Source organism: Scardinius erythrophthalmus (genome assembly GCF_964197995.2).
Source record: "Scardinius erythrophthalmus genome assembly, chromosome: 4".
NCBI lineage: Eukaryota > Metazoa > Chordata > Actinopteri > Cypriniformes > Leuciscidae > Scardinius > Scardinius erythrophthalmus.
Genome location: NC_138224.1, coordinates 45,964,483 through 46,036,571, shown reverse-complemented (window position 1 = coordinate 46,036,571; position 72,089 = coordinate 45,964,483).

Sequence of the window (72,089 nt, the reverse complement as noted above, 5' to 3'; positions counted from 1 at the left end):
GAGAATGCAGCCTCAAAATTTAGTACAGTCCTGATACAAAAGAGAGCAAAATGCTGTAAGCAGCTCTGCTCTGAAGCTCTCAATTTAAAGAGATTTGCAGATGATGTTTTTGTAAAAGTTTGATTCTGATTGGAAAAATAAACAATAAGTTGACTGGCTCCAAACAAAGAAAGCGCCAAAATGACACAAATTTAAAGAAAAGTCTGTGTTAATATGGGTTAGAAAGTAGATCAATGTTAATATGATGAAGATTATGATTTGGCTATTGTAATTGAATTTGCAAACGAGACTGTAATAGAAAAATACAGACAACTGCTTATCAGTGGCTCTGTTTACATTTTCATCACACACACACTGCCTTGGGGGTGTAAAGTAGGGTGGAGATGTTAGAAAGATCAGAGTGATAAGACTATAGGCAGGATAACAGAGAGTGTTTTATTGCGGTCAGCAGGGTCATTCAGTGACTGTAAATGCCCACTATATGACTGTCAAAGTAAATGAGTGAGAAAAGAAAGTTGATAGATGGAACTTTTGAAAGTTGTAAGAAGATTGAGTGTAAGGAATTCCTTTTGAAAGGAAAGAACTATAAAAAGTACCGGTTTACGTAAAATTACAGACAAGACTAAATGAGTTGTAAAATATTTTAAAAGTACCGGTCACTAAAAGGATGATTGTGTTTTGAATGAAACGCTTTGATAAGGTTTTAGATGATATAGAGAGACAAATCTAACGAATGATTCAAAAAATGTATCACAAGCAGAGAATGCAGCCTCAAAATTTAGTATGAATCATAGAAGCAGATTGATAAACTCCTAGAGAAAACATTGAAGTCGGGTAGGAAATGATGGTAATTGAAAACCTGACAACTAAAATTTTAATGAAATTTGAAACGTTATTAAGAACTATAATAATATAAGTGTTACAGGATTAACAGTTGCTAAATGTAAAATACATGAGAAAGGCATTTGATTAAACAAAAAGCTTGTTGTTGACTATGAAAAGAGCTAACAGCTGATGTTTTGGGTTCAAAAGATAAGCTTGTGATTTGGCCAAAACAGGTTTGCTTATCTGAATTTGGTATGTGCTGTGACTGAAACTGCCACAGTTTCAGTGCAACAGAGACTCATTCTGAGTGGAAATTTGTAATGTCTGAATTACAATACATGTAATTTATGGAAAAGATGCCTTAAGATGGGCTAGAGTTAAAAAAGATGGTAGATAAAGTCTGAAGTTAAAAGTTTATGAGAATGCAGTGTACCAATCCTGAATTCCTCAAGAGTCTCTCTCATTCAATGTCAGCTGAAAGCTGTTGTCTGAGCCTGTGTAAAGCACAGTATTTCAGTTGAAAAGATTCATAGATATGGAAAAGCTAAAACAAATCATGCTACAGGCAGTTCAGATTTGAAAATTTAGAGGACAATTTGTAAATGTTTTAAAAGTAAAACTGAATGACTTTAAAGAAGTCTTTAAAATAATACTGTTTTGGACTTGTTTATTTTAGGACCAGAGACTTTTAGCTCTCATTTTAGCTTCCACCATAAAACAGGGCCGATGGCTCCGGCTACAGAAGTAACAGTACACTGAATGTACGGTTGTGATCTAAATTCACTGACTATAATCTAAGCAGCTAGGTTGCTACCTTTAAGATGATTAATGAATTTAAGTGACTAAATACTGCTGTTATTAACCTGTCTCCCTGTAAACACTATTAGGTCCGAATGGCTCTGTGTGACTCTTGAATGTGCCTTTCCTAAGCTCGAGAAAACAACTGATTATGTTGAAGAAAACAGTCACAGATTCTGTAATGGGGAAGAGCGGTTACCAGTGTGTACGAAGTGATTACCCCAACGGCGGGTAAGATCTTTTTTGGCCAAAAGGGCAACCTAAGACAGGGGGGTCACGCCACAAACACTGGGCATCTCCTGATGGAGGTGTTTTTTATGTGAGATGGGTATGAGAGTGGCGCTGATTGACTGAATGGCCACCAGCATCAGCAGATCATTGAGAGGCGAGATGAACTGTGAGAAGTTACGGCAGTCTGACCCAGAAAATGTGAGTCCCTCTAATACCACTCACAAGAAAACCGCATTCATTGTATGGCTTGTTTTTCTGACAAGTGTCTGCAACTATACCAGGGAACGACACCCTGAAGAAAAGAAAATTATTGCTTAAGAGCTGATCCGAATGGACTTTCAAGAGCCAGCAGAGACCATTGAACTAATCTAATTATCTGTTGTGGAGACAGTAAAAAAACTTTTGTAATTTTAGTGGCCTGATGGGCAAGGAAAATGCAGAGATTGTGTTGATGCTAAACTAATGTGTCAGTTCTGACTCCTGTAGATCGTTAGACATGACAAAGGACCATTATAAGACATGGTGGTGGCTAAAGATGAGAACAGCTTGTGATGAGTCAATTTTCTGGAAAACAAAGGTTAGGTAAATTGAGTATTTAAACTAAAGACAACCTTAGAAAAGATCATAGCATAATATATTTTAGATTGTTGTAATGGTTATAATTTGAGTCAAACATTTGTATTTTGACATGTGTGAACTATTAAGGATTGACTATGACTCTGATTATTTTAGTTACAGTCCTAGGAGGCTGTTAAAAATATTATTTGCTTATAGTGAGAGAGAAAGAGACTGCTTGAGTAGAGGAAGGGATGGTATTCTCTCTGTCTTTCTGTTATCAGTCAGCCAAAGAAAGCTGAAGCAAAGTAATAATTATGCACCAAAACAATCCAGCTGACTTTTCTAAAATCAAATGAATAATGAACAGACATGCTTTAAAACTGGTTAAGAGGCCATGAAAACATTAGACAGAGAAAAAAAAAAAAAAAAAAGGAAAATGTAAGGCTAAAATGTCATTTAAAATTTAAATCTTTTTAGAGAAAAGATATGAATAAAAAATATGAGCAGTTCATAGTCAGGGATGAGTGTGAGTGTTAATTCATGTTTTGTACAGTATGTGTTAGTTTAGGACAACTATTCTGTCTGAATAGTGTGTATAAATGTGTCATTAACCTCTGGAAAGAGTGTTTTAGCATTATAGATGGGTCAAGGCAAATGACAAATTCAAAAGTAAGTCAATCTGAGAAGGCAACACAGAACATAGTGTGGCGTTCTATATAAGGACAGACAAAACACCGACTACGCCACCCTGGGAGTTTCACCCAGGGAATGATTTTACTCTTATTGCAATGATATTAATACAATTAAGGACACACAGGTAAACGTACAATACAGCCAGAGACAATGTTCAATTTTGAATAAACACCTTTATTTCAATAATTTAACAATCATCTCTCAGGGAAGCGGAAAAGAGAAAAAAAAAAAATAATAATAAAAGAAAAGAAAAATAATAGTAAGCAAAAGAATCAATTTAGAACTGCTGAGGCTTACCGATGGAGGAGAGAGGAGTCAAAGGCAGTTAGACCTCCCAGGGAAAATCTCACACTAAACCACACCACAGTGAACACAAGGGAAAACAAGAAAATCAACAGCACACCAGAAGGGGACACCACCACCTAGACACCACCACCACCATCGGCTCTGTTACTGTAATGAAAAGAAAACACAAAAAAACACCATTAACAAAGATTCACCAAAAAGAAAAGAAAAATACAACAAATCAATATCTTTAAATGAAAAAGAACTAACAACTTATCACAAAATATGAACAATAACTGCCGGAACCAACAATGGTCCTCGAGAGGCAGTAGAAGAACACACAAAAAAAGAAAAAGAAATAAATGTATATGACTCCAGTAATCAAAAAAAAGAAATCAAAAATAAATTTGTCACAAAATACAGACAATGACTGCCAAAACCAACAATGGTTATAAAAGGGCAGTATAAAGAAAACTTTATATATCTATGGATATATAAATCCAATGATCAGAAGAGAAGAAATCACCCAAGAAATAAATACAAATTGAATCTAAATTGGAATCAAAACAAAGAAAAAAAAACACAAAAGAAAGAAAAACAAACTCCTTAAATCAGTAAGATTATAATATAAAGCCCCAACCCCTTGAGGTATGTTCAAACATCATAAAAAAACAATAACTAATATTGCAAGTGGCACATACTGTTGGCCCTGTAGCCGTAATTATACCCGCAGTTGTAATAGCAAGACGGGCACACAGCAATTTGCTCCAGTTATTGTTACAGAACTCAATACATACAAAGCGAACAACAGTTCGGGAAAACAGTCCAGGAAGACAGCCGTACCGGCCGGACAGACAAAGCAGCGTAGGCAACACTGCCGTATAGGCAAGACAGCAGCTAGCAGCCCAATACTGTGTTGCTGGCGACGATCTCCAGCTAAACCGGCCTCATTCCGATCAAGCAGCATCCATGTTTAACCGAGGGAGATGGCTCGATGCGTGCCAACGGCACCAATAATGCAGTAAATCCGTTGATTAGATACGCTGAACAACAAGGTGGAAGACTGAGCCTCCAACTGGAGATCTGTTAACACAGCAGAGCACACGGAGAGAGCGACCCGGAAGCACAACACAACTTCCGTCACTGACGAGCAAGAGAGCGCGTTAGACGGACTTCGCTATATTTATAGGGCGGAGCCTCACACGGGGATTGGCCAACAGTACGCTAGCTCGTTACACTAACTCATACTGCTACAATCGGATGAGCTTTAAGTTGATTGATCATGGAGCTCTGTCTGTTAATTATTATTTTGGTCATTTATGATGTGCAGTAGATTTGAATTACTTTCAGGACAGGTTTAAGTATTGATGTGTAAATTAGAATTGTGAAGTCGTAGATAGCCGTCAGTCATGTGTTGAGAAAAAGTTATAAATTTGACAGCAACAAACACGTAGACTAAGTAAATATCAGATTATCCAGAGAGCCCTTAACAGTTATGTATTGTAAAAAGGGGGAGATTGTTGTTCGACTGACGTTGACATTGACACAGCACGACCTGACTGCAGGGCTGGACTGGGACAAAAAATCGGCCCGGGCATTTTGGCCCAGACCGGCCCACTATATGATCATAAACACCACCCATCTTTGCACGCCCTTAATTATATGCATACCAACTCCTATTCATTAAAACCACTAATGCCATGTAATGAGTGAGTAGGAACGAGTGAGAGTTAACAGATGAAATAAGTACAAATTTGACATTTATTAATACAGTTGAACTATACTCCACAGTGGTGAATCCTAAAACAAGCTATAAGCGGGCGGCTCTGGCATAGCAATACCAGTGTTTCTTACAGGATTTTTGGTAAAACTGTGGTGGGTGGACCTCGGTCCTTCTAGGGGGGTTGGGGGGCATGCCCCCCCGTGAGAAAATTTTGTGCATTTTAATGTTAAATTCTTCAATCTGGTGCACTTTGAGAGTTCAAAATTAAAAGCTCCAACCCATATTCAGTGTGCAAATTAAACAAAGAAAAATTCAAACCTCTTTTAGTTACAGTGTCTATTTACATTACACCTACTACATAATAATAGTTATAATATTAATCCAATGACAGTAATAGCCCTATTTTGTAAAACAAATGCACTAAAAATAAAGGAAACTTTCATAATTAGCTTTGTACCAATTTCTATATTTGAAAGAGATAAGCACATGATCTTTTATTTTGACGCAAACTGCATCAAGCTTTTATTTTGGTGGAAAACATGGTTTACAAACGCCTCTCATTAAATTTCTAGTGAATTGCGGTAATCGTCAACTATGCAGCTGTGGAAATAATCTGTAACTGGGTTATGGGTTCCTACACTCATGACATAGCCTAAGTGTTTTGAAAGTAGTTCTGCTTACCGCAGGCTCTACACTCTCTCATCTCTCTCCTGATCCTCCGTCCTCACTATCATCATCTGCAACTGGGCCGTTAAAAAAAAATAATAATAATAATAAAAATAAAAATTATGTATTATACAACAATAACCAGCGAATACATATAATCTTAAAACGTTTAAAACCACATGCTATAAAGAAAAAGTTTGACGATGACGACTCTTCCCGTCCATCTCATGGTGGTCCCGTCGCCGCCCGCGGGAGGAAAATACTAGTCAGCACGGTTTAAATGGGAAGTGAGCACCCGCTCCGATGTTCTTACGGACAATAAACGTATTTATACCTTGCAAATAACATTGGTACAAAACAAATAAGGCGATTACATGTGTATTAAAGTTGGCCTACCAATAACGTATACTCATGCAGGCTTTTCTTCTTCACAATGAGTCTCCCCGCCGGTCTGCCAGCGCCGCTGCGGGAGGAAAATGAAAGCTTTAGCATAAAGTTCTGCCGAGAAGACTTAATTGTTACGTCACTTTACCTTTTATCTATCCAATCACATTCCAACACTCGTGGTATATAAGATCGGTACTTACTCATGTTTGAGTTTGCAGATGCTGACGCTCCAATTCACCACCATCCTCCCCACCACCTCCAAGTAAAATCCTTCCCTCCATCCTCCCCACCACCACCACCAGGATGGTCCCTTCCATACCTCACAGGGGGTCGGCTACGCCCCTGCCTTGATCTTCAGGCAGGATATGCAGAGTCCGGACCCTCAGATTGCGAGCTACGGACGGGGCCTACGCCAAAGAACTTTATTGCTTGCTGGGTTGTAAATAAATGGATAATTGTCACAGTATTTATTCTCCCGAGTCTTTCTGGTAGAAATACTAGTCAGCACAGCTTAATGGGAAATGAGCACCCACTCCAATGTTTTTACAGATATATTAACTCAAACATACCTTGCAAATAACATTTGTATAAAAAAAATAATGCGATTACATGTGTTTTGAAGTATACCTACTAGGGTTGTGCCGATAGACGATAGTATCATGTATCGACGATAGTCAGAGACATAGACTGTAAAAAAAGATGGACGACGCCCCTTCGCTCTCTTCCATTGATGAGAACTGAAGCCGCCAGTGTCCCGATATGGCGCTGACATACTGGAACTTGAGTCTGCGCAGTAGCGATCTCGGGACCAGACCTGCGCAGTAGTGAGCAGGAAGTAAAGCTGCGAAATCAACGCTCCGCCCTCACTCTCGCAGAATGCACTCAGGGAGAGTGCTTTCTGCACACTTTTTAAAAAATTGATTGCATTACGACAAGAGGCTTGTTAAAATAAAGTAAATACAATCTCCTCAGTCCTCCGAAGATCCCGAAAAAATGTCCGTTGGTGCTTCAGTGACTACTTTGCTCAGAGAACCTGTCAATCACAGCTGTCAATCACGACGTTACACCACCGCATCACGTAACTAACTAAAAACCAACTTATTTTTGAAACAGACACTTGAACTAAGCGTGATTAAAAACGACAGCAAATGAAAGAAACCACCTTTGGAAAAAAAGATATTTGAAGTGTAATTTAATTGTTTAGTTGGTCTCACGTCCCGTTCAATAACACAGGGAGGCGGGGCTTATGACCTATACTAGGACCAGCCACCGGGGGGCGATCGAGACGTTTTGGCTTCACTTTTCAGGGCTTGTGCGGTACGCGTCAGAGATATCGCTGCTGGCAGATGCCTTTGACGATATCAATACGATAATTGGCTCGTTTTCCTATTAATGTATTAAATCATTATTATTATTATTATGAAGCTAAGATTGTTATTAAATTAATTAGGAACTACAAATAATTTGCCTTGCCTAAATTCATAACGACATCACCACATAACCACAATTGCGACATCACCACATAACCACACTTGCGACATCACCGACACGCGCGTATGAGGACTCCTCAAAGAAAATGTTTTTAAAACAGACTAAAAAACTACATCACACAACAAAATTTAATTGCAAGGTGATCCAATCACAAATTGTCAAGAGTGCTTGTTTTAACAGACGCATCATTCTTATACAGAGCCAAGATGAAGACGGCATCGTTGTTCGTCAGTATTTTGTTTCCATAGCACATTAACAAAACATTTAATGACACCAATAACACTAAAAACAATACAATTACAAAATATTAATGATAATAATAATATCAATATAATTATATAGGCCTAGGCCTGATAAAAATCTTTAGTTCACGAACGTAGCACAACTCTGTGAAAATCAAAAGCAACTTCAAACACTTGTTTAACAAGAAATATTCTTCTAATTTTTTCACTGTCAATAATGTAAGTCCACAAGAGAAATATTAAGCCAGTAAATTAAGATAGTTGCAATAGATAGCATTTAAAACACATTAACACGTGTTATTTGGGCTTATTGAAGTGCGGTGCGCATATGTGTAGTGCATCCAGACAGAGAGAGCACTGGTAGGAGGACATATATCGCAGTCTCCGACTCTTTCTTGACCCAAGAAATTATTAAAACATATTCTCATCTCGTGCAGAAGTACAGGCAAAATGCTGCATCTGTAACGGCATGAGAGGATAACGTGTGTCCGTAAATTTCTCGCTGACATGTTGAAATACTCTGAGTCAGATACAAGAATGATTAGGATCTTTTTATACCTCACTATACCGGGAAAATAACCTGATTTAGCTTATGGCTATTAATAAACACTCCACCTTTGCTAGCAAAATAGAAAACGATTCTCATATATAAAACAAAGTAATAAAACAAGCAAATTGATGAGTAAATAAGCAAGTTAATAATCAAATAAGTAAGCCCCACCCCCTCACGATAATATCGTGTATCGCCAATCTCACAGGCTGACGATAGGACGATATGAAAATGTAGCATATCGCCCAACTGTTGGTTTTTAATAAAGACTCAGAGTACTCATTTTTCAGTCAAACGCACAGAACAAAAAGTGCGTCCTCCTTTACTGCGTGTTCAGACAAACGTATACAGCTCTTCTTCAGTGCTAACTAACAGAATACAAAAATATGAGCCCAGAGCTCCCCCCAGTGGTCACACCATCAAAACCCAAAAAAGAAATTCACATTGGAGACAGCTTAATAACTTTAACAGCTTTAACTGAAATACACACAAGTCGATAACTATTCTGGTAAGAGTGAATTTTTCCAACACCAACACTAATACCTACCAATTTAACCCCCTGGGGTCGGCGGTATCGCCGGCGATACCAGCTCGCTTTTTTTTTTATCAGCTCAGAAGAGATTAATTTTGCTCTGTTGACTTTGATATTAAAAACAAGTTTCATACATCAATCGATTCTGTTAAATGTGTATTATTTTTGTGTATACTCACAATAAAAACAAAGTGTTGTGCTTTTTGCCAAATAAAGAAAAATAAACACGAAGCGAGTTCTGCCTTCTCTCTGTCAGTGTAGTCCATTCTGAAACGCGTCCGAAAATGAACAATAACTCAGCGAATACTCAGTCAAACAGACATACAGACACACAGGCATGAAGCTTGAATTCTCTTCTTCTAAATGAAGTAATTTATATAAAAACCAAATATTCTCAGTTCATGTAATCTGTAAGAAAAGAGCGAGATGTCGGTCATTCTCATCTCATCTAATTATTTTTCATTTGAACCCGCCCACGGAGAGCGCGTGCTATTCAAACGCAAATGACTGAGGCAATCCACGCAAACCTGTGAACGCCCCCATATCAGCTTGAGAAAACGTACTCGGTTACCTAATGTAACCTCGGTTCTCTTTAGAAGAGGGAACGAGTATTGCGTACGTTGCTTACGCTACGGAAAAGTTCTCTTTCTTCGAGATCTGAAGCCAAAAAATTATCCTTAATTTTGTATTCATTGTCAACGCAGTGCGGCGGCCGGCAGACCATGGCAGACCATGGCAGGTTATATAAGCGTGCTTGCGCCCTCCACACCCTTCTAACTTTCAGGATGGGTGTGGCCAGTGTGTATATAAGGAGGGCTCACAGGCTGAAAATCTGGTTTTCGTAGTCTGAAGCGCAAAAGCTCGTGGCGCGTCACGGCAGGTTGCGCAATACTCGTTCCCTCTTCTAGAGAGAACCGAGGTTACATTAGGTAACCGAGTACGTTCTCTTACGAGAGGTTCTCTCGTATTGCGTAAGTTGCTTATGCTACGGGAACCCCTTGTCAACGCCGTGCGCGCCGAGCATCCAGCGCATGAGTCCCAGGGAGACCGGGGAAAACAACATGCTGAAACAGGTGGCCGGTCGGAGAAACGGGCCAGCACATGTACAAAGCACTTCACTTCATATATAAATTAGAGCGGCACAGCCATTCTATATATCAACGTAAGCAGTGCGGCCAGCAGCACGGGCCCGCACAGTACATAAGCACATATTAGGGGAAAAATAGAGCGGTCTCACCGGTCTATGTGTGGAGAGAATAGTCCCCAGCGCGACCGAGTGTAGGACAGGTGGCCAGCGGCGCGGGCCAGCACCGGTACACAAGCGCGTAACGGGGGAACAAAGGAACAGAGCGGCACAGCCGGTCTGTGTACAAAAATACTCTTCCCTTGGTGCCATACCAGAAATATTACCAGTACGTGAACGTAGTCTGCACATGAGCGACTGGGCAGAACATACATGCCACTTATACTGACAACAGTTTAGCCTGCAAAGCGGGAACTTCCAGGTTATAAAACCTCACGAATGTCGATGGGGAGGCCCAACCCGCCGCCATACAAATATCGTGAATAGAAATTCCGCTGGACCAGGCCCACGAAGAGGCCATGCCTCAAGTGGAGTGGGCTCTGATACCCAAAGGGCACTGCAGGTGTTTGGAGGCGTAAGCTGCTGCAATCGCGGCCACTATCCACCTGGACAGGCTCTGTTTCGAGGCAGCGAGACCCTTGGTGCGGGGCATAGGAGGTTATGGCTGTCCCCGCTATCGGATGCTGGCATAGTCGACAGGGAGATGATTTGCGCCCTAAAGGGGGTACCAATCGCTTTGGGGATGTAACCGTGTCTCGGTCTGAGAATGACTATGGAGTCATTTGGTCCGAACTCAAGACATGCAGGGCTAACGGATAACGCATGCAGATCCCCCACGTGTTTTACTGAAGACAGAGCTAACAGAAAAACGGTTTTGAGCGAAAGGTACTTCAAATCCACGGATTCAAGCGGTTCAAAGGGAAAAGCCTTCAGGGCCTCCAGGAACAAGGACAGATCCCAAATAGGAACCGAGGGGGGCCGCGGGGGATTCATCCGTCTGGCTCCTCTGAGGAAACGGATAATAAGCTCGTTCCTTCCTATTGCACGGCTGCGCGTTGTCTCTGCGAACGCTGCAATAGCCGCCACATACACTTTGAGCGTGGAAGGGGACCTGCCCTTATCCAACAGCTCCTGTAGGAAGGAGAGCACCCACGGAACCCCACATGTACATGGATCCAAGCTCTTAGTAGCGCACCATTTAGAGAACACAGACCATTTAGACGCATAGAGCCTTCCCGTAGAGGGAGCTCTAGACTGCGTGATCGTGTTTACGACCCCTTCTGGCAGGTCAACGGGTATCCGTTGATTATCCACGCATGCAGAGACCAGCGCTCTGGATGGGGATGCCAGATTGATCCACCGGCTTGAGAGAGGAGATCCTTTCCCACCGGGATCGGCCATGGGGTTAAGTGCGACAGCCTCACTAGCTCTGGGTACCAGATTTGGTTCTTCCATCGCGGGGCTATAAGAAGCACTGGGTGGTGCGTGTCCCTGATCCTCGTGATGACCTGTGGTAACAGGGAGATGGGAGGGAAAGCGTACAGCGGGAGGCTGGGCCAGGTTTGAGCCAGCGCATCCTCGCTTTAGAGAAGAACGTCGGGCAGTGAGCGGTGTCTTCCGACGCAAAGAGGTTGATTTCCGCTCTGCCGAATAGGCGCCAGAGTAATTGGACTGTCTGGGGGTGCAGGGACCATTCTCCCAGGGGAATGATGGCTCTGGACAGTCTGTTTGGGCCGACATTCAGGTGGCCCGGCACGTGCGTGGCTCTCAGCGAGCACAACGAGCGATGAGCCCCCACGAGAAGGCGTTCTGTCAGTTGCATAGGTTCCTGGACCTGACACCGCCCTGTCGGTTCACATGGGACACCACGGACATGTTGTCCGAGCGGACTAGCACATGGTGATCCCGTATGAGTGGGAGGAAGCGCTTGAGCGCGTTCTCGACCGCTATCATCTCCCGACAGTTTATGTGGAGGCATTTCTCCTGGTCTGACCACAGGCCAAAGACCGGTTTGCCCTCGAAAAGAGCGCCCCAACCTACGGTGGAAGCGTCCGTCGAGATAACTTTGCGGTGAGAGGCAGCTCCCATTGTCACTCCCCACTGGTACCAGTCGGCCGCTAACCAGGGCTTCAGTGCTGAAACGCAGCTCTGAGTCACTCTGATTCGAATGCCGCCGGAAGCCCAGGCTCTGAGAGGCACTTGGGCATTCAACCAGCGTTGTAGCAGGTGCATATGCAATAGACCCAGCTGAAGCACTGCTGCAGCTGAAGCCCTACAACCCAGCATCCTCTGAAATGTCTTGAGAGGTGCGGTGCTGCCCGCGCGCGCTGTGTCGACAGGTGGGCTGTCATTGCCACAGAGTCCAGATCCAAACCCAGAAAGAGGCTGACTGACTGGGCACCAATGAGCTTTTGGTCCAGTTGACCGTGAGCCCCAGGCTTTCCAGGTGGTTGAGAAGCACTGTTGTGGGTGATAAGCTCTGCCTCTGACTGTTTTAGAATTAGCCAATCATCCAAATAGTTCAGAATTCGCATTCCCTGACCTCTCAAGGGAGCGAGAGCCGTGTCCATGCACTTTGTGAATGTACAGGGTGCTAGAGACAGGCCGAACGGCAGGACGGTGTATTGATATACCTGACCGTCGAAGGCGAATCTCAAGAATGGCCTGTGATGGGGTATTATCTGGATCTGAAAGTACGCGTCTTTCAGATCGAGAGAGATAAACCAGTCCCTCGGGCGAATCTGCGCGAGGATCTGCCTGGTTGTGAGCATTTTGAACGGTCTTCTCATAAGAGCTTTGTTCTAATATCTCAGATCCAAAATCGATCTGAGAGCTCCATCCTTCTTGGGAACGAGGACATAACGGCTGTAAAAGCCCGACTCGCTCATAGAAGGGGGAACATGTAGTGTGAGGCACAACGCGCGAGAACGGCGTCGGGGGCGAAATGTTTGTTAGTATGTGTGAGCGCTCGAGGGCGGGCACAGGACTTACATTCAAACGACATAACAGGTCGTGAGAGGCCGTGTGACAGAGCGGGCAGTGAGTAGGTGTGGGCACGGGGAGGTGGACACGTGACCTACTTTTAACACTTGAGCGGCTTTTGCCTGCTTTATGAGAGTGGGCTCTGTGAGAGACACGGGATTTATAGTGCTTGTGTAGAGGGGTGAACACAGAAACGTGGGCACATTCACTGTGAATGTGCCGTATGTGTTTCAAGTGCAGTGAATGTGCCCACGTTTCTGTGTACAGGGGTGAACACAGAAACGTGGACACATTCACTGCACTTGAAACACATACGGCGTGAGCCGTGCAACCAGACATTATGCTCTTTTGAGATTTCTCTGGGTCGCCGTGAGAACGGTGGTTGCGCACAGGCGAGCGGGTAGATATACCGACTCGTTGGCTGCGAGGTAAACATCTGCAGTAGCCGTGGCAACGGGGACTGACAGAGCGTGATGCTTTGACGGTGGTCCAGCCGCAGCGGGACTTAACCGTCTTTTCTTCCCTCATGTTTAGACGCTCATAAATACTCAAGCACCATGAGTAGGTGTGGTGCGAGAGGCGGGTTCGCTTTCTGTATGTAAGAAAAACTGGCCGCGAGCTCGGAGAAGCGAGCAGCATAAATTTTTATCTGCCGCGAGAGCTGTGATCAAACACGGGTCTCTGGCGCAAAAGCCTATGATTTTGCCACTGAACCACAGGGGAAAATACACTAGCTTTCGGTTAGCGCGAGCATATAAGAGAGCGACCTCATGTGTCGTGTTGGCGTTTGTTTGCAGGCGTGCGTGTATTATAACAGGCTCGTTTACTGCAATAGTAATATTTCCAACCGCCTGAACTTAAGAGGGGACTGAGAAATGTGTGAGAATTGGCGTTTGGTCCGGCCACAGCGGGACTAAACACTCTCTCTCCTCTTTTCGCCGGTGGTGAGTGAGGCGTGCGCGCTGAACGTTGCTCGTGACCGTCCGCTCAGTCATCCCTTGTGAACGGCGCAATCTGCGCGGCCCAACAAGGGAGCGAGCGGGTTCGCTTTCTGTACGTAAGAAAAGCTGGCCGCGAGCTCGGAGAAGCGAACAGCATAAATTTTTATCTGTCGCGAGAGCCGGGATCGAACACGGGTCTCTGGCGCTAAAGCCTAAGATTCTGCTACTGAGCCACAGGGGAGAATACATTAACATTAGGTTAGCGCGAGAGAGAGCGTCACCATGTCTTGTGACGGCGTTTGCTTGCAGGCGTGCATTTATAACAGGCTCGTATACTGCGATATTAACAATTCCAGTCGCCTGAACTTAAGAGGGGACTGAGAAATGTGTGAGAAATGGAGGCTGGTCCGGCCACGGTGGGACGAAAACACTCTATTCTCCTTTCGCCGGTGAGTGACGCGCGAGGACGGAGTAGCTTTCTTGTAACGTAAAGAGAGCTCCAAGACCGTCTGCTTCTGCCATCCCTTGTGAGCGGCGCAGTTTGCGCGGCTCGAACAGAGGGAGAGGAAGCTCGCTCCGAGACAGTCCGCTTCTGCCATCCCTTGTGAGCGGCGCAGTTTCACGGCTCGAACAGAGGGAGGGTGTCTATCTCATTCGCCTCATCCCCTAACGTGCCGGCGGTTGAGCGGCCGGGAGGGGGGGCGGAGAGGGCGAGAGAGAAGCTCGAGGGAGAGGTTCCGGCGAGCTCCTCAGTCACATCAGTCTCCGGTGGTCTCTGCGAGCGGCGCTTCTTCTTTCGGCAGGGACAGGCGGAGCGACAGCTTGGTCGAAAACTTCAAGTCGAGCCCGCAGGGTCGACATTGAAAGCTCTTCGCACTCGGGGCAGCCGCCCGTAGAGAGTGCGGTGGCGGCGTGCTCGCGACCCAGGCAGAGAGCGCAGATGAGGTGGCGGTCTCCGTTGCTGAGCGGGGCGCGGCACGAGCCGCAGGAAAAACGAGGCATTTTTACAAAAAAGCCTCGTGCTCTTTTAGAGAAATGAGAGAGAGTGTGTGTCGCAGGGCGAACACACACAGCAGTAATAAAAGGATATGTCGCCGGACAGCGTAGCAGGCACGGATGGCTGAAGGCGTCTGGCTTCCTCAGGCGCTTTCCTAAGCTTGCTGGTCACTGGTTTCAACGGCGGCGGCGGCTCTCAAGATCCAGCGATGCGAAGAGCTTCGCTGAAGACCAGAAAATCAGATTTTCAGCCTGTGAGCCCTCCTTATATACACACTGGCCACACCCATCCTGACAGTTAGAAGGGTGTGGAGGGCGCGAAGCGCCCTCATAGGCTGTGACGTCACACAGGGCTCACTGGTAGGCAGCAGCAGTTGCTGCCGGGCAGCCAATGAGCACGCTTATATAGCCTGCCATGGTCTGCCGGCCGCCGCACTGCGTTGACAATGAATACAAAATTAAGGATAATTTTTTGGCTTCAGATCTCGAAGAAAGAGAACTTTCCCGTAGCGTAAGCAACTTACGCAATACGAGAGAACCTCTCGTAAGAGAACACAAGTTTAATCAGATCATTGTAGCCTACTTGTTTACACCGTATGGCAGTGCTGTGAGGAATAATAATAATGGAAAATGTACCTCAGAAGTGCGGGTATTTCGAGGAGCAAGGATCCGACTGAGCTGAGGAATACTGTAGTAAGTTTTTTTTCCTTCTCAAGTGAATCGCGTTTCTGTTTGTGATGAATGAACTGCAGAGATGCACGCTGTATACCACAGCTCGCAAAAAGACCATTTAAATTTAAATCGCGTTTCTGTGTGAATGAATAATGATGTTTTAGCAAACTGTATTGCTATACTGAGATGAGTAAAAATCGACTGAAATATGTTGAAATAAAATGTAGGCTATTTGTATAAGCAACGTATTAAACTGCTAATTAACATTTATATGCCCTAATATTTCATAAAAACAACGTTACAGTCAGGCGAAATATGAAAGACAACATTTTGTTGACTAGATTTGGGTACAGTTTTTACTGTAGAATATACTGCCACATCAAATAAGCTTTTGTTTAGCAATTTCTGCTCATATGTTATATATATATATAAATATATAAATAACTATTTTTGTCAAAAATAAAGTCATCATCTAAGATGTTAGCTGTTCCAATGTTGGCTATATTCAAACTAATGAATACATATGATAATAGGCCTGTAATCATTTTTTTACAAAGAACGAGTACACTTGAAATATTCTTGAAATTGTAATTATTGTTGTAATTGTAACCTTTTTAATAAAATAGCAAAACATATTTACAAGATAGATGTAAGCAAAATCTTAAATGGTCAATATAAGTCTTCTTCTAAATATATATTTTGTCCTTGCATTGTGGCTCAGTCAGTGTCACACCTGAATGAATGGCTCATTATGCAGAGTGGGTGGGACATTGTATTCTCAGGTGTAAACCACTCCTCGTTCACGCCCCCCTCGCATATTGGCTTTCCAAGCAAAACCTGTCTTACACAATTTAAATCAATGTATTGTTTTATGTGAATGATAAAGCAAGACTATTTTCACATAATTTTGAAGCCAGAACTCGAAGCAACAACATCCATTAGTCAAAAGTCTTGTGGACACATATTTAGTATGAGTTTTGAGGTCTTATTTCAGCAACTTTCATTTAAATTTTTTTCAATAACCACGCATAAACATTATTTTCTTAAAAATACAAACATCTACATACATGTTGCTCACATATTATGGTAGCCCTGTTTGTGCTATATAGAGTGAATTTACACCTTTGCCATTATCATGTTTATAAATAACTGAAAAAAGCACAAATGTCAGGGCATGTCAAAACATCCCAAGGGCCCCAAAAACACCTTAGACCCCAGAGGGTTAATGTCTACTCCTAGGAGGACTTTAATCTTTAGGCTACGACGCTGCGGGAGGAAAAGGCCAGAAAATTAACGATTGCTCAGATATTCTTACCGAAACGTATTAACTAAAACGTAGCTTTATATACTGAAAATAAATAACATCAGAATAAAACATATAATGTGATTTAAAAAGTCTAAAAAATTATAGTTAACCTACCATACTCTTGTGGGCTTTCATCTTCATGGTGAGTCTGTCACATAGCCGTTGTGTGAGGAGGTGTGTGGTTTTTCGCGGTCAGTACTGTATTTAGATTTACAGTAGGCTAATATTTTCCCAGAATGCATTCAAAATCTACAGTAACATACTGTAAACAGCTTATACAGTAAGAAAATGTTAAGAATACAGTAATAATGCTGTGAAAACAACAGAAATCATTTACAGTATATATATTTTTTTTTTTTTATGAAATGCATTATGTATTACATGCTTATATTTTGTAAAAGCTTGAGTTTCATAGTTGGTTATAGATGTCAGATAAATGTATGTTATGTAGTGAAAGTATTTAAAAAAAGTTTTCTCATAGTGTAGTAAATTATGAAATAGCATTAAATAGCTCAGATAAAAGTATCTCCAAATCAAAAGTACAATACTTGTGATCCACAGTGGTGAAAGTCCATTGGCACAAGTTCACTACTGTATCTGAATTTATATGTTATGTATTCGCTTTCTATACATAGCCTATGTCTTTTCACTTATCTCACAGGAGGTGCCAGCAAGGCAGTCACAGAGGCAGAAGAATAAAGAAGTCAATTAGGCACAAGTAAATATTTAGTCATTCCAAAGTCTCCCTCTTCAAATGGATTTCTGTACAGGTTAGTTTAACTTGCCTGTTACAGGTTATTTGTGTGTGTTTGTTATTGTGTGTTTGTCAAAATTTGTTATAATTTGTTACATTTTATAGAAATTATGCTATTTTTTGACTGCATTGTTGAAATAAATGTTATTCTGCTGTCATCTTTAAGCATAATTTCCTCATATTTGGACACTGTAAAATAATGATTTGAATAATGAATAATGATCAGCTTACAGTAATCAGATGATTTGCCTATTTACACATTTCTATTGCAACAAGTGAGGAATAGCAGAATTGAATTTTCACATGTAGGCTACATTTGTTGTAGCAATCAGGGGATGCAGAAAGTGTTGTAATTGCCTTGTATACACGTATCATTTGTAACATGTAAGAAAGATCTATGAATGATGTGTAACACATTTACACTTTAGATTAGGGATGCAGAAAGTGTTGTAAATTATTTATTCATGCATTTACACATCATCTATAACAGGTGTTGAACACTGTAATGTGTGCTGCAGTGTAAGTGCTGACTGATGAGGGTATAGACAACTGTCTTCTCTGACATAGAGTCTTTAACCACTGTGCACCTGATGCCAGCTTCAGTGGAGGGTAAAACCGGTTCACATTATCACTAGAACCCACACAGAACACTAGTCTGCACTGATGAGTGAAAGCAGGGTTCTCAAGTCTCACGCATTGGCCGTGAGACACACGCAATTCAACTAGGGGTGTGACGGTTAGTATATAACCGTGAGACCGACGGTTATAGTTGAACACCGTCATTAGAACTCTATAACCGCCAAAACCATGTTATTAAAATATTTTTTACAAACATTTTTTATCATAGAGAATGTTTAAATACTAATTAAAAACAATTGTTAACAGTCTGTGTTATTAATAGTCTACATCGTTTCAAATTGTATTTGATTCTTTGCCAAGTACCCCCTGACCGACCGCCAATCGTTTGAGATAGAAATAAAAGCTATGACTATGAGTGATGTGCCATCATTATGAGATTTTTTAAACAAATGAAAAACATTTGCAATAATAAACATTAGCAATAAACATTTTCAATAATAAACAACCTATCATTACCGATAACTGATCGTGCAGTTTAATTACCCCTTGACTGGCCCCAAACATGTTTGATAAAAGAAACAGTGTGTAGGTATATAGCCTATATGATGTTTATTACATTTTAACTCAAAAACAATTGTAATAAAAGATAGGATCATAAGATGCGCAATATATCGGGAGACATTTTTACCACTTAATGAAGTTTTGTTTTGTAAATCGTCAGACATGATTTTTACCACTTCATTAAGTTTTGCTTTGTAGAAAGCCTTTCTTTAAATCGAATTTCGTTTTGTACAAATTGTATCTTAATTTTAATAAATGTTTCATCAACCAATTGCAAGTATTTAATAAATAAAAAAACAAATATAGCAGACAATATAATAACCGTAACATGGAGGCGCCGGTGCGCCGCATTCACTTGCATTACATTGTGAACTAGAGCGCATCTCATCATAAATGAATGAAACTCAGCGTAGTCCCATGCCTCATACAGTAGCATTAAATATCTTTGCTGCATCCTTTCTAGAACAGACAAGGGCTTTCTTGCGGCTCACATCAGCAGAGCATTGTCCATAGACCGCAAAACAATCAGCGGATGGCGGGTGGGTGTGGCTTTGAAATTTGGTCAAAAAACGTTGGTGCGGATGATGAGTTTTGTGATGTGGTTGCAAAAGAAATAATACCCCATCCGCGTATCTCTATCGATAACAACATTGAACACTACACAAATATTAATTTTATTTTTTTAATTTAGGCGATCAGTGTCTGCTCGTTTAAAACTAAGTTGTCCTATAACAGACGAACATCGAATGTTACACCTCTTGTATTATATTTTTTCACATTGTACTGTTTAATAGGCAATTAGTATCAGCTTTGCATTGTTGAAATAAAGTAACAATTGTAGTTTCATAAAACATTTATTGAAAATCATATCTCTTATATGAAAATATACATTTTATAAAAATATGAAATCATTAGAACAATTACACCATAAATAAAAATTATATACACAATTCCAGACTACCTTATTATTATTATTATTATTATTATTATTACTACAGTATAAACAATTTATACAGTGCAGGCCTACAGATCTGGCCTTTAAAAACGCGCGTTTTCTCCCGCGGCATTCGGCAATTCGTCTCGTAGAGTCTCGCAGAATTCTGCAAGTGCTTCGGGGGGGCCTACTTAAAAAAATCCCTCAATGTGTTTCGCTTCACAGAATATCCACCAGGTGGTGCATAAAAAACAACTTTACATTAGATTTTTTATTTTACTTCACATTACGTCATGATTGTGAGAAAACATCCACAATAAAATATAAATTATAAATAGTAATAGACACAAATATTTACAGTAGGCTACTGTATTATACAGACATTTGAAAATATTTGTAAATGCAAAAGGTTCATTAAGACAAGAAGGGGTATTGGACAACGTTTACGAATTTTTATATGCTTTGTCATTGCTGTGGTTTCCAGGAGATGAGTGCATGCAGAATATTTAACATTGCTTTTATTAAAACAGCAAAGTGACGTTCTTGCCAGCGCATAACTTTTTTGTACAACTATTAAGATGATTGTGCATGCAATGCGCATTTATACTAAGCGCAACAGAGAATTTAGTGTGAGCATAATGCACGTGGCTCTGCCTGTAAAAACCCAGCAGTATTTTTTTTATATATATACACAAAATCATCCTAACATAATGCAAGGCTTAAATAATGCGACTTACCCAGATTCTTAATTCGTGCAGATATTTCTTGTGTGATTGTTCTTGGGCAGATATTTCTTGTGAGGTAATGTCGCAGCACAACGCGTAGCATACGTTGGGCGCATCTGATTTGCCATTAAATTATTAATAAATATTTTAATTAAACTGTCTTAATGCATTAAGCATAAAGATTTTTCCACGTTAGTCTCAGAATGTCCGGGGTTGGCATGAGGTCTTGCCGACAGTTTGTAAATATTCTAAATATTCATATTCACAAAATCCATATAAAGGGTGATCAACAGTTATGACTTCTAAAATAAAATAAAAATGACCAGATAAGAGGTATCTGATTGACAGTTTGACAGATGTTGTTTTAAAAAAATAATTACAACATTATGGGGAAGTGGTATTAAATATTCGGTAACACATAGCCTAATACAATTATTTTAATTATGCATTTTGTTCAGTTTTGCTTTTAAAAAATGTTCCCTGTTTTTTATAATTAATTTAACCTGAGATGTGCGTTATATCGCTTTTGGATCATTCTTTGTGTTGTCGAATTTTGACACAGTTTCATTACTTGTTCATAATAATTTGATTCATAATTATGTCATTTTTTTCTAAAAGTAAAAAAACTAAAAGTTTTTCTAAAAGCAATATTCTAAAGAGATACAAAGACAGTGTACGTGTACCCACCAGATTTCGTCATGAGTCATTTTGTACCCACTACTTTTAACTTCCGTTGACCGTTTTGGTTATGAGGAGCAATATGAGAGAAACATTTTGTAATCATTGTCTGACACACAAAAAAAAAATATATATATAATATTCATTTTATTTTAGTTTTCGTGTTCGCATTTATGAGGGAAAAAACAACATGTCAGTTTACGGTTATGGACGTGAGCGCTCTAAAAGCGTCACTAAAAGACTGCTTTAAAACTTTCACAGAGACCTCAAACAGAACAGCTGCCTTTCTTTAAATTGAATTTCGTTTTGTATTAATTATGTCTTAATTTTAATCAATGTTTCGTGAACCAATTGCCTGGATTTAAGAAGTAAATATAGCAGACAATCACGACATTGGAGGCCCCGGCGATATCTCATAAATGAACCGAAACTCAGCGTGTAATGAACATTCACATTTACAGTGTATTTAGACACATTTAGACGCATTCATAATCATTACTTTTACCGGTTCTTTGTGGCAAGCTTTATGCGTGCGGTCGTGCGCTTGAGTGCGGCTATATTATAGTAAATGCTCATTACTTAAAACAAAGCATAAGCCTCTTCCTGGCATGCAATGGAATCTACAATGTCAGTTGGTTATATCAACATATGTCAAATTAAGTTACGCGATATCAACAAATTAAGCTATAAACATTAATTTGAAATAACTTAAAGCGTATGTATAGTAGATTTGCTTAAATAGCATTTAAACAAAGGAACTGCAAGGGATTAAAACCCCAACCACACGCTGGTGAAAACTGGAAAAACCAGTTTTCTTTTGATTCCCTGAGAGGAGATCGATTAGCATTGGGGGTTGAATCGGCAGACCTGGGGGGTGGTTGGTTGACTCTGTGCAATTGTTAGCAGCTAAAACAAGCAGCTAAAACAAAGACTGTGCAATTAATTACATTTTGGAAATAACTTTCTTAATGTCGTTTTATTTAGCCTATACACTGCAAATTTTTTTTTTTTTTTTTTTTTTTTTTTTTTTTTTTAATTTGTAAGTATTAAATATGTTTTACAAACAATTGGTTTACAAACTCTTGGAGGTTTGTGGTTAGTTACCATCATTCAGAAGAGTGGTGCTTGTGTTTCGTTTTACGTGATTAAATCAGGAAGATTATATTGGTTTCTGTCCACGAAGACGCATTTAAGACTATTTAATCAGGAAATGGAGGCACCGGCGCGATATAACTTGCATTGCTCGTGAACTGAGCTCGTCTCATAAATGAACCGAAACTCAGAAATGTATCTAGAAAGCTTGAAATGTCCACTTTTAAACAAAACAATTCAAAACGAAAAGAAACAGACAACTCTCTTATGTAAGTGTGCATTTCTCTCTATAGGCACGTTCACAATATCTGCGAAGATGACGAGTCAGCATTGTCAACATCTTTGACTGACACATAAAACACTAGATTATTAGTAAACAATTAAAATGTCTCCTTGCTATACTTGACACATGATTACTTTTGCCAGTTCTTTGTGGCAAGCTTTATGCATCCGTTAACTATCGAATATCGTGACTCATATTTTGTACCAGACCATTTATGGTTGTTCATATTGTTCAACAAAGTTCTTGATAAAAAAAGAAAAGAAAAAAAGAAGCTACTGTGCCTAATATTATTGTTGTATAGCGCGCAAGGTTTATGCGCATGCTTTAAGTCTTCTCCGTTTTTAGTATACTGTGGCAGAATTACAGTGCCTGGTCTGGTATGTATAGCCTACTAGGCTACATCGTTTTAAAATCGGTTTCAGTGGTTTCGTGTGTACGCAGATATTTCTTGAGACGACGCCATGTTTTTATGTTTTTATGCACTTTTACTCTTTTAGTTTTGTTGCAATTTCACCAAAAGCTTATAGTTAGGAAATACACACAACACGCTAAACTTATATTCTCTATTATGTTAAAAATGTTGTAAAAAATACGTATTATGCTTATATAATAAGAATAACAGTAATGTACATTTATATTGCACTCGAAATGATTTAGATATGGAAAGAGGAATTCTTCTCAACTACCACCAATAAAGTTTTAAAATTCTTCTTTAGAAAATATTATATTTTGATGATTCTGCAAGTTCAGCAGACAGTGAGGTTCGGGTTTGTTCCGATCAGAGCTCGTGAGTGGAGAGCGCATTTCTGAATATTCCGCTCCGCTATTCATTCCGGTCGCTCGCTCAACACAGATGTCATGTTGCCTGGTTCGAAAATATGTGGAATAAGGGCTGCATGCTTTCGACTAAAAGGTTTTTTTTTTTTTTTTTTTTTCTAGTCGACTAGTATACTAGGCTAGTTGTTCATTTAAGTAATTCATGGACAAATCGCCCCTTTATATTAATTTAATTAGCCTACTTATATGGATCATGAGTGTTTACGTAATATAGCCGCACTGCGCACGACCGCACGCATAAAGCTTGCCACAAAGAACCGGTAAAAGTAATGATTATGAATGCGTCTAAATGTGTCTAAATACACTGTAAATGTGAATGTTCATTACACGCTGAGTTTCGGTTCATTTAGGCTATGAGATATCGCCGGGGCCTCCAATGTCGTGATTGTCTGCTATATTTACTTCTTAAATCCAGGCAAATGGTTCACGAAACAGTGATTAAAATTAAGATATAATTAATACAAAACGAAATTCAATTTAAAGAAAGGCAGCTGTTCTGTTTGAGGTCTCTGTGAAAGTTTTAAAGCAGTCTTTTAGTGCCGCTTTTAGAGCGCTCACGTCCATAACCGTAAACTGACACGTTGTTTTTTCCCCTCATAAATGCGAACACGAAAATTAAAATAAAATGAATATTATAATTTTTTTTTTGTTGTGTCAGACAATGATTACAAAAAAATCTCTCATATTGCTCCTCATAACCACTGAAAACGGTCAACGGAAGTTAAAAGTAGTGGGTACAAAATGACTCATGACGAAATCTGGTGGCGTACACTGTCTTTGTATCTCTTTAGAATATTGCTTTTAGAAAAGTTTTTTTTTACTTTTAGAAAAAAATGACATAATTATGAATCAAATTATTATGAACATATAATGAAACTGTGTCAAAAATCGACAACACAAAGAATGATCAAAAGGCGATATAACGCACATCTCAGGTTAAATTAATTAAGCTCCTCATAACCACTGAAAACGGTCAATAGAACCCAAAGTCAAATTATTATGGACTGAAGTTAAAAGTGGTGGGTACAAAATGACTCATGACGAAATCTGGTGGGTGCATACCCACCGTCCCCACCGAAATCGACGCCTATAAGGGAAACATGATAATATAAAAAGTACTGTACAGTAATGCAGAAAAGCGCATTACAACCATGTTAAAACTATTTAAAACGTTAAGATGCAAAAATGAACTAAATGTAAAATTAGATAATGATAATGCGCAAATGATCTCGGTCTCTTCAAAGGTCTTCGCAAATTATTGTGTTATAAGACTCAGTTATCATAGCCTACATCAGGTCTCTTCTACTGTAAGTACACAGAAAAAAAAATAAGACAAATGATGCGCGTTTGAGTCAGATTTTTATGAAGAACATGTGACTGTTTATGTAACTGGCAAAAGAAAACATTGTATTCGTCATACTTCGTCAACTCAGTATGGCCACATGAAACTCGACTGCCATCTACAGGTTTTATTATTTCCTGCGTCCAACATCTAATCCCCCTTCTGCACGATCCCGCAGAATTTCGGAAGTGCTCGCAGCATTCTTCTCTCTGAGACGCGCATTTTTAAAGGCCACATCTGTATTAATGTCCTCTTCAGTGTCAGTGATGAACTCACACCAACTGAGTGCAGTTACAGCCAGCTGACCAGCTTTCAGTTAGAAAATAAACTATTAAAAACTTCCCCTTACACTGTAAGCTTTATAGTTTCAATACGGTTCTGCATCACTTTTGAAAAGTGCAAGTAGGGGTCATGTCAAGTTAGGTGTAGAAATTCTGAACTTCTAGTGTAAGGGGTTAGTTTTATCATAACAGATTATGATTTTTTTTTCTTTCTGAGGCACATTTATATATATAAAAGAGCTACTTAAATGTTCTAATGAACTAAAGCCTAATCCTGGCTAAACCCTGTCTGTGAAACCAAGCCTTCTTTTCTTATCAAACCTGCAGAGTGTAGTAACACCGACTTGGCATCCGGCCAGATGTTCTGAATTGGCGACTCCTGATTTGCAAAACACAGCTCGTTTCTTCTTGAGTTCACAAAAGCAGCCTGAATTCTGAACGACACACACACACACACACACACACACATACATACATACATACACACACACACACACACACACACACACACACACACACACACACACACACACACAAACATCCTTTGTGTTTAACTTAATATCCTTTTAATGCATGTAACTCAGACTTGTATCTGAAATGAAAGCTTTAGCATAAGTTCTGCCGGGAAGACTCAATTACTACGTCACTTATTGCCTTCACTTCTATCCAATCATATTCTTATGCTCATGGTATAAAAGCTCAGTACTTACACATGTTTGAGTTCGCAGATACTGAAGCGACGATTACCCCCATCCTCCCCACCACCACCAGAATGGTCCTGTCCATACCTCCCGGGGGGGTCGGCTGCGCCCCTGCCTTCGTCTTCAGGCAGGAATTGCAGATCCGATACCCTCGGATTATGCACTACGGACGGGGCCTACGCCAAATGACTTAGTATATTATCAGCTTGCTGAGCTGTCAATAAATGTACGGTTTATTGAAATAATTCTCCCGAGTCTTTCTGGTAGAACTTCCTGTATGTATGTGTGATTAATGTTGTTTTGATCATATAGTTATGATCTTCGAGTGTTTGGCTCTGAAATGTATTTTTGAAGAATGTTCTCCCAGTAGAATCGCATCCCGTAACCCGACCTCATTAGCAGGTCATATAAATTTGACCACCAAGCTCCTCCAGCCCTATGCAAGGGAGACAACGGGGGCGCAACATTCCAACGCACACACATTCCAAAACACACATTACACACACAGACATCATCCATGGAACTTTTCAGAGAAAAGTACCGCTAAATATTTTAAATATATTCCTTTTGGTGCTTAGATGTCTTCACATGTCACAATGGAAGTATCGACAATTTTATTGTGTGGTAGTGTAAGGGAAGTTGTGAATTATAATAGGTACTGTGGACTTACAAATACACCTCCAGATAAAAAAAACCCCAAAAAACTGTTAAGGAACAATGTAACCGAGTTCCATATAAATATGACTGCTTTCTGACTGTTCAAGGCTGCATTTCTTGATTTGATGTCAATTGCATCCCTAGGAGAGAAATCGAACCTCTTCTAGATTATATCTAGCTGAATTTCTTTGGTGTAGACTGCTCCGCTGTATTATTGTAACTTGGTAAACCTCGGATGAGTACAAGTTCATATTTACTCGATTTGCTTGAACTACTGATAAGGTAATTAGTCTTTGTAATATTCACTCATACAGGACTGCCCTGTTGAGATTGAATAAGCTGAAGTTTTATAACCTGTAACGTTTTCTTTTATTTTTGCTACAAGTATAAATTTGTGTATTACCAGTGTTTAATCTTTTGTATAAATAAAATTTTATTTCTGAAGACAATCACTGTTAAGTTTTACTTCAGCTATTACAAATAGTTCTAAGGGCAAGAGACAGAGCAATATATAAATCCTTTCCTATCAGAAGATAACAAGGGTTCCAAGAGCGATTCAGCTGGAAGGTAAGCATGAATTTAATTCATATGTCTAGTTAGAAATGCTTATTATTGTTTCCTTGGGTGTGTAGGGACTACTTCTAGATTTACTGGTATAATTGAAAACAAGCAAGTTGAGGGAGTAATATCCTATTCTGACCTGACAGCAAAAGACCGCCTTGATACTTTGATACTAGGGGGTTAATCAGCAAAGTGAGTGTAATACCAGACCTCACCACAGTAGTGAAATGTAAAATGCCTATAATCGTGTTTTTGAGTGTAATTGTGTATCCTTAAATGTTTTATCTGTCATCCTTGGTATCTGGTTAACGGTCGTGTTTTGACTGAAACACTCGTACATGCGAGATTACAGTAAAATGTAATCTTCTGTGTGTACAATCTTTCTGGGTAGAAATGACGAAAATTCATACCAGCATAAACCACGCAGACAAGACAAAGAAAAGATCTTCCCGTCCGAGATGCTCTAAGATGATTGGTCCGCTACGCAAAGTAGGCGTATGTTAAGTTTTCCCATAAAGACCGATCCAAAAAGACACAGAACACAGCACTTTTCCGTGAGAGGTTTTCAAGATCCATGGCTCCCTGTTAGGGAGCGTTCTCCGTTTTCTCTTTTATTTTCTTTAAGTCTTTTATTTATTTCCGTCTTCGGACTCTCCCTAATTTCGGCGAAGCGAACTTAAGCAACTTCAACTCAAAGAAAAGACTCCTTCTGAAATTCCGGGGACCGCGCTCCTCTTCCTTCAAGACGTGCACGAGCACTTCGTCTGAGAGAATTCCCTGGCTCCGTAGCGAGCTATCATCTCCGTTTTCTTTTCTTTACTAAGTTTTATTTTCATATTCGCCTCTCCCTCCAAAAAGGGAGATGAACCCTGAATCATGTTTTGGCAACTTCACGTTCGGTCAACCTTTAAAACTTCGCGCAAGTCATGCTCGCCCCAAAGACACGATGAAACACGCCCAGCTCTTAAAGGAGCTCTTCCTCAGCAGATACAAAGAGAACCATACGCAAGTAATGATTGTTTTTGATTTGATTGATGGGATTTCTTGTTGTCTCTCTCAAAAGGTTACTGTCTGTGATTTAGTCTACGGTGATCATTTCAGATGATCTTTTGCTTTCACTTCCGATCTCATCTCTCATCTTTCTCTCTCTCTCTCATCCTTTTCTGTCATTCTATCTTTCTCTAATTCTGATCATTTTATCCTCTCTCTCACTGTTATTCGTTATCTTGTATTGTTTAACTGTATTTTATGTACATAGACATATAATCCGTGTGTATTGTGTAGTTTGATGTATTCCTTAGTTCGATGTATTAGTCCAATTATTAAATTCCATATATCCTTGATTTGCATCTGTCTTAAAGGGATACTCCACCGTTTTTTTCATATTAAACTATGTTATTCCCTTAACTAAGACGAGTTGATACATACCTCTTTCGTCTCAGTGCGTGCACTAAATCGCTCTGTCTTGCGGTGAAACTTTGTTAGCACTTAGCTTAGCCCAGTTCATTCAATATGGGCCAAGCAGAGAAGCTACCAAACACCTCCACGCTTGCGCTTTTCTAAGCGTGTAAAATGGATAACTATATTGTATGGCGGAATACCATAGACTTTCTATGGTATTCCGCCATACAATATAGTTATCCATTTTACACGCTTAGAAAAGCGCAAGCGTGGAGGTGTTTGGTTGTAAGCACTTCGACTTGGCGCAGTAATATCTTCACTAGAGGGAGCGGGGGCCGGTGAGAGGAGAGCACTTGCTATGGTATTCCACCATACAATATAGTTATCCATTTTACACGCTTAGAAAAGCGCAACGTTTTGTTTTGTGTCACCGTCCTAGGTCGAGTTACACTACGCGAGTAACTGTATTTAAATAGGGAAAACGTGGAGGTGTTTGGTAGCTTCTCTGCTTGGCCCATATTGAATGAACTGGGCTAAGCTAAGTGCTAACAAAGTTTCGCCGTGCGCCAGAGCGATTGAGTGCACGCACTGAGACGAGAGAGGTATGTATCAACTCGTCTTAGTTAAGGGAATAACATAGTTTAATATGAAAAAACGGTGGAGTATCCCTTTAAATGCTCATAATTACAAAGTCAATGATTTGTTGATCTTAAGCTACAAAGCTGATTTGTTACTTTTCAGTAACCTAAATTTTATAAGGACAGGAGAATGGTTTCATGGCCAGAAACTAATTTTCCCTGAAATTATAAGAAGTGGTAACTTTATTGAGAGTTGATAAGTTAATCTTGCGTTTAATGTTTGCTGGACAAACAGATTGTTTGATAGCTAAATTAATTCCATTAAAGTTATCCCATAACTTCGAGCTGAAATAAGACTATTGATGTATTAATGACGAACCATGACCCGTTATGGTAATCATTCATATATCAGTCTAGTTCAGCTGCGATAAATTAATGTAACTGTAATATGCAAATTATTAATCATATTCATGATTAATTATTAAAATTCCCTATAGATCATTTGAGCTAATATTAATATTAATGTACAACCCATTGTTGCTACAAGAGAATGTGGCTCCTCACGCTTCCTCATCGACCAATAACACCTACACCTCAGGATAATCTCCCTGTTCCCCACACTCGACACTGAATATTGAATGACAAAAATGAACAATCAAATTAAAGATTATTTAATAACACATTTTCTGACTATTTTTATCTGTTTAAACTACTCTTCAGTTTACAATGTTATAAAGGTAAGTATAGAAATGTCACGTTAGCAAAAGCATGCTAATGTATGGTTTGTTACCTTCGTAATTAAAGATGTAATTTTCGTGGAAGAACTTGTATCCTTTGTTGAGTCTTGAGTGCGGAGCGATTGAATGAAGCTCCACAAGTCGAAAAACATCCGCTGATGTAATTGCCGGTGGATTCTTCAGGGAAGTTGTGAAGAGTAACGTTAGTGCACCTGATTCCATTACACAACAAACCCTGAACCGGATGTGTGTTCTAACTTCCGTGAAAAAGGCCTATTCGTCAGTTCTGACATAACGTCTCTGTTCCCTTCTTCAGGGAACTAGGGTTACATACGTAACCGAGACGTTTGGACTGGATGGGGCGTGTCACTTCTCCTCTTTACTTAAACCTTTCTAAACCACAAACAAATTATTACAATTTGTAGAATTTCTTATTAAATTGTGTAAAGGCCACCCATTGGCCCAAAAACGGAGTCCAACGGTCTGGGCGAAGGTCTAATGCGTGTATGTCTTTTCAGCGCTCTAGTGAAGTTCACTTTATTTATTAGAATTTAGTTTCGATATCACTTTAGCTCTACGTGTAATCTGACTCCAATTTCAAATGATAATCAAATTTAGATGTGTTTCTTATTAGAAAATAATCATAAATATTTATTATGAATTTATTTAGATCGTTGATTACTCTGGGTATCCCATCATTTCAAACATTCGTTCATTAAGGACCATAAACGCCAATTCAGAAATAATAAATACAAAACATCAATTACTCAAAGATGACTCTAAAAGTAAGCAATGCATTTCCAACGGGAAAACACTAACACAGCACTGCATGGGTTTTTTTCCTGGTTACAGGTTCCCAAAGTCTGCTCTGCCACTGCTACAGGGAGGAGGGAGAGATAAGGAAGAGATAAGGAAGAAGAAAAGTTTGGACAAGACAATGTCCTGTGCTCTTTCTTTGCAATCTTCTGTCCAGGGTGCGTTTTATTGCTTTATTATAGGGTGCTTTTGTTTTAGCAGGAAAATCAGTTATTACAATTGCCAGTTCATATAAATTCAGCATTAGGGACATGTGAAGTCAGTGGTCACTGAACTGAATACAGCGATACTGAACTCTCACCTGTTTAACCAGCTTTCTATCTGCCACCTGTAAATAAACTATCACGTTACCTGAGTTGTCTCCTTCTGTAACACTGACAAACTGGTTTTATGCAGTGCATGTCTTTTTCATCACATCAGTCAACTAAAGCAGGTTATTTGTTTGTTTTCACATTTGAGTACAAGAATTTGGCATCATTTATAAGCCTAAATGTACCTATCAAACTTGCCCTAAATTCTTACAATATTGTATTTTTGTGCATTTGAGACAAATGATAACCAACTAGTTTGTACAAATAAAATAAAAAAACTATTACCCTATCTTCTTTTGTTTTCCACAAAAAAAATATTAAAATATATTTTTAAATAAATCAAGCAGATTTGAAATGGCATAAGGGAAAGTAAAATAATTTTCATTTGTGGTTGAACTAGTCTTTAATAACATTTACTCATTTTTTCTCATACATTAAATATGCGAACTATATAGAGACGCTATTTGCAGATGATCAGCAATAATTTATATAAACACTTACAAAAACAATATCTTTCTATTTTTATCCCTAAACATTGTACAGAATGATTTTTATGAATGTACTGTATGTTTGCAGCATTTCAAGTAGGCTAATAGCATGAACTAACTTAATGTGAAGTCATCAGAATCAGTTATGCATAAACATGCATACATTACTAATATACAGTACAACAGATAAACATTATAGATTTTATGCACATTGATACAAATTTAAATAAGGCCATTAAGAACTGACACCACATCTTGTTATCCGAGAGAAGTGTTACATTTCATTAACTTAAATAATCATCTTTGACAAAAAGCCACTGAAAGAAAATGTAGTGTCCAAAGAGAAAATGGTGTCAAGACCCAGTGATGTGATGTGCATTATTTCTATTGGCAGCTCTTTCAGAACTCCTAGAGAACTGAAATTAATGTGTTCAAAAAGAAAAAATGAAAGTTTTTCAGTCAGTTTCACTTATGCTCCTCTGCTTTCGGCCCTCTTTAACTTCATGACAGCATCTTTGATGTTCATCCTGAGTTGGTCTATAACAATACATTTTACTTGGAAGTGTTTTGCGAGCAAAGTCTTGCCTTCTGCTTTCTGCTCTTGGCTTGATAATTCCACATATCTTAGAATCTGCGTCAGATGTGACTTGTATGAATCTATTTCTTTGTCAGCTTTTTCCAGATCAGCCAATGCTTGAGTAATATAGCCAGCATCTTTCTTCATAATAGTGGCCAGTGCACGATTATAGCGAGGAATGATCTCTCCAGACGCACCGTCCTCCAAAGCTTTGCTGTACATCTCAATGCTCTCCGCAAGGCGTCCCTTCTCACGGAGATTGTTTCCAGACCTGATATAATAGTAGACCATTGAGGATGGGGACTATTTGCTCAGAAGTTTCAGCAGTGCAGTCAACAAGGCAACTCTCAGCTGTTCCTTCAGTGTCTCTATCTGCTTTTCTTCATTGAAATGTATCAGTAGCCACAAACCCCAGCACTCTTGAAGACAGGACACATATACATCACGCTGATCTGAGAAAACATACCTTTTATAAATGTTGTCTAAAACATCAAGGTAGAAAGAAAAAAGCTCTTCTTCTTTTATGACTTTTTCAATGTCTTTTTTAAGGAACCTTGAGAGTCTGAGCTGGACCTCATTGTTTCTTGCATCTTTTGCCTTTTCTAGATTACTATCCTTAAATGGGAATGAATTTATGGTTAAGAGGTCTGTGAGAGAAGAGATCATCGCCTCATGATTTTGAGAGCTATGATTTTTCAGGTAGTGATTAACAGTGTCCTCAAATATTTTTCCCATGGCACAACGTGACATTTGTTTTATTAAACACAGAGGACTGAATAAGCTGATGGCAGATGCGGTCAGGCACATCACTAGTTTCAGAGAGTCAGAGAAATGACTGGTGCATGTGATGAGTTGAGCGGATCCTGGACTCCCTTGGCGAGCCGTTCGTCCAAACGCTTGCTGTTCAACACGGACATTCAGAGGTAAGAAGGTTTGCACCACAAACAGACCTCCTGCCTCATTTACACTTTCACTGACCTTTAGGTCTGTACCTCGACCTGCTAGATTAGTTGCAACGATGACGTCTCCTGCATGTAGTTCTTCATCTACAATTTTTGAGTTGTCCATGTTGTTATTTACATAGAGTTTTAGTTTGTGTTTTGAGATGGTCTTTGCAAAGGTGCTGTGAAACATTTCTGCACGATTGATTGTTTCACAGATGACGAGAGCTGCTCGTGGACCTCGATAGACTGTAGAAGTCACTTGATGCTGAACAACATTACGGACGGTGCTGATCCACTCGTCTTCTTCAGCTAACACAAGGCCTTCCAGCTCATAAAGTTTCCTTCGTCTAAATGGGGGAATCTTACAGGTCTCGATGCCTTTATAGACCTCCTTCAGTATCTCAAGCTCTGTTTGATCCCCCAAAGTTCCTGTGATCCCATAGATCTGGTTTGTGTATTTCTTAAATAAGCTTAAATTTGACTTGAAGTTTGCTATTAGAGTCATGTTGGACAGTTTAGTTTGGTGTTTCATCTCCAGGAACTGCTGAAGTCCGTCCCCCCAACTCATGTTGTTCTGCACAACACCAGTGGAACTGTAATCCACAGGAGCGACTCCATCTCCATGAAGGACGTATTCATGGCCCAGAGACATTTTTTTGGCTTTCAGAGCATTTCCAATCCAAGTTTGCATCTTTCCATTGATAAGGTCTTGACGGCCTGCGATACAATATTCATGTACTTTGGCTGATTCCGACTGATATCCCTTTTTAATCATTTTACCCAGTGACTTAACCAGTGAGTCTTCCTCATAGTACACTAAACGACACTGTCCACATCCCAAGAGAAGAAGTGATATTTCTTTTCTATTATTTTTACTTGTGGAACCAATCTCATTCAGTTTCTGTAAATTTCCTTCATGCCCTTCTTGGTAAAGTGTAAAGAAATACTCAGGGAAGTTTTGAACAAACATGGTTAAAAAACCCACAATTTGCACAACACTTGTGTTGTCTAGTTCTTTTAGAGCATTTGTCATGTTTTCTTGAATTCCCTTTGAAAGTTTTATAGGCATAATTTCTACGTCCACAGCAATCTGCATAATACTAAGTGGATCGACATCTTTATTTTCCTGCATGATTTCAGACAGAACCTCAGAGAAGAGCTGAATGGGCCCTAAAATCTCTCCAGTCTCTAAACGCTTCAGTTGATTGACGACAAACCAAATTTTAGCCAGTATTCCATTGAGCGATTCCATAAGAGGAGTCTCACTGCTCAGATACACCACTTCATGACCTTTGTCCAGCATTAAAGAATCCACCTCATCCACTATAACACACTGAAACTCTCTCTTAGGTCTCACATCTTGTCTAAGGACACGCTGTCTCAGGAAATCAGCTGCAAAATTGACAGCTGTACCGTAGACCACCTGACATTCATAGCACTTCTTCAGCTCCTTTTCTGTTGATTTGTTGGTGTTGACGTCAACAGTGAAACCTAGTTCTGTATAAAATGGAGTCCATTCTTTAGCGTCTCTTTCAGCGAGAATAGGAGAACTGGAGATGATATCAGGGGTTATTCCCTTCATGACCTGATATGCTGCAAACATCGCCACGATGCATGACTTTCCTTCTCCTGTTAAAACCTGAATGAGTTGACTTGATTTAGAAAGGACGAGAATGCACCAGCTCACCATCTGAGTCACTCGAGGTGTTATTTTCTTCTTGCTCTTCTTTTGCACTGCTTTGCAGATCTTGAACAAAAGTTGCTCTATTCCTGTTAAATGTGGAGCTGGAGAAGCTGATAGACATTTGGACACAGAGGTCACAATATCTTGCACTTGTGCCATAACTTTTTCATTGATATTTCCTTGTTTTTGAATTTCCTCCACAACATCTCTCAGTGTTTTCTCTGTTTTATCAGTGTTTTTGATCTCATTAATTTTGGCCTCAACATTATTCACAATCTTACTGTCATTCGCTGTCAAATCCGACACACTTATTTTGTGAATCTCAACTTGATGAAGGATTGTCATCATCCATGTGTGAAAATGTTCATTTCTGCCATTATATTGCTCCACGAGGGCTTTAAACAACTTAACAACATCATCTTTTCCCCATTGTCCGTTCTTAAGCAGGGAAATCAGTCTTGATGACAACAGTTTTCCTGCTGCCTCCATTTTCAAAACTCTGGGAATTCAGAGGGATATTTTTCACGATGCAGCATCACTGTCTGTAGTTTAAAGAAATTCACAGAGAAGATAAATAAACTTCTGCTAATCTAACATTCATATGAAAAACAATATATTAGGATAAATATAATGTAAACACTTTACAAAAAGGTTCATTAGTTAACATTGGTTAACTACCTTAGTTAACATGAACTACACTCAAAAAAATGCTGGGTTTCTGTAAACAAATTGTTGAGTTGATTGTGCTGGGTCAAAATGCTGGGTTGTTTGGGGTATTGTAAACACATTATTGGGTTGCTCATGCTGGGTCAAATGAGTTGTAAGGGGGTTATTCACAAATAAACAGCTGGTTGGGTTATTTTGACCCAGCAACTGGTTTATTCTTTGCGGAACTTTCTGGATCTTCACTTCAGACTCGAGGAGCACGCCACACGGGAGCAGGCAGTGTTTTATGGTAAGTTAATAATGTTTACCTATATTTTTAAAATGTTGTGGTAACAGCAAGCTAATTTCACTGTTACAGTGAAGTCTTTGATATGGAAGTGTGAGGGGTAACGGATTTATTCTGTGAAACCTTAAATAGCCACAGCTAGCCGGTTAGATTTTTTTATAAAATGCTGCATCGTTAAATCCTTAATTGTAAACTAGCTAGGCCTATATCAGCAGCCTTTTTGAAATATGCAGTTTAAATTGTAAATTCATCACGTAATTATCGTATTCATTGTGGACATTGTGTATTTAAAAGTGAGGAAAGCGTTTTGAATGAAATCCATACAAGCGCAGTATGTTTTTAGACCCTCACAGGGCTCGCACGTAAAATCTGCGGGAAATTAGTCTCGAGGCTAATGTAGCTAGTGAGTTGTGTGCGGAAAGTCTGCTGGCATATTGTAGAAATACTCGTCAGAAGAAGCGACTGGGGTAAGTTCCAGCAGTCTCCTCCTGCGTGTGTCTTCTGTAATGTCTGTCGGAATCAGGATCGTTCAGAATTTTTTTTACTGAGGAATAACATCACAGTAGGCTACGTGCCGTCACATTGTGATCTGGTTAGTAGTGTAAAGGAATTTCTGATTGGATTATTGTCAATGGACAGGCGCCAATTTTGAGAAGAAAATTATTAAGAAATGATCATCAATATTTAAAACTTTATAAATGTAGACTTACATGATATCCTACCATGCATGTCATCTTTCATTTTATTGTGTAACATTATCTAAGCGTGGCGATCATCAGCGCTGCCGGTGCTGCCAGTCAGGAGATTAACGAGCAGCTTTGTTGGTTTGTGAATTTTAATGTTAAAGACACTATCAACATTACAGTAATATTTTGACTTTTATTGCCTAAATGTTGACAATATTAGTCCAAAGTACTCATTTATTACTATAATTCAGTTTGCAAATACTGAATTTAAATAGACATTTTGTTTGTTTGCCACATTTAGTCATATTTGGTAATGTTTGCAATAATTTTTTTTTTATACATCCACAAAAAAAGCTTAACGTGCATGTTAGTTATATTGCAACACTTTAAGTGATTGTGTGTAATCAACAGGTGGGGACCAACATGGTTGAATATTCACAAAATGAGATGACTGGAGCATTGCTGCATATTCTGTGCCTCAAGGATGAGACGAGGGGGACATGTCAGACCTTTGCCATTGTTCCAGGCCACGCCATCGAGACCGAGTCTTTGCTGGAGGCTGTTCATCTTTGTTTCAAAGCTATTTATTTATTTTTGATGTTAAATACACAAAGCAGTGTTTCCCCGCCTGGGAGTTTGTCCAGCATGCCTTGTATCAAATTAATGGAAAAGAGTCCTCCTCTGTAAAATTTGATGCAAAAATGCAATATCATATACATAACTATGTTTTCAGTGGTGTATAAAGACCTTACTTAATGAATGTTATGTTTTTATTACCTTAGAAGTATACATTAATATTATTAAAGACATATATTAAAAATGTTTTTAAAAAAAAAACAATTAAACGAGATTTAAATCAAATTTACAGTGGCCTCTCTGGCTTACTGTACTACAGAGACAATAATTATTTTACATTCGTAATATAACAAATATTTGTTACTAATTTTATTAAGGCAATGAGACATGAAATAACCCTGCATATAAATAGGACTTAACCCAGCAAGAGGGTTAATTCCACCCACTGGTTGGGTCAAATGAATGACCTGATATGGGTTAAATGGTAAAACACAGCACTTGGGTCAAACCAACCCAGCGCCTATTCTGTCCAATAGTGACCCAGCGGTGTGGTTAACCTGCAGTTTTTAGAGTGTAAGAATGAACAATATTTCTTCAACATTTATTAATCTTAGTTAATATTAATTTCAACATTTACTAATATGTTATTAAAATCAAAGGTTGTATTTGTTAACATTAGTTAATGCACTGTGAAATAACATGAACAAACAATGAACAGCTGAATTTCTATTAACTAACATTAACAAAGATTAATAAATACTGTAACAAATGTATTGCTCATTGTTAGTTCATGTTAGTTATAGTTAATATGTTAACTAATGTTAACTAATTAACCTTATTGTAAAGTGCTACCAATATAATAAAAAATAATGTTTTGCTTATTTTAAATGTGCAATCAAAGAGTTGTATTCAGACTCTTTCCTTTAAGAGAGCATTCATTTATAATACTTACACCATTCGAGACCATATTGTTGTAGAGTTGTCACAGCAAATGTCTTGAGTCATTTGTGAAAAGATTGAAGTGAGTTGCATTATATATTGATAAGAAGAGGCTGTCTATCCTGCTGTGGAATTTACAGGAATATTAATCGTCTCTAGTTTGTCACATGATTTAAAGGAACATGAGTTGTATGCCTTTATTTGTGGTAAGAAGGCACGCTAGATGCTAATCTGTAGAATCATGCACAGCTGACTGTTAGTCAACTAAACAAATTATTTTGAACTTTTGGATTCAAAACTTGTACATTACATGAAGGAATGTATGTCATCAGCTTTTTATTTATTGTATATTGTTTAACCTTCTCAGTTTATTCACACACAGACAATGTGACGCGTATCCTGATGATGTTACCTCAGTGTGTTCTTTCACTTTAAGTGTTGGTAAGTACCTAAAATACCAAATGGTGTTGGTACAATAGAAACATGTGGTGACGTGTTCCTTCACCGACTGGTTTGACTGCCATGATTACCTTGCAGGTTTCATTTCCACGTTTTCTTTGTCCGACATTCTTCTTTTATCAGCCTGCATGTTTTTATTAAATAATAATACTCTTTTATTAAATAGAACTGTTGGTCTACAGCTGGAACAAGTGTTCAATGAGTTTTAGGACACGTTTACATGACAACAATGTACTAAATACAGAAGTTTCATGTGCAACTAAGTCAAAATGATCCCCGTTTACATGGAACCATGAAAACAACTAAAAAGACCGAATTAAGCTGGCCAGGATAGGAGATGGCAACTTTGTAAAGAAACATTACACATGGTTTGCTAAAGGTGACTGCTTCCGCACACTTGCTCCTCTCGGTGTCAGCAAAGCTGTACTCTGGCAATGTGTGCTTGAGAAATCGCTCGCTCGTCAGCACATAAGTATACCCGCAGGAGAGAGACTGAATGAGGTTTGAAGAGAGAAGTGTCTTCCCTCAGTGCGCTGGAGCGATAGATGGGACCCATATCCCAATTTTATCCCCCAGAGACAGCGCATTATACTACTACAAAAGGAAAGGCTGGCACTCCATCCTACTGTCACAGGTCGGGGATACGGTGGCACCACGCCGACCGACCTCCCCGTTAACCCCTTGGCAGTGCCCTTCCGAGGAGCTACCCCACAGCCCAGAGACGACAGACAACAGAGTAACAATTTAAAAGACTTTATTGTTTAAATGATTCTAAAACTGGAGGCTGCTCTGAATGTGGACGGGGGGTAAGTATCTGGACACTAAGGTCAGGCCCGTTGGTGGGCGAATATGGCACTGAAGGAAAGACTCTCGAACACAGGGGCGCAGATCCTCACTCCTTGTGGCCGTTCTGTCTCTTACAAAGGGGTGGGCACAGGGGACTCGATGGTGGTACTCTTTATCGCTGTTTTCTACCTCGCAGGATCGGGATTCGGCTGGCCAAGCGAAGCACCACTACAGGAGGTAGGAACTCTTCCGAAAACGGGCCGAAACCAGCAAGGGAAGGACAAGAAAGTGGCAGCACGAATTCCACAGCAGCAGTTGGATGGGAGTAAATGCACTAACGTTGAGTATCTGTTCCACAGGGTCAGCCTGGACCACGGCCGGGAAGGATCGTCGGCTTGGACAGAAACGGCACTACAGAAGGTTCGGGACGACGTCAATGTGGGTAAGTAGCTATATCCTCTATTCTTCGGCTTTTGTGTTTCAGGATCGATGCGCCACCGGAACGGCCTCGGGTTGTACACCTCTTCGAAGGCTGCGTGGTGCCGCCACTCTGGCCTCTGGGGATCTGGATCGAACTCGGGTCACCGCTCCAGGTAGGCAGAGATCGTAATTCGGATAGTCAGGTCAAGCTGTCAATGGTGGTGCTTCAACATAGGGGACAAGGCTCTTGGAGATAGTGGCGCGAGACTGCGGCTTCAAAGCATACAGCTTACGAAGAAGGACCTTCAGGCTGCTCGGTATAACTTCAGGAGAGAGTACTCACAAGGGGCGTTCAGCTGTGATGGCTCAGCATAGAAGGTAGCGCTTTAGACTGTGATGACTCCGCTTATAGGCATCCATGCAACAGCATAAAGAGAGGAAACATTCAGAACGTTCAGTGTAACTTCAAGAGAGAGTACTCACATTGGGCGTTCAGCTGTGGTGACTCCGCACAGAAGACAGCTCTTTAGACTATGGTGGCTCAGCATAGAAGACAGCGCTTTAGACGGTGGCTCAGCATATAGGTATCAATGCAACAGCATGAAGAGAGGAAACATTCAGAACGTTCAATGTAACTTCAAGAGAGAGTACTCACAATGGGCGTTCAGCTGTGGTGGCTCAGCATATAGGCATCAATGCAACAGCATAAGGAGAGGAAACATTCAGAACGTTCAGTGTAACTTCAAGAGAGAGTACTCACAATGGACGTTCAGCTGTGGCGACTCAGCATAAAAGACAGCGCTTTAGACGGTGGCTCAGCATATAGACATCAATACAACAGCATGAAGAGAGGAAACATTCAGAACGTTCAGTGTAGCTTCAAGAGAGAGTACTCACAATGGGCGTTCAGCTGTGGTGGCTCAGCATAGAAGACAATGCTTTAGACGGTGGCTCAGCATATAGACATCAATGCAACAGCATGGAGAGGGAACATGCAGAACGTTCGGTGTAACTTCAAGAGAGAGTACTCGCAATGGGCGTTCAGTTGTGGTGGCTCAGCATAGAAGACAGCGCTTCAGACTGTGGTGACTCAGCATATAGACATCAATGCAACATCATGAAGAGAGAAAACATTCAGAACGTTCGGTGTAACTTCAAGAGAGAGTACTCACAATGGGCGTTCAATTGTGGTGGCTCAGCATAGAAGACAGCGCTGTAAACTGTGGTGACTCAGCATATAGATATCAATGCAACAGCATGAAGAGAGGAACCATTCAGAACGTTCAGTGTAACTTCAAGAGAGAGTACTCACAATGGGCGTTCAGTTGTGGTGGCTCAGCATAGAAGACAGCGCTTTAGACTGTGGTAACTCAGAATATAGACATCAATGCAACAGCATAAAGAGAGGAAACACTCAGAACGTTCAGTGTAGCTTCAAGAGAGAGTACTCACAATGGCCGTTCAGTTGTGATGGCTCAGCATAGAAGACAGCGCTGTAAACTGTGGTGACTCAGCATATAGATATCAATGCAACAGCATGAAGAGAGGAACCATTCAGAACGTTCAGTGTAACTTCAAGAGAGAGTACTCACGAAGGGGCGTTCAGTTGTGGTGGCTCAGCATAGAAGACAGCGCTTTAGACTGTGGTGACTCAGCATATAGATATCAATGCAACAGCATGAAGAGAGGAAACATTCAGAACGTTCAGTGTAGCTTCAAGAGAGAGTACTCACAATAGGCGTTCAGCTGTGGTTGCGTTCAACTTAGATGCTTGGATCCTCCGCCCATCAAAACGTTGTTATTGCACTTTTTTCCTCGCTGCAAGCACTGTACTCCGCCCCACACGTGCAGTCACCGCAATATCACTCATTAATCGTGCAAAGTTCAACGGACACCGCAGTATCACTCCAATTCCCCCAAAACTAGAACAATGCTCAAATCCAGCGAGATATTTCCATGCCGGTCGATGGCGGACATCTAGTGAAACAACAGTTTTATTCCTGATAACAGTCAAGGATGTTCCTTTACTGTCGCCTCGTTTCTCACAACACAAAGTGGAACACTTATCTTTCTAGTGGTAGCTCCGATGTATAATCCTTCCCTCCTCAACTCCACGGCTGATAATTCATCACCACATGCACGGATTCACTGGAAGAAGCTGGCCAGATGAACTGCGCACGTCCTCTCAACACTGCACTTGTCGATTTTTCCCAAGAAAAGCTCACGACACAAATTACCAACGTCACAGCTTACATACCCATACTCCTGTAGAACGCTGCTTTTATATCCTTCTCTCGCATATCACTCGCGTCTTTGTTCTCTCCCACAGGTGCGGCCAATCTCTCACAATCAATGTGAGCTGTCTCGAGCTCATGCGCACTAGCCACCGGAATCAGACTCGGGGTTTCCGGAAAAGACGTCTGGGGGGGAGGGGGAACAACAAAAGAAAAGTTCCGGCTTTTAGTCACCCCGTGACATCCCCCCCTACCAATGGGTTCTAGTCCCTAGAACCCCGGACCAGACGTCCACTCGCCATACCTCACCGGCGGTTGTCCCCGATTGTCGCGCTGTGAGCGTCGGGGTGGTGATGGCGGGGATGGTAAAGGTCCACGGTCCGCTACGGGTTCTGGTTCCTCAGGAATCACCCCCCAGCCTATTCCTAAGGGTTCAGGCATCCCAGGGGGCATCGGGACCGTCCTCGCAGGTCCCGGGTAATTGGGACAGGGCCGAAGCAAGTTACGATGCAACACTCTTTCGGGACCCAGCCTCCCCTCGGGTCGGAGGACGTATACCGGCTGATTTGGATCTTTTTGCCGGTCCACCACATAAGGCGTAGCCTCCCACCGGTCGCTCAACTTCCCTTTTCCTTGACGTCGATTATCCCTCACTACTACTCGCTCTCCCGGCAACAACGGGGCCTCTTTAGCAGTACGATCGTACAGTCTCTTACTCTTAGCTGCGGCCCTGCTTAGGTGTTCGGTGACTCTCTCGTAGGCAGCGTGTAGCTGTTGGTGATGCCGACCCACCCACTCAGTAGTATTCGGGGTACCTGTTGTCGGTACGGTTCCCCAAAGGAGATCAACGGGCAACCTTACGTGCCTCCCAAACATCAAGAAAGCGGGGGCGAAGCCTGTGGTGCTGTGGATGCTATTGTTATATGCTTGTAATAAGGAAGGGAGGCATTCTGCCCATGTGCTCTGTTGGTCCGCCTCTAAGGTCCCCAGCAAACTCAATAGGGTCTGATTGAATCTCTCACACCCCCCATTTCCCTGAGGGTGGTACGGGGTAGTGTGGGTCTTACGGCACCCGTAAAGTTGGCACAATTCAGCGATCACCCGTGACTCAAAGTTTGGGCCCTGGTCCGACAGGAGGACCTCTGGGCATCCGAAGGGTTGGAACACGGCTCTCCAGAGGGCTGCAGCTGTAGTAGTAGCCGTCTGGTCCGGAGTGGGAATGGCCCAAGAATACTTAGTGAATAAGTCTGTGACCACCAAGATGTTCTGAAAGGGGTCAGCCGGCCGGCTCAACGTCAAGAAGTCTACTCCCACCATATGTAACGGTGCCCGTGGTCGTACTGGGACAAGGGGGGCTTTCACTTCCTTTCGGGCCTTAAACAACAGACAGCGGGGACAATCTCGGACAAACTCACCCACCGTCGCTCCCATCCTAGCCCAGAAGAAATGTCTCCTCAATAGCGACAAAGTCCTATCCTGGCCTTGATGGCCCATCTGGGTATGGTAGGCGTGGAGTAATGGCTGTACCTGCCCTGCCGGTACTACCACCTGGTACACCGGCTCACGGGTAACAGGATCCTGGAACGCCCGGCAGATCACCCCTTCCTTTAAACCGAGCCTCTCCCAGTGCCCACGAAGCAACCTCACCGTCTCCGTCTGTCTCACGGCATCCCACGATAGGGAGCCCTTCTCCAGCCACTTCCGAACGACCATCAAATCAGCATCCCTCTCCTGCAGCTCCTTCCAACGCGTAGGGTCCCAGCCCCAACTCTCGGGAACATCGCCGTTACCTGCTCCGGGGGCTTCCACTACTCCCACCAGGAATTCCTCTTGGTCCTCCCTCGGAGGGGCCTCACCTAGGTTCTCCCCATGGTGCACCGGGAGCCTGGACAGTACGTCCGCATTAGCATGTTCTCGTCCAGGCCGATACTGGATCTGATAGTCATAGTTAGCCAACTGAGCCACCCAGCGTTGCTCGACTGCGCCCAACTTTGCTGTATGCAAGTGTACCAAGGGGTTATTGTCCGTCACCACCTGTACCTTAGCTCCCCACAGATAGTCCTTGAACTTTTCGCTCATGGCCCACTTCATCGCCAGTAACTCGATTTTAAAGGAGCTATAGTTGGAGTCGTTCCGTTCCGCCGGGTGGAGGCTCCGACTGGCATAGGCGATCACTCGTTCCTCGCCTTGTTGTCGTTGCGCCAGTACAGCACCCAACCCCAAGTTGCTTGCGTCGGTATACAGGACGAATGGAAGCGAGAAGTCGGCATAAGCCAGGATTGGGGCCTGTAGCAGTTGTTGTTGGAGACTTCGGAAAGCTGTTTCGCATGCATCGCTCCAGGTCACAGAAGGGGAGCCGCGACCCCGCAACCGTGCCGTGCCCACAAGCAATTGATTTAATGGCTTGGCTATCTTGGAGAAGTCTCGAATAAAGCGCCGATAATAGCCCACAAACCCCAGGAATGACCGCACCTGTCGAACCGTCTTCGGAGGCTCCCACTCCTGTACAGCCCTCACTTTCTCTGGATCGGGGGAGACTCCTGCCGCACTGACGCAATGGCCCAGGAACTTGACCTCTTGCCTAAACAGCTGGCACTTGTCCGGCCGCAGCTTCAGCCCGTATCTTTCCATGGCCTGGAACACTTGCTCCAGGTGGAGTAGATGGCTAGCAAAGTCTGGGGAGAAGACGATTACATCGTCCAGATATACCAACGTGGAGTCCACCAACTGACCTCCCAGACACCGCTGCATCAGCCTCTGGAAGGTGGCGGGGGCGTTGCAAAGGCCGAACGGCATCCGTTCCCACTCGAAGAGACCAAAGGGGGTCGTAAACGCGGTCTTCTCCCGATCCCCCTCCTCTACCTGGACCTGCCAGTACCCACTGGCAAGATCCAACGTGGAGTACCAGGCAGCTTTGGTTAAACTAGTCAACGAGTCTTCGATCCGGGGCAGGGGGAAGGCGTCCTTCTTGGTCACACTATTCAGTTTCCTATAATCTACACAGAATCTCCACGCTCCGCTCTTCTTTTGGACCAGGACAATCGGAGCCGCCCAAGGGCTACTGCTTTCGCGAACGATGCCTCTCTCTAGCATCCCCTGTAACAGGGTACGAACTTCGGAATATAAGGTCGGTGGGACCGGTCGATAGCGCTCCCGGCTGGGTGCAGCATCCCCCGTAGGGATCTGGTGCCTCACAATGCCCGTGCATCCATAGTCCTCTTCATGGGTGGAGAATATATGCTGCCATTTGTTCAACAAAGCTTGGAGCTGACGCTGTTGTTCCTCCTCCAGCCCCTCTCCCTGTAGAGCTTCGCTGGTCAGATGGTCAGGCACTTCGGTGTCGCTCAGATCCGTTCGCTGGCCCTCAGGTGCAATAGCCACCTCCACAACTGCTGCATCCACTCGGCTAAAGCATACGTCTCGGCTTTCCCGTACCTGTTGAGGCTCCACTGCCGTTACTCGAGCCAGTTGTTGATGTCGGTAGAGACTGACGGGATAAGGACTGGTGTTCCTGACTTTGACCATTACTCTGCCTCGGCAGACGGCAGCAAGCCCACGGGCGACCTCGACGGCCCGGCACGCCCCGTGTGGTTCCACAAGAACCCAGCCATCCGGCCTACTTGACCGGACTGGCAGACGAGCCCAGACGAAAGCCTCACTCCTAGCCGGAACGGAAAGGGCATACCTGCAGGCCACTCGTCCAGTTTCCTCCCAATCCCACTGTGCTCGAGCACTATAAATCCGTTGACAATCTGCGATTATACCTTCCCACTCTCTTGCTTCTTTTGATGGGGGCCTCGGAGCGGGCCGACTCCGGAACAACTCCTCCCAACACTCCGATATCACATTCATGCCCAGAAGGGCTCGGTGGGCTCCCAGACACTGGTCCCGGACGATGACAATACCCTTCTGTTGGACTCCAACCCCTCTGATCTGGAAGTCAGCCACAACGTATCCGATATACGGGATGTCAAGTCCATTCGCCCCTCTAAGGGTGAGCCAGGGTGCTTCGGTCCCCGGGCTGCGACATTCATGGAAGAGTTCTCGAGACAAGCTTTCTGCGAACAAGGTGACTTGTGAACCGGTATCGACCAGACATTGAAGTTTGGTACCGTTGACTTGGATTTCAACCGTCGGACAGCGTCCAACTAACTGGTCTCTAGGAACAGGCAAGGAAGGGGGGTCGATTGTGGGGGTCCCGACCACTTGACCCACAGTGGCCGGTGACCTTAAAAACCCCCCTGCGACCCACGCCGTGAACCACACTGGCGACTCATGTGTCCCGCCTCTCCACAATGATTACAAATTGGCCGTCCTTGATCATCCCACTGGAACCGAGCTGGGCCCGGTCTTCCCGGTCGGCGTCCCATCCCCCGACTTCCCTCGGAGTAAGACCGCTCCCGGAGCAAGGGCACCCCACTAAGCCGGCCTCGTTGGAGCTCACCGATCAAGGTCTTAGAAAGTTCAGCCATCTGTTCCTTAACGTCTTTCATGAGCTCTGCTCGTAGCTCCTGCTTCCAATCGACCACAGTCGGAGCAGTAGGGGGACAGGCCCCGCTCGCGGCCATGCAAGCGGGCGGATCAGGAGTCTCAGCGTGATCAGCTTCTTGGGCCAGAGCCTCGCGGCGAAGGGCTTCGAAAGTCAACGTAGGGTCCTGGCGAAGTTGCAACCGTAAGCTCTGACGGATCGGCCCGTCACGAAGCCCCAACAGGAATTGATCTCGTAATAAGGTATCTTCTTCTCCCAAGCCATGATCCGCTCGTTCCTTCAGGCGGGTATACTGCTCTCGGAGACGCAAGGAATAAGCACGGAGGTTCTGTCGAGGTCCTTGCCGAAAATTGAAGAACTGGGCCCGGAGCGCAGCGACTGGAGTGGTGTCCCCGTATAGTTCAATAAGAAAGTCATAAACTGTCTTGGCAGTAGCTCTGACAGCTCTGGGCGCGGCCTGGACCTCTCTCTTGGCTTCCCCCTCGAGGGACCCCAGTACAAACTGCAGTTTCTGTGGTTCACTCAGCCCTTGTAACCCGGCCAAGTATTCGGTCCGAGTCTTCCACTCATATAAGTTCAATTCCGAGCCAGGCCCCCCGAATCGCTGCACCCACGGTGCTCCCATGAAAACGGGCATAACTTGGGGTCTAGCGGCCAGTCCCTCTTCATCCGCCATCTCTTAGCTACGGGTGCTCAACTCAGATGGGCAACCCTGCCGACTACGCCAGATGTCACAGGTCGGGGATACGGTGGCACCACGCCGACCGACCTCCCCGTTAACCCCTTGGCAGTGCCCTTCCGAGGAGCTACCCCACAGCCCAGAGACGACAGACAACAGAGTAACAATTTAAAAGACTTTATTGTTTAAATGATTCTAAAACTGGAGGCTGCTCTGAATGTGGACGGGGGGTAAGTATCTGGACACTAAGGTCAGGCCCGTTGGTGGGCGAATATGGCACTGAAGGAAAGACTCTCGAACACAGGGGCGCAGATCCTCACTCCTTGTGGCCGTTCTGTCTCTTACAAAGGGGTGGGCACAGGGGACTCGATGGTGGTACTCTTTATCGCTGTTTTCTACCTCGCAGGATCGGGATTCGGCTGGCCAAGCGAAGCACCACTACAGGAGGTAGGAACTCTTCCGAAAACGGGCCGAAACCAGCAAGGGAAGGACAAGAAAGTGGCAGCACGAATTCCACAGCAGCAGTTGGATGGGAGTAAATGCACTAACGTTGAGTATCTGTTCCACAGGGTCAGCCTGGACCACGGCCGGGAAGGATCGTCGGCTTGGACAGAAACGGCACTACAGAAGGTTCGGGACGACGTCAATGTGGGTAAGTAGCTATATCCTCTATTCTTCGGCTTTTGTGTTTCAGGATCGATGCGCCACCGGAACGGCCTCGGGTTGTACACCTCTTCGAAGGCTGCGTGGTGCCGCCACTCTGGCCTCTGGGGATCTGGATCGAACTCGGGTCACCGCTCCAGGTAGGCAGAGATCGTAATTCGGATAGTCAGGTCAAGCTGTCAATGGTGGTGCTTCAACATAGGGGACAAGGCTCTTGGAGATAGTGGCGCGAGACTGCGGCTTCAAAGCATACAGCTTACGAAGAAGGACCTTCAGGCTGCTCGGTATAACTTCAGGAGAGAGTACTCACAAGGGGCGTTCAGCTGTGATGGCTCAGCATAGAAGGTAGCGCTTTAGACTGTGATGACTCCGCTTATAGGCATCCATGCAACAGCATAAAGAGAGGAAACATTCAGAACGTTCAGTGTAACTTCAAGAGAGAGTACTCACATTGGGCGTTCAGCTGTGGTGACTCCGCACAGAAGACAGCTCTTTAGACTATGGTGGCTCAGCATAGAAGACAGCGCTTTAGACGGTGGCTCAGCATATAGGTATCAATGCAACAGCATGAAGAGAGGAAACATTCAGAACGTTCAATGTAACTTCAAGAGAGAGTACTCACAATGGGCGTTCAGCTGTGGTGGCTCAGCATATAGGCATCAATGCAACAGCATAAGGAGAGGAAACATTCAGAACGTTCAGTGTAACTTCAAGAGAGAGTACTCACAATGGACGTTCAGCTGTGGTGACTCAGCATAAAAGACAGCGCTTTAGACGGTGGCTCAGCATATAGACATCAATACAACAGCATGAAGAGAGGGAGCATTCAGAACGTTCAGTGTAACTTCAAGAAAGAGTACTCACAATGGGCGTTCAGCTGTGGTGGCTCAGCATAAAAGACAGCGCTTTAGACTGTGGCTCAGCATATAGACATCAATGCAACAGCATGAAGAGAGGAAACATTCAGAACGTTCAGTGTAGCTTCAAGAGAGAGTACTCACAATGGGCGTTCAGCTGTGGTGGCTCAGCATAGAAGACAATGCTTTAGACGGTGGCTCAGCATATAGACATCAATGCAACAGCATGGAGAGGGAACATGCAGAACGTTCGGTGTAACTTCAAGAGAGAGTACTCACAATAGGCGTTCAGCTGTGGTTGCGTTCAACTTAGATGCTTGGATCCTCCGCCCATCAAAACGTTGTTATTGCACTTTTTTCCTCGCTGCAAGCACTGTACTCCGCCCCACACGTGCAGTCACCGCAATATCACTCATTAATCGTGCAAAGTTCAACGGACACCGCAGTATCACTCCAATTCCCCCAAAACTAGAACAATGCTCAAATCCAGCGAGATATTTCCATGCCGGTCGATGGCGGACATCTAGTGAAACAACAGTTTTATTCCTGATAACAGTCAAGGATGTTCCTTTACTGTCGCCTCGTTTCTCACAACACAAAGTGGAACACTTATCTTTCTAGTGGTAGCTCCGATGTATAATCCTTCCCTCCTCAACTCCACGGCTGATAATTCATCACCACATGCACGGATTCACTGGAAGAAGCTGGCCAGATGAACTGCGCACGTCCTCTCAACACTGCACTTGTCGATTTTTCCCAAGAAAAGCTCACGCCACAAATTACCAACGTCACAGCTTACATACCCATACTCCTGTAGAACGCTGCTTTTATATCCTTCTCTCGCATATCACTCGCGTCTTTGTTCTCTCCCACAGGTGCGGCCAATCTCTCACAATCAATGTGAGCTGTCTCGAGCTCATGCGCACTAGCCACCGGAATCAGACTCGGGGTTTCCGGAAAAGACGTCCGGGGGGGAGGGGGAACAACAAAAGAAAAGTTCCGGCTTTTAGTCACCCCGTGACACTACTCCAAGCAGTTGTCAATTATTGAGGCAGGTACGATTGGAACCATTTGTTAATAAGACATAAAATGTTACTCTAGAATTTTTGTTATCAACTGCATGTTGTCAAGTATAGTGACCAGCATTATTTTATGGCGCTTTCCATAATTGATGCAATTTACAGTTGTTGAACTGAACTGAATCAACACTGAAGTGAATTGAGCCGAATGACAACATTGTCTTTTTAGAGCTGATTTGCAGCAGAATTTATGCATCATTTATCATTATTTTATAATGATCTTTATAACCATTACTGTGCATCACTGTAAAGCTGCTTTGAAACAATCTGTATTTTTATAAAGTGTTATTTAAATGAAGAGGAGTTCACAAACATAAACATTGGATGGCCAGGCAGCGTACATGACGCGCTGTGATATTTGATCTTGCAGAACATGGAGAGCTTTTCCCAGCTGTAAGTCTTATGCATTTTACTCAGTATTTTGGAATTCAATTATATAGCATAGTCAGCAAAAGCTGCACAGTTGTGATTTATTCTAACAGTAGCCTGTCTTTTTTCTTTTTATATTTTTAAGGTGAAAAAAAAAAACATATCAGGAGCAGCTGTACCCTTACTGTTCCTGGGTGATCCTGCTTACCCATTGAGGAGTTGGCTCATTAAGCCTTACCATGACGATGGAAACCTAACAAGGGCACAGAAGTACTTCAACCAGAGGCTCAGCAAGGCACAAGTATCTGTTGAGTGTGCGTTTGGCAGGCTAAAAGGAAGGTGGAGGTGGTTTGCAACGTTCTCCAGATGTACATTGTGACTGCTTGCTGTGTTCTTCACAACATTTGTTAGATACAAGGAGACAGGTTTGAAAATGAGTGTGTAGCGACTGAGACAAATCAGACACAATTATTTGTTATATGTAACAAATAATCTCTAAAACTCACTCTGGATATATGGTCCCATTCCCCCAACAAGGGCAAGAAGGGTCTTGGTAACCATGACTATGATCAGATAAGTTGGTTTTATTACTGTTAAAAATGTGGTCATGTGGTCAAGACAGAGACCATAGGGAAGACAGAAACAGACTTTAAAACAGACTTTGCTACACTCATTTATAGACAAACTGATCTATAAATGAACGCATCCCAGAAAATTATGTGAATGATTTACTGTCTTGTGTAGTGTCTTTTAATTCTATTATTTTTTTGATACTGTGTATTTTATGATAGAGCCAACGGTCAATGTAACCTCACTTATACCATGTTTGGTCTCAATAAATTGATACATCCCGCTTGGAAATTCCACCCTTCTCATTGGTCAAGTAAACCCGGAGAGGTGGGGCCTTTCTCAGGCTTTATTAGAGACAAATTCACAGTGACTCCCTCTCTTCTTTTTCTGGCCTTCACCCCGGCAGGCCGTGACCACAGCCTGCTATGCCTTCGCTCTCCCAACAGAGTCAGACTGTATTTTCTTAAATCCAACTAAGAAGAAAACTGCAACTTTACCATCACTGAATGGGCAACAATCTTCAACTTCCTCACTTCCAGCCCAGGGCCGGCAGGTCACAATCTACATGTGGTCAGCCATGTGCTCATGGAGAGAGAGAAAACCTTCAACCAGAACAGAGTCAAACAAAGTTCATCACATCTTCTTCATCCAACAGAGAAGAAAACGATTTCAATTTCCACGTTTGACACTCACCAAACCATCAACATCCTTTTCCAAGAACTTCAAGAATTGTTTCTACTGCAAACACCATGCAAGTATACATTTAATGAGGTGCTCTGAAAATTATAACCTGATGGTTCTTTTGATAATTAAATGGATCTTTTCCATAGTTCCATTTCCTGCTTCCGGCTCCATTCTGTCACTCACCATTTTACCTATGCATGTATGTATGTGTGTTATGTTTGTGATTTAGTTAATAAAACTTGTGCACAATATGTATTTGGCTCTGATTCTCTGCTCCTGTTAAAGTCAGGAAGAAGAGTGGCAGACAAAAAGCACCTTGGAGAAACTCAACAAAAAAAGACAATGCAGAAAAGCAGAGCGCATGTGGCGGAAGACAAAACTTGTATTCCATTATAACATCTACAAAAGCAGCCTTCATGCTTTCAATATGGAACTAGACAAAGCTAGACAGACTTTCTTCTCAAATATTATAAACAGCAATTTAAACAACACGCACTCTTTTTGTTGCTGTAGAGAGCCTGACAAACCCCCCAAGCCAGATTCCCAGTGAAATGCTCTCAGAGAACAAGTGCAGTGAATTTGCTTCTTTCTTCTCTGAGAAAATCAATAATATCAGAAAGGTGATCAGCACATCCTTGAGTTGCCCTGGGGTCAGACAGATCAGACCACCTGAGAAAGTAGTTACTATGTCTGACTTCAAAGAAATTGATGGCAAAATTTTGGAAGAAACCGTACAGCACCTTAAAACATCAACCTGCGCTCTTGACACACTTCCCACATCTTTTTTTAAAAGTGTGTTAAACAGTTTAGAAGCAGATCTTCTAGAAGTGGTAAATGCCTCGCTTCTCTCTGGGAGTTTTCCAAACTCCCTGAAAACTGCAGTTGTCAAGCCCCTCCTGAAAAAGAGCAATCTGGATAAGACCATATTAAGCAACTATAGACCGATCTCAAATCTTCCTTTCATAGGCAAGATCATTGAAAAAGTTGTCTTCGGTCAGCTGAACAAATTCTTATGCTCGAATGGATACTTTGACAATTTTCGATCTGGTTTCCGACCGCACCACAGCACAGAGACAGCGCTCATAAAGATAATAAACGATATTCGCTTAAATACTGACTCAGGCAAATTATCAGTGTTGGTACTACTTGACCTTAGTGCTGCATTTGACACTGTCGATCATAACATACTTCTTGACAGGCTGGAAAACTGGGTGGGGCTTTCTGGGATAGTCCTAAAATGGTTCAGGTCATACTTAGATGGGAGAGGTTATTATGTGAGTATAGGAGATCATAAGTCTGAGTGGACATCCATGACATGTGGAGTCCCTCAAGGCTCAATTCTTGCGCTACTCCTGTTCAACCTGTACATGCTCCCATGAGCCAAATAATGAGAAAGAACCAAATTGCTTACCAGAGCTATGCAGACGACACACAGCTCTACTTAGCCCTATCGCCTAACGATTACAGCCCCATTGACTCCCTGTGCCGATGCATTGACGAAGTCAACAGTTGGATGTGTCAAAACTTTCTTCAGTTAAACAAAGACAAAACTGAAGTCATTGCGTTTGGAAACAAAGATGAAGTTCTCAAGGTGAACGCATACCTTCACTCTAGGGGTCAAACAACTAAACATCAAGTCAGGAATCTTGGTGTGACACTAGAGTCAGACCTTAGTTTCAGTAGTCATGTCAAAGCAATAACTAAATCAGCATACTATCATCTGAAAAATATTGCAAGAATTAGATGCTTTGTTTCCAGACAAGACTTAGAGAAACTTGTTCATGCTTTCATCACCAGCAGGGTGGATTACTGTAATGGACTCCTCACTGGACTTCCCAAAAAGACCATAAGACAGTTGCAGCTCATACAGAACGCTGCCGCCAGGATTCTGAGCAGAACCAGAAAATATGAACATATCACACCAGTCCTCAGGTCTTTACACTGGCTCCCAGTTAAATTTAGGATTGATTTTAAAGTATTATTACTGGTATATAAATAATTCAATGGCCTAGGACCTCAATATATTGCAGATATGCTCACTGAATATAAACCCAACAGATCACTCAGATCACTAGGATCATATCAGCTAGAAATACCCAGGGTTCACTCTAAGCATGGCGAGTCCGCTTTCAGCTATTATGCCAGCCGCAGCTGGAACCAGCTTCCAGAGGAGATCAGACGTGCTCCTACTGTAGTCACATTCAAATCCAGACTCAAAACACTTCTGTTTAGCTATGCATTTACTGAATGAGCACTGTGCCAATGTTCGTCCGACTGTACTGTACTGTATTTTATTTTTTATTTTTCTAAACTGTTTTAATTATTCTTATTTCTTTTTATTATTTTTAATTTCTTCTATGTAAAGCACTTTGAATTGCCATTGTGTATGAAATGTGCTATATAAATAAACTTGCCTTGCTTTGCTTGCAACAAAGTCTATTTTACGATATTGATCTTGTCACAGGCTCTAAGCGCTGTACATGCTAAGAAATAATTTTTTTTCGGTGGCCATGAAAGATACACTTTTCTTAGAATAAATGAATAATCAGAAGAGTTTGTTGGATGAACTGATTAATTGATTGTAATATTAATTTAGCTATATCAAGTTAATCCAATTAACTGACCCAAATATGAATAATTAATCATAACAAGTTACGAGTTATCATATCATCACGATCACAATGCGTCCTCGACTACCTCTGAACCTGGACACGCTGATCGGATAACATTTCCATCGGAAGCACGTTTACACTTGTCTTTTCAATGTGTATGTGGACAACATCCGGATACCGGTCGCATGTTAATGCCAAGTGTAAATGCAGCCTGAGCTGCTGTGAGTGAGTAGAGGTGGGGCTCATTTGCATATTCATAGAACCCTGTATAGGCTAGGGTGTAGAGTCACATTCAAGCTATTTTAAGGCATGAAGATTTTTTTTAAAGGAAAAAAACGTTTAAAAATGTCACTTTGGTGATCAAATATGAGTTTTAAGGGATAAAATGATTGACTACAGAGGGACTATAATTCTCACACGGTGATCAAGAATTACTGTAAATCTGAAACTATCCACACACAACACATACGAACGGCTTCTCTCCAGTGAATTCTCATGTGTTTATAGCAAGCCAACTGGGGCCCAGTGAAAGAGTCAGTCAGAGAGAGAGTTAATGGACTTAAATCACCTGATTGAAAAAATATATTGAATTGCATTGAAAGTACATATTTAGGTGTTTAATTGTTCATAAATCACATTTAATAGATTAAACTTTAATGAAAACATTAGCAGTTGTCAATTAACATTAGCAGTTATCAGTTTTGATCAGCAAGTGACGTTAGAGAGCGATGATTCGAGCGATTCGAATCAGTTAATCATTTTATGAATTGACTGACTTCTTTTTATCACGTGAATTTGTGTCTTTATAATGTACAGATTCGCGTTATTGAGAGTGAAATAAGACACCTTTTCTGTTAACGTTACTCAAGCGCGGATGTGATAAATGATAACGTTTAGAAACGTCAAATAAACCATTACAACGTTCCATTCAAGAGTGATTAACTATCAATTAAACAGTTTGCACTGAATTAAACTGCATAAAAACAAACTTTCTTAAGCCGAATTGCAACAGAGCGGTGCATCCTTATGACATCACACCACCAAACCAAAATAAAAGGCCCGTTCACAAACTGAGGTGTAAAATCACAAACGTGCACATAAACATATACTGTATAAAGAACATTTTAAGAACTATACTAATGAAAGAGACCAGGATTCCTGTTTGGGTGCAGAAATCATTTTAACCAGAATTACAGTATTAAAATGCAAAGAGACAAATGTGAAAAAATCACTCTCCAGAAATTCTCATCAACATCAATTCTCTCCACGGTTCCATGCTGGTGGAATAGACAGCTGAAAACTCATCTCTTCCGTGAGCACTTAACCTCTTAAATAAAAAAAAATGTATTCCTTTCCTTTTCCCTTAATCCTCCCTTGTCTGGCTTATGCTACTCTGAGCAATGCCTGCACTTTGTATTTTGAGCACTTCTTGCATTGTTTTTGCCTCTTCACGATGACTCACTTATTTTAGTCCTAATTTGTAAATCGCTTTCTGCTAAATGACTAAATGTACATGTAAATGTAAAAAAAAACCTAAAAAAACATTTAAAAAGAGTAAAACAAGTTATTTTATTCCATGATAATTTTATATATATATATATATATATATATATATATATATACAGACCCTTTCCAAAAAATTTGAATATCATGGAAAAGTTTATTTATTTCCATAATTCCATTCAAAATGTTAAACTTCCATAGATTATAGATTCAGGGCCCACAACTTAAACGATTTCAAGTATTTAGTTGTTTATTTGTACATAATTTGGGCTTCCAGCTCATAAAACCCACGAAAACAGGATTTCAAAAAAATAGAATATTACATGAAATCACACAGTAATTACACAGTGATACCATGGTTGAACCAGGTTTTGGTTCTTTTGGCAGTGTGGGCAGGTGCAAATCCTGCTGGAAAATGAAGGGAGCATGAAGTGCTCTGGAAATGTCCTGGTAGACGGCTGCGTTGACTCTGGATTTAATAAAGCACAGTGGACCAAAGTCCTCTTTTCTGATGAGAGCAAATTTTGCATCTCATTTGGAAACCAAGGTCCCAGAGTCTGGAGGAAGAATGGAGAGGCACACAATCCAAGATGCTTGAAGTCCAGTGTGAAGTTTCCACAGTCTGTGTTGGTTTGGGGAGCCATGTCATCTGCTGGTGTTGGTCCACTGTGCTGTCCACTCAACGCAGCCGTCTACCAGGACATTTCCAGAGCACTTCATGCTTCCTTCAGCAGACAAGCTTTATGGAGATGCTGACTTCATTTTCCAGCAGGATTTGCACCGGCCCACACTGCCAAAAGAACCAAAACCTGGTTCAATGACCATGGTATCACTGTGTGATTTCATGTAATATTCTAATTTTTTGAAATCCTGTTTTCGTGGGTTTTATGAGCTGGAAGCCCAAATTATGTACAAATAAACAACTAAATACTTGAAATCGTTTAAGTTGTGGGCCCTGAATCTATAATCTATGGAAGTTTAACGTTTTGAATGGAATTATGGAAATAAATAAACTTTTCCATGATATTCTAATTTTTTGGAAAGGGTCTGTATAGTACGGAAGCGTATTGCATTCACTAGAGAAAAAAAAACCGACTCTGTTTTTCTGAATTAACGACTTAATTATCTCAGAATTACTAGATAATTTTTCATGAAAAAAAAGTTTTTGCTCTGTTTTTCTGAATTAACGACTTAATTATCTCAGAATTACGAGATAATTTTTCATGAATAAAATTTTTTTGCTCTGTTTTTCTGAATTAATTACTTAATTATCTCAGAATTCTGAGATAATTTTTTCTTGAAATAAAAATATTTGCTCTGTTTTTCTGAATTAATGACTTAATTATCTCAGAATTATGAGATAATTTTTCAAAAAAATATATTTTGTTCTGTTTTTCTGAATTAACGACTTAATTATCTCAGAATTATGAGAATTTTTCATTTAAAAAAAAATTGCTCTGTTTTTCTGAATTAATGACTTAATTATCTCAGAATTCTAATTCTGCTCAAAAACGAAGCAAACGTTAAGAGCCAGGGGGTGTAAACTTTTGAACTGGATCATTTGTGAGGCTATAATGACTGGCTGTTTTATCGAAACAAAATAACCCAGGCAGTCTCATCTACGAGACGTTTAGGCCTCCTCCAATAGTACTGACAGCTGGGCTCATAGCTTGCAGGTTTGCTTAGTGGCAAACTTTTTTCATTTGATTGGTTCAACCGCCACCCACCTTAATTTAATTAAAATATAATTTTTCGTCTCATCATCCGCCCGATCCGTGGTTTATCCGCATCTCTAGTGTGTGTGTGTGTGTGTGTGTGTGTGTGTGTGTGTGTGTGTGTGTGTGTGTGTGTGTGTGAGAGAGTTGGCTCGGCCCTCCCTCATGCAGTATAATTGGTTGACATTGCGTGTGTGAGGCTGATCAGACAGTCGAAACGAATGTGTGTGCGCCTTTAGGCCTATATACATTTTTTTTTTTTTGTTCTTTGAATTAGTCAATTATTTTAAATAAAATTAAAATCATGACATAATGATTTAATTTCTATAGGCTATATTTTAAAAATAGAGTCGGCTCTTCAGATATGCGAGCCAGCTCCCGACGTTCACCTACCTCTTAGATCCGGCTCATTCGCAAACGACTCATCACTAGTGGTGGGACCTTACGCCGGAATTTGATTGACAGGCGATCTGACCAATCTCATAATGCAGATATCCACCATTTTTTGTCTGAAAAACAAACCAAACCAGTTAGTAGATTAAAGTCAATGGACTTGAACTTGAAAAAGGGTGTGTATTGATTTCTTTTTGCAGTTCTGATGTTCATTCATGTTTAATTCGTGCTATAACTAGAAGAGATTATCAGTTCATGATCTGCTTGAACTGAGGCCTACACATTAAAGCACCACAAAACAGTAATTATTGTTGGCATTTCATAAAAATTAAAACATTTCAAAGCTGAGACTTTATTTCATACCAAAAGTAGCCTGCTCTGTCTTGTCTGTTGGCGCATTGTCAGTGTCCTCTTTGCTCCGCAATATATTTTTCACTGTGTGAGAACATGTGGAGTGAGAGCGGAATGGCTTGTCGGATGTAGTAACAGTAACTAAGTGGGGCGGGTCTTTGTGAAAGGTCAATTTCAAATCATTTAAATCTTTGTGGACTCGGTCGGACTCGACTCGGACTCGGATGTTAAGGACTTAGACTCAAGTCCGACTCGGCCCCCTTTGGACTTGGACTCGACTCGGACTCGAGAAAGGTGGACTTGGACCCAAACCTAGAGAACACCCGGGCCGTGATCAGAGTCAGTCAACACTGCTTGTGTGTTTTTTGTAACTTACAACTTGTAAAATTAGGATAAGAAAAGTGTGAGGCAGGAAATAAGGTTAAAAACACACACAAATTACGCTAAAAGGCTCTTCAGGTTGCTCCAGGCAGCTAACGCGAACGTGCAGTTTCAAGCACGTCATGTTTCTATGACAACCAGAGCTTCTGCAGTGACACAATGACTTTACCAATTGACGATTGGCTCTTTTACTCAAAAGGCAGATTCCGAGACTTATAAAGATATATATAATAAAAATATAATAAAGACTTATTCCGCCAAGCCTCGCTTTACACTTTCTCCAATTTTTATAATAATATGAATAAACTGTTTAATCTTAAAGTTTTTATGGTCAGGCTCGTCGCAGAGAGCAAAGAGATGATAGCAAATAAATAATGCTAATGTCAGCGGCCATGGCACTGTACGAGCAATCGTTATTATAGTTCAAAAGGGCAAACAGTCAAAGTTATTATGCGAGTTAACGTCTCGGGTTACGTATGTAACCCTTGTTCCCTGAGAAAGGGAACGAGACACTGCGTCGGTGATGACACTAGGGGGAACGCCCTTCAGCGTAGCGCATCTGAATTTATGAATGAAACCGAATCCAATCCTATTGGCGTTGCGTGATGACGTAGTGTATGACGGCATATACGGATGTGTACAAAAGCACGCCGGCACACAGAAATGTCAGCTTTTGCTATGAAGCAAGTGCTCCAGGCGGGGTGAGGTGTGGCGAACCGACGCAGTGTCTCGTTCCCTTTCTCAGGGAACAAGGGTTACATACGTAACCCGAGACGTTCCCTTTCGAGGGAACTCGAACTGCGTCGGTGATGACACTAGGGGAACGAGATACCCACTATACCACAACGAACCCCGCTCATCCTAGTGTGAAGCTGTCTTCAGGCGCACTTAGGACGAAAGCACTCGTGCACCGGGTGTAGAGGGAAGGTCCAGACTGTAAAACCTCATGAATGTGTGCGGAGTGGCCCAGCCAGCCGCCTCACATATGTCATGGATAGAAACCCCTGAAAGGAGGGCTCTAGAGGACGCCATGCCTCTGGTGGAGTGAGCTCTCACGGCCATAGGTGAAGGCAATTTGCGCACCTGATAGGCCAGGGAAATAGTCTGAACGATCCAGTTGCTGATGGTCTGTTTAGAGGCGGGAAGCCCCTTCTTGGGCGACCCAAAACACACCAGCAACTGGTCTGACTTCCGCCATGAGGAGGACCTCTGAATATAACACTGCAGTGCTCTGACAGGGCAGAGCAGATGAAGTCTCTCCTCATCCGCCGTCACATGAGGTGGAGGATGAAATGCCTGCAGAACCATAGGCCGTGCCATATTAGATGGCACCTTGGGCAAATAGCCGGGCCTGGGATGTAAGATGGCCTTAATGTTGCCTGGAGCAAACTCCAAGCACCCATTGGAAATAGAGAGCGCCTGGAGATCTCCTACCCTCCTCAGAGAAGTAATGGCCAACAAAAAGACCACCTTAAACGAAAGGTTCTTGGCCTCAGCCGACTCCAGTGGTTCGAAGGGAGCCTCGGCCAACCCTTCGAGAACCACAGCCAGGTCCCAAGAGGGAACTCTGGTGCGAGTCGCAGGTCTCATCCTCCAGGCTCCACGTAGGAAGCGTACGACCAAGTGATGCCTCCCCAGCGGGCCATCACTCAGAGGAGTGTGGAAAGCCGCAATGGCAGCCACATAAACCTTGAGTGTGGACGGGGTAAGCCCGGCAGAAAAGCGGTCTTGGAGAAACTCCAGTACTGAAGCCACTGGGCAGTTAACTGGGTCCAAGTCACGCTCTCTGCACCAAACAGAAAATACATTCCACTTAAGGCCGTATAACTTCCTCGTGGAGGGAGCTCTGGAAGTTAATATGGTTTCGACCACTCCAGCTGACAGGCCGGCTTCTAGGTACTGTGCCCCCTCAGGGGCCAGACCCACAGTTTCCACAGCTCGGGTCGAGGGTGGAGAACTGAGCCCTCCGCCTGGGACAGCAAGTCCCTCCTCAGAGGGATCTGCCATGGCGGGCCTGCCAGGAGTAAAATGATGTCCGAAAACCATACTCGGGCCGGCCAAAACGGGGCTACTAAAAGTAGACTGACTCCGTCTCGACGGACCCTTTCCAGAACTGCTGGGAGCAGAGCGATCGGGGGAAATGCGTACAGACGCAGCCTCGGCCATGTCTGCATCATGGCGTCCAGCCCCAGCGGAGCTGGATGCCTGAGAGAGAACCACAGTGGACAGTGGGACGTCTCTTGAGACGCGAAAAGATCCACTTCCACTGGGCCAAATCTCACGCACATGGCTTCCACCACCTCTGGGTGGAGTCGCCACTCCCCAGGCCTCAGCCCCTGCCTCGACAGGACGTCTGCTCCCTGATTCTGGTCCCCCGGGACATACATCGCCCTGAGAGACGATAGTCTCTGCTGGGACCACAGGAGGATCTGATGCGCCAGTCTGCACAGAGGGCGCGACCTCAGACCCCCCTGGCGGTTCAAATAAGACACCACCGACATGTTGTCGGTTCTCACAAGGACATGGTGACCATGGAGGTCTGGCAGGAAGCTCCTCAGAGCCCGGAACACCGCCAACATTTCTAGGCAATTTATGTGCCAAGAGGAATGATGGTCCTGCCAGAGGCCTCACGTAAAACGGCCGTCCATGACCGCGCCCCAGCCCGTGAGGGAGGCGTCTGTCGAAATAGATACTCGGCGACATAACGCTCCCAATTTGGGACCCTGGGACAAGAACCAAGGCTTCTTCCAAATTGACAGGGAATGAAGGCATCTGCACGTAACCCTTATCAAGCGGAATGGGTTTCCCCTCGGGGAAAACCCCTTGGTTCTCAACCACCACTGTAAAGCTCTCATGTGTAGCAGGCCAGAAGGTATCACGCTGGACGCTGCTGCCATGAGACCCAACACTCTCTGAAAGTGTTTGACAGTGACGGCCTGGCCTAGCTTTATCCTGGACACTGTGGTCAGGATAGACTCGATCCGAGCAGGAGACAACTGAGCCCGCATCGTGACTGAGTCCCACACCACTCCCAGGAACGTGGTTCTCTGGGCTGGTGTCAACACGCTCTTCTTCGTGTTGAGTCTTAACCCCAGGCTCTGGATGCGGGCGAGGACGACATCTCGATGCCGAATCGCCAGCTCTCGCGACTGGGCCATTATTAACCAGTTGTCGATGTAATTGAGCACCCTGATGCCCTCGAGCCTCAGGGGTGCTAGAGCTGCATCCATACACTTGGTAAATGTGCGAGGGGAAAGTGCTAGGCCGAACGGAAGAACCCGATATTGGTAAGCTTCGCCCCCGAAAGCAAACCTCAGGAACTTCCTGTGAGATGGAAGGATGGAGATGTGGAAGTAGGCGTCCTTTAGATCTATCGTGACAAACCAATCCTCGGATTGAATTTGATTCACGATGATGGGAATAGTGAGCATCTTGAACCTGAACCTCCTCAGAGACCGATTCAGATGCCTCAGATCTAAAATTGGACGCAACCCTCCATCCTTTTTTGGAACTATGAAGTACCGGCTGTAGAACCCGGACTCCCTGACTGGTGGGGGAACACACTCTATGGCCCCTTTTTCCAGCAGCGAGTGAACTTCCTGTTCCAACACTGGACCCTGCTCTGGGTGCACTGAAGTCCAGACCACCCCGCTGAATTTTGGTGGGCGGACCCGGAACTGCAGTCTGTACCCAGTTCTTACAGTGCGCAGGACCCAAGGAGAAATATTCGCGAGGTTTTGCCACGCCTCTGCGAAATTCACCAAGGGGCTGGTGTCCAATGTTTTGTGCAGGTCTCTGACGGCCCCCTGAAGCGGAGAACCGGCAGGGGAGAACCGACAATGACCTACAGTGTGCGAACCCGAACACTGACTGACTGCAAGCCTTTGGGGCAGACAGATCAGTGTGTGCTCGCTGGGAGCTGGCGTGTCCCGAAGCGTCGCAGACTGCAGGATACTGATGCCAGCTTCCCGAGGGCCCAACGAGAGAGGGGACCACAATCGCTCTCTCTCGGGGGGGGCGGCCCTTTGAGGTCTCGAAAAAGCTAGGACCTCTTTCCCTTAGCCTTCCTGGACTGAAGGACGGTCCTCAGATCCGTCCTCTCAGGGGGCTGCGGGTACGAGCGACGTCCAGAGTCCCAAGCTTTTCTAGGGGGAGCTCTAGAGGCGACGCTCGCTTTCTGTGCCTGGCGATGAGAGGAACTGGCAGACGGCTGTGGCTGTTCTCTAGCAGCCGCCCTCCTGGACCTTGAACGGCGAGGGAGATATTGTTTAAAAGCTTCGCCCTGCTTCTTAACCTCCTGAAACCTGTCAACCACAGCGTTGACAGCTTCTCCAAACAGACCCGAGGTTGAAACAGGCGCATCAAGTAGGAAGGCCCTGTCCTTCTCCTTAATGCCAGACAGGTTGAGCCACAGATGCCTCTCCGTGGTTACCAAAGCTGACATGGAGCGACCGATGGCACGGGCCGTCTTCTTGGTAACCCGGAGGGACAAATCTGTGGCTCTGCGAAGCTCCGCAATATCCTCAGGCGAGGGACCCTCGCCTTGGTCCATATCCCTCAACAGGTCGGCCTGGTACGCCTGCAAAATGGCCATTGTGTGCAGGCTCGCACCAGCCCGACCTGCCGCCATATATGCTCTGCCCACCAAAGCTGATGTGGTGCGGCAAGGCTTAGAAGGCAGCGCCGGTGTCTTCAGGGATGACGCAAGGTCGGGTGAAAGGTAGCTGGCTAATGCTTCCTCAACCCGAGGCATCATCCCGTATCCCTTATCCCTAACCCCCACGATATTACTGTAATTTAAAATCGGGGGGTTAGACAGGCGTGCAGAAAAAGGCCTGTTCCAGGATTTACACAACTCATTGTGTAAATCCGGGAAGAAAGGAAGAGACCGGCGTGAAGGTTGCGTGCGGGACTGAAGGAAGCGCTCATCAAGCTTGCTTTTAGGACGCACTTCCTGTCGTTCTTGTGGCCAAGAAATATCAAGCTTGGCCACAGCCCGCGTTAAAACCTCCACTAACTCACCATAGCTGGGTGCAGGCTGAACAGTATCGTGTCTTTCGTTTGGATCCCCCCCCTCAACATTAAGCACATCTAATTCCTCGGAATCAGAGAGGTGTAAAACTGGGTCATCATCCCGAGCGGGAGAAGCCGCGGGGCGGGCTCCCGAGCGGGGAATAGGGGAACCTGAGCTCTCAGACGAAGAGTGGGAAAGTGCCTCGGCAGTCCCGCTGTCGTCTAAGAGATCTCTCTGCGATCCCCACGATGCAAGTCGCCGCATTGCTTCAGCAGATGCGGGACCTGTACCGCGGGGAGAACGCATTTGGCCATCCTCAGAAAATAGAGCAAACCGAGAACGCAGCACTCTCACTGACATAGACTCGCAGTGAGCGCAAGCAGCCCCCTCGAGAGCTGCTTGAGCGTGCTGCCTTCCCAGACAAGACACACACATTTCGTGTGTATCCCCAGCCGGAAGATAGCGTGGGCATGGGAACACACATTTTCTAAACTGTTCGCTTGCCATGATGAGATGTATATAGGACAATTTTCCAGATTCGCTAGTTCAAACACACACACAAGCGCTTGCTGAATAGCAAAAAGCTGACATTTCTGTGTGCCGGCGTGCTTTTGTACACATCCGTATATGCCGTCACACACTACGTCATCACGCAACGCCAATAGGATTGGATTCGGTTTCATTCATAAATTCAGACGCGCTACGCTGAAGGGCGTTCCCCCTAGTGTCATCACCGACGCAGTTCGAGTTCCCTCGAAAGGGAACTCGAGTTGAAATGCAAATATGCAAAGTCGCATTTGTCATCCGTCACGTGACATCAAGTGGACTTTTGAAGCTGAAATAATGAGTGGATTAAGCTTGGAATAACAAGAGGAATAACATGGATAGAACTTTCTTGTCGGAGGATTGTAACATTAATGCATCACAGTCAGTCAGGTAAAAGGAAGGGAGACGTTGGCTACTAAAATTAGGTAAGACAAAAAGTTGTATTTTTCGCAACTGGTTTATTGACTTGTTAATTGCAATTTAGTGTAGAATATGTGACAATCGGGTCCAGTCGGGTCTGTGTCTTCTGCCTGCCGAGTTCAGGTCCAGCTTTCAAATAATAGACGGGTCCAGGTCAGGTCAGGCAGTACATTTATGGCGTTTCTCTGATATGCACGGGTCCAGGTCCGGTTCCAGCTTTTGAAATAACAGACGGGTCCGGGTTGGTTCCGTGTAGCACATTACAGGTCTCTTCGGGTTCGGGTACACATTTTTGGACCAGTGTAAACCTCTAGTCCAGACATATGACATTTTTAAAGTTCTCAAAGATCTCAAGACATATTTTATTTAAACTTGCATTTGCTTGTTGATGTTTATTTATTTTGTTTATGTTTGTTATTTTTTATGTTTATTTAGTTATTTATAAATTGTATTGCTTATATTATTTAATTCTCTCTCTCAACTTCTGGATAATGACTTTTTGTAATTTAAGTAGTTAAAGCTTCACCAGTTTGCGGACGCACAGAAGCGTTTTTTATTTATTTAATTCAAAGTTACTATCAGATTATACCTTGACAAACTATACATCATTAAAAAGATATAAGACTCAAGTTTCAGTATTTGACCACTATTGTATTCTGAGAAACTTATAGTGACAGTTATTTCTTAATTTGTGTCAGGAGTTATGAAATGAAAAAATGAGTCGACACCTTTTATATGAATTATGAGCGTCAGCCGCTCCCATTCAGAAAAAACTCCTGTGCTGTCGTCATGACAGCGATACAAAAAACAACGTCCCTCAGGGCTTTTAGCTCAAAAATGTGCAGATTTGGAGAAATATTGATATATTCTCATAGGTTTACATCAGATTTCTATAGACATGAATAATATTGATTGAATTTATACCCAAATGCGTAGATGTAATCATTATGAGCGCTTGATACTCTGTACTGTTTTCAATCCATACCAGCAGCCTGAGGGCGCCCTATGCACAGTTTAGTCCATATATAGAACAGATGAAGAAGAGCCATAATCATGTGACATTCCAGGAAGTCTCTGACACAAACAAAGCTAACAGAGATCGCTGTAACATGCAGATAAAGACATTTTGAAGACAATAAACATGATTGCAATGATATTTGAGTTACCTTTGTTCTTCGAGCCATGTCAGGTATTTTCATAATAATAGATTATATTTATAATGTAATGCTAATCAATATAGACTTTATCATCGTGCAGAATACTATAAAATAATGTATTTTCTGTCTGATTTTTTATCTGAAGCCAAATCAGATCACAGAATGTTATTTAAAACACTCGACTTGCATTATAAAGTAAGTTTGGAGCACAAACATGGTTTTAATCTCATAAATGGTCGTGTATTGATGGTGTGCTAAGCTAACATGCTAGCTAGCTCTTGGTGCACCTGCCACATAGCCGTTATTCTTTTATGTTTTTTTCTAAATAGGAATGCTTACTGAAATGATTCTTTATTCCAGAAGGGCATTTGATACAGTTTCAAATGTGAAGTGAGAACTTTGATAAAAGAAATTAGGGATTGAAACCCTATGAATAGCCTGTGCATAGCCAGTCGTTAGTAACTATAATGCAGTCAAAAGAAATGCATATTTAGAGCCATAACCAGGCTGGAGAGGTGTGAATGTGTGCAGGGGGAGACTGAGACTGAATGGGGCTCGTCTGCACCACAAAACAATAGAGACAATAGACTGAATAGATGACTTAGAAGATGACAATAAACATCAGTTTGGATTTTAAAGTCTAATCAAAATAAAGTCATATGACATGATCTTGAAAAAAATTTGACTAAATACAGAGTTTTAGACTTAAATATATCATGGTCAGACATATGGCTTTAGCTGCAGTGCATTTCTAGATTGATACAGGACCAACTTCAATTTTATTTTCATGAAGATAAAAATAAATTTCTAATAACTTTACAAAACTTTGAAGCTATTTATAACTATTTTTTTCATTATGACAATAATTAATTCTACATTTACAATAAACTGCCAGCTGTCAGCTTTCAAATGAGATCATACTTGTGCTTTTAGTACAAAGGGTTCATGAACTGTATCTGTTTCAGTTTGGGTATGCCATTTCTGGGGATTTTTCAAAAGTGGCGTTGCAGCTAAACAGGTTAACTTCCCAGATAGAAAAAATCATCTGGCCCAGAAACTTCGTAAGTTCTGGGCCAGATCCGCACAACAGACTCGGGCCGTTGTCTTTTGGCAAAACGGGCCAATACCGGCACGGATCCGTTTTTTCGTCATCTGGACCAGAACGAGTCTGTTGTGCGGATCTGGCCCAGAACTTACGAAGTTTCTGGGCCAGATGATTTTTTCTATCTGGGAAGTTAACCTGTTCCAGCTCCGGATTCCTTTATGGTAATTTGGCCCAAATGTGGGCCAGATCTGGTCCAGCTCCAGGGCTCGCAAAATTTCAAAATCGCTGGTAGCCTCCTGTGCATCAATCTACACTTTTCTGCTTTTTTTTTCTTGCTGGGGTTTTATGTTTCAGGTGTCTTGAACCAATTCCAGAAAACATCCAGGAACTAACTGCCTTGTCGGGGCAAAAAGATTCAATCGCTTCCCCGTTTATGGAGAGTTGCATTTGATCATTCAGTGTTTCAGTCTGTAGAGATATGATGTTTTCACTCAGATCATGCAGAAAAATCCTCTCTCACAGATGGCTGTCGATAGACTTAGTGTCAGCATTAATTTCACCAACAACAAGATATGAGAGAGGTGTTCTGGATTCTCAGTGAGGAGATCTTTGTACAAGCAATCTTGCTTGATACCCCAGTGCGCTGAAAGCCACATTTTTAGATCCATCCATTCCTGTGGAATTTTCTCCTTCTCTTCCTCATTTAGCAAACTGGCAAAATGTGTGATGAGATAATCCACCTTTTCGTCCCCATAATTTGCCCGCTCTTCTCAGGAGTGGAGGAGAGTAGAAGGGTCAAAAACTTTGAAACAAGACAGAGGTTCTTCAGACAGATTTTTAAATCTGCTGTCCATGAACTTTACTTTGTTGTCAATAATCCTCTGAAACTCAGCACCAATGATGTCTTTGTCTGAGCCCTCACCTCTTCTAGCAGGTCGCTGGCTTTTTGTGAGGTCAGTTCCACAGTAGCACATGCTACCATCATCTTTCACTGTGAACTTTGTGTCCAAGGCTTTCTGGTATTCTCCTGGTTTTGTTTTCAGGCTGAGTAAACATGATTTGGTGCTCTCAACCAACCGACTGGTTCGCTTGATGTATAAGTTGTCATGTTGAAAACCAGTACTGCACATGGATAATATGGTGCCATAGTCCAGCATGAAACGAACAAATTTCTCAGTCTTCATCTCCTGCAACCACTCCTTTGCTTTGGCAGCATCCTTTGACTTAATATCACTTCCTCCTGCCATATTCTCCATATACACAACAGTGGGAGTGTCATTTTTTTCAATAGCCTTCAGACATCTTAGCCTGCTTGGGAACCACCGTGTGCTTTTCAGCCCACTGATATGTGCCACTTTCTCATTAAGCAGTTCATTTATTTCAGCCAGTTCTTCATTTCTTTGGGGAATAGCAGAACATCTTAAAGATAGTTTTCAGTGTATCCTCAAATTTTACCAGGTACTCACAGCCTTTCACACTATCCAGCACGGCTAGCTCTAATTTGTGTGCCACACAGGGGATTGTTATGATGTGGGGTATCCTCTGTTTCAGTCTCCCTCAAAGTTTGCACACACTACTTTCTCCTTCCATGTGTCTTCCCTGATACCCATGGTGTTCACTGCCTCATCAATAGCTTCTAAAACACCTGCAGCATTTGAGCTCTTGACTGGCTGACATTTGATCATGTATGTGGATATGTCACCATTGTCTTTCACATACCTGACTTGAACCAACTCCTGTTCTATGATACCAGTGTCTGTACTGCCATCTGCAAGAATTGTTAAGAACTTGCTATCTTGAATTTCCTTTTCAATCTAGTCTCAATCTGAGGTTTGTGCTATTGCTCCAATAAACTCTCTGCAAGCATATGGTCATTGTGGTAAGTGGAACCAAGGTCTAGGCCATTTGCCGTTTGAAGTTTGCAAAGAGTGCTAAATTTGGCCAACGGTAATTCATTTTTTGCAACATAGTATGCTGTTCTGAAAAGTTTTTTCAGGACTTCTTGTTGTGCATGGCTCATTTTTAGTATGTTTTTTGCAATTGGCGTTCGTTCTGGGAAAGACACTGCAGACTGGGCACCAATGCACTTTTTGTGATGCAGGGATTTGTCATGGGTTCTGATGGGGTCTTTCCTAAAATTACTGGTTCCAGTGACAAAACCAATCATTGAGTCAGAAATAGTGGGGAATTGACGACAAACTCGACAGAACATTGTGTCGTTTACCTTGTCATGTTCCAGCCACAGAAATTCTTTTGTCCATGACATCAAAAAGCTGTGCTTTTTTTTGCCTCATAGTCAGATTTTTCTGAACTCTTCCGCTTTGTGGCTGTCTGTTTTTCTTTGTCTGTCCTTCCCTGACCTGTTTTTTTGGGCCAAGTAGAACTGAAATACTGCCGTAAATCCATGCTCCTCCACGCGCTTAACTAATAGATGGATCCTGCTTTCAAACGCCCCTGTAAGTGCTCGGTGAAGACATGTTTTTGAAAAGTTGTAGAGTAAAGCCAATCAGAGACATATATGTTGAGCGTGTCAAAGCAATTTTTTTTATATCTGGTAATTTTATAAGAATAAATGCAGTGGGGTTTGCCACTATTGCTAATTGTAATGTTATACTGATGAAAAACAGTAATAGTTAAAAACACAAACTGCCACTAAGGGGGCTTTCACACTGGAGGAACCTTTTCATAGTGTGTAGACAGATTGTAAACTAATGAACACAGAGAATGCAAGCACTGTGAGCTCAGTTGTTCTCAGCGCCATCAAAATAAAAGTCACAACAACAAGCTTGGCTTTTGTCACTTCAGAGTTCCTACTGGCGGTGCGAATGCAACCAGGAAAACGTTCTTAAGGGGACCATTAGTTCTTGGGGAATCACCCTGAAGGCTAGTAAAATGTGAAAGCCCCTTATGCTACTTCTATTTGAAATTTACCTCAGTTAATGCCTCTTTGGCTCTTGCACGTTCTTTCCGGCCGGCACCATAGTCAGAGGCAAGATTAAACCAAAAATGTGCAATAAATATCTCAAACTTCCGATTACTTCCGATACTAAATTTTACCAAGTCGAAATTTTGACATACTAAGTCGAAATTATGACTTTAAAAGTCATAATTATGTGATAAAAAGTCAAAATTTTGACATACCAAATCGAAATTATGAGATTAAAAAGTCGAAATTATGACTTTAAAAGTCAAAATGATGACATAACTAAATCAAAATTATGACTTGCCGACTGGCACGCTCATTGATCTGACGCACTCGACCCGACACATGATGAATTATGAACAGATTAAGGAGTATTTCGATCGTGGTTTTACAAATGATGAAATTCTTGCCGCACTAGCTGAACGGCATGGAATAGCTCTGAGCAAACGCACTCTTGAGAGGATTTTAAGCACTTTGGCGCAGAAAGAACAAAACGGATGTGGCGGAGGTGGCAGCTTTCATAGAACAACAACTTCAAACATCTGGGCAATGTCATGGCTATAGATGGATGCACCAAAAATGTTGGATGAATGGGACTGTAACTGATAGGGAAACAGTGAGAGTTCTGCTGTATGGAGCTTATAATATGACAATATGATTTGAATTTGAATTGTGTAAATTTGAATTATTTAGGCTACAAGACGTGTAATCTAACAAATTTGAATTTTGTGTGGTATTTTAAATAGTTCTAAATTTGATTTCTTTAAAATAATATTGAACATTTGAAATTTAACGAATTGAAATGATATGTTTATGGCTGAATTTATTAGACATGTATTTTCAAACAGCTATTTTTTTGTTCTGAATTCTTAGACTGCAAATATTCAGTTTTAAAAAATACAGATTCAAGTTTTCAAGATGAAGAAGAAATCCAGAACTTCAAATTCAGTTTTCTAAAATTCAAACCGTGGAAAAATCAGATCTTACAGAAAGTAGGTCACAGGTCATCCACAGGGAAGAGTAAAGGATCTCAGAAAAGTCGAACAGAGCATTTTGGCTGCCGCAAACGCGGTGGTGGTTCAAGATAATCTGTGCATCTTTCGTTCAGTCGTTTTTATTATTATTTAATATTAAGAGTAGAAAAATGAGAAAACAGCTTGAGTATTAGATTTCTAATATTCTAGTAATAATAGTCCTTTTGTAAAAATTCACAAAACTTAACGCGTGTATTGCAACTATAGGCTATATTTTCTCATCATACAAATAGACTAACGAATGGCTCGGCACAACAGAAGAGCCTAGACAGGGCTTTCTCTCTGTGTAGATATAAATTAACCTACGCTTTGCATCAGCTGGGTATGGCAGGGTAAATGACGGCTGTCATAGCCTGCATAGTTGCCCGGTAAGTTAAAAAAAGAAAATAAATTAAGATATAAATCAATATAATTAGTAGTAAATTAAATGATTTAAACACACACTAATACATAAAGGAAAGAATAATGCATTGATTGGGTAGGCTATATAGGCCTAACGTTCACGCATGAACTGTCATTCAGACTGACTATCAGAGATATTAAAATACATAATCTTCTGAGTTTTATGATGTAGGCCTTGTGTTTTATTTTAATTAAAATGGAGCCTATTATAATTTACATCTCAAAAGGATACGCTTTGTGCATTCTCTGACATTACATTTATTTATTTAATTAATTAATATTGAGTATCAATTGATGTCAAACAAAACTGTGTTATTTTCTCTGGCAACTAAACTTCCAAAATAAATAATAATAAAAAACTAAAAACTAAATAAAAAAAACTTCCAAAGCAAAGCCATTGTGCGTTCTCTCCGCACTCCGCAGCTTTTCCACACAGATTTTGAGAATTGGCCAGCTAAAAAAAAATAGGCCAAAGAAGTAGGCTAATGGCTAGTGTCCGCGGGAGATGCGAGACGTTCGTATTTATGAAATAAACATAACTGATTTTGTCTACACCTACATTTCCAAGGACCCCCTAATAATAACAGTGATGAAGCCCAAATGTGGGTGGGGGTTGCCCAAATGGTCTCCACTCTATGCATTTTGTAATACAGCAAAAAAATTTAACTGACCGTATTTGCCAGAAAATAAGTTGCATGCACCTGAGTGCAAGTGCAAGTCAGAACGGATCATGTTGAGAGAGAAACGCGCGCACGTCACATCGTCGTAAAAAAAAAAACGCATTTTAATATTAGCCTATTCAGCAATAGTGTAAAAGACCTGTAAATAAAATACAACATTTACATGATAAACACTATTAACATGTAGGCTATGTGTAGCCTATTTTACTTTCCCTTACTGTATGACAAATGAATGCAGAAAACAACAAGAATGAAAAATAAGCCATGTATAATAAAATAATATATAGGCTATATAGCCTATAAAATAGCCTATATTGTGCCCTTTATTACAAACAACATTTAGCCTATTTTAAATGCCAAGCCTAAACAAATTTATTTAAATCGAAACGATCGCGCATCTCTCATTCAGTCAAAAGTTTTCATATTTGCAATGTAACATTTGGATGCTAACTATTAATTATGACCGCCGCTAGCGTAGCTAGCGAAAGCGGTCATATAGGGATTGTCAAAGTTTTTTATTTTTTTCCCGTCATCTACTGAATTTTTCGTCAACGATACCAGGGACACCGAAACACCGGGGAACATGAAATTTGGTGGGCATGTAGCCCCACTAGACTTTTACGGAAAAATTTCGTTTGGTCCCCGGGGGCCACTCCCCCCCCACGCTGGGCCCCCCCAAACCCAAAAAATTCAGTTTTTCCTAAATAACTACCTGAACCGTGGCACCGAGGATGAAGAAATTTTTATGGTATGTTGGTCTTAAGGGCCCACATCAACCTAGCCCATAATCACTCATTTGTGATTTGCGCCCCTCCCATAAAAAATGAAAATGCAATATTATTCTGCTTTAATCGCCCCTATCTTCAGTTGAGATGTTCAGAACTGCACCATATTTCATGTGTATGATTAACTTGACATCCTCTGGGGGTATGCTAAGTTTCGTAGAATTTCATCCATGGGGGGGTATAAAATAAATTCATTTATGTGC